Source organism: Carex rostrata, chromosome 9, assembly GCF_964058835.1.
Source record: "Carex rostrata chromosome 9, lpCarRost1.2, whole genome shotgun sequence".
NCBI classification, from domain to species: domain Eukaryota; kingdom Viridiplantae; phylum Streptophyta; class Magnoliopsida; order Poales; family Cyperaceae; genus Carex; species Carex rostrata.
This window is the reverse complement of record NC_135926.1, coordinates 4,023,019-4,095,107: the sequence shown is the minus strand read 5'-3', so window position 1 is coordinate 4,095,107 and position 72,089 is coordinate 4,023,019. Positions and strand designations below refer to the sequence as shown.

Sequence of the window (72,089 nt, the reverse complement as noted above, 5' to 3'; positions counted from 1 at the left end):
GTACGAATATATCTTGTATTTGATGGATTTTAGATACAAATGAATATCTTTTACGAAATAAAAGTGACACAATAAGTTGTGGGAGAGTTTCTGTAGAGAAATAAAGAAAATATTCATTACACAATAAGTTGGGAAATCGTCTCTACCCCGAAGTGTTTTGAAGAAATGGAAGTTCCTAACCTCGAATTGCGGAATATTTCACTTCTAAGCCAATGGTGATGGAAGGCAACAACTCAGTCGGATAGTTTGTGATACTCGATGATTAACTCTCTCAAGAAGCATAGACAAGGGCCTCAAGTTTGGTTGGTCAATGGCTCATTCTTTTGGAAGCAATTGATCAAACTTCATGCGCTATTTCAGTAGAGAACATATTGGATTATTGGGGATGGTAAGCATGTCTCGTACTGGTACGATGATTGGGGCTCGGGACCACTCAGAACCATATGAGATCGTCAGCGGAGGCCGCAATCTCAGTTTATTTCACTGCATGAGGCGATTTTTGAAGGTTCAGAAGTGCGCTGCTTTCTTTTTTTACTAGTATGCTATTGGTACTGTCAGACTATGATGACCAGCTTTTATGGCGATGGTCGGCCAATGGAGAATACACAACCTCCTCACTATACAAGTTGATAATCTCGACAAGAAAAATAGTTTGAAACTATATGAAGATCTGATCGGCTGCACAATCTAAGGTGAAAATTTTCACATATCTTTTACTAAGTGATCATAGAATTCTAAGGCATGACCTGATGCAAAGAAGAGGGATGCATTGTGAGATCACTGAGATGAAGTGTATGATGTGCGAGTCATGCCCCATTGAAACATCTCACCATCTGTTTTTTGAATGCTCAAATGCACTAGAGGTATGAGGAAGATTTAATTCATGACTTCTATATATATATAGAGTGAACTCGGTACAAACCACATGGGAATGTTCTTACAGGTTATACTGTCGAGAAACTGAACAAAAGAAGAAAGCATGGACTTCTCTATTTATGTCAGTGCTATGGTCCTTGTGGAGGCAACGTAACGAGACTATATTTCGTGGTGTAAAAGTAAAACACCAGCATGGCTAGTGGCAAATCGAGCAATGGATGATGCCGTTCTTTGGTATCGGTATTGTGGGAAAAGGGCAAACAAGGGGTACCGGGTTAATGAGGCGTACCAGTTCAGACAGAGGCGGGAAATTGCTGAGGTAATTGGTGTTGTAACATAGAGAAATGATGTAATTTTGTAAGATTTGATGTTGTACGCAAATTTATCAATACAAGTAGTTACTACTCACTACCAAGTTATATAAACAAAAAAAAAAAAAAAAAAATCAACTATAGCACTTAGTCATCTATCTCTTTTCTTGGTAAATTGCTAGTGGAGATGCTCTAAATAATATCTAATATATTATCCAGAAGCAGATTTAGAAAATCATAATAGGGGGCTGAAATTTAACTCCACAATGTGTGATCGGTGGATTTTGAATTCAAGTCTCCACATTCACACAATAGAATTCTAACTACTAGACTATAAGTAAACATTTAATAATTTATAAGAAGAGTTGGAGATATAAAATTAAAAAAAAATTAAGTATTAATATACATAATTAAAATGTTGAAATCATAGAAATGGCTAAATGCTGCTGGCAAACCTTTAGATCCACCTCTAAAATCATAGTGTTTGATTCTCTGGAGATATGTCAAAAAAAAAAAATTAGTTACCACCTCAATAATTCAAAATTAAACAACTATCAGATCCACCATCATTTGGCTTAAAATTAAAATATTACCATGCACGCACTTTTAGGATGCAGACCAATCTTAGCTGGTGCGCTAGCTGGGGATGCACACCAACTTTTTTTTGGGATTATTTTTTGGTGTGCCACCTGAGCTAGCGCACCAAATTTTTTATTTTAGTTTTGTTCTGTTGTGTTTGAAATTTTTGAACTAAGTTTATTTTTGTTCTTTTCTATTTTGTTTTGTAGTGCTTAGAATTATATGTGCACATAAAATTTGACGGAGAAATTATAAAAAATAAAACGAACTTGTTTAACAAATATAAAATTTGTACTAAATTTGAACTAAAAATTACTACAACAAATTATACGCACAATCTAAGCAACATTTTGTAGTAATTTTTAGTTCAAATTTAGTACAAAATTGTATTTGTGAAACAAATGTGTTTTATTTTCTGCAATTTCTCTGTCAAATTTGATGTGTATATATATAATTTTAAACACTACATAACAAATTAAAATAGAAAAAAAAAGAAAAAAACTTAGTCTAAAAGTTTTAAACACAACGTAACGTAACATAACATAACTAAAAAAAATAAAAATTAGTGAGCCAGTTCAGGTGGCCCACCAAAAAATAAAAAATCAAAGAAGAATAATAATAATTTGGTGCATCCACAGGCCACAGCTGACCCACCAGTTAAAATTGGTGCGTATTCTGAAGCTGCGTGCGTGATAAGATCTAAATTTTAAAGATATAAGTGGTGCTTAATTAATTTTCATTTATTGGAGTAGTAACTAAAAATATTTCTGGGATATCATACATTCCTATAAAACATCTCCACATGACCGCGATTGTATTGCTTCCCTATTTGAGCTTTCCAATCTATTTCCTGAGTTGAGTAGACATGCATAATTTAAGACAAACTGTGTAAATAAACTTATTAACAAATGCATCAACATCAATTTTTGTATTTTGTTCAGAACAAGATCGATCAAGCATTCACACAAATATGAATGTTGGATTAAGCTACGTACACATGCATGTTTTGTTAGTTTCTAATTTATTATAAAATTAACTCTAAAAGCTAATGAAACCATATATTCCTTTACGGTGGATTTATGTGCATCTAGGTCCTTAGATCTCGTTCCTAGATCTTCATCCGAGGGAATCTTCATCGTCTAAGATTTAAAGTGTGTTTCAAATTATTCGAGGTGAGAGCCAAAAGTTTAACCATGTATATGATTACGAGAAAGAATCCCTCTCCGGATTTTCATCATTTGACTTTTCAATAGTGAAAAAAAAAAAAAAGCATCACACCAATCTATTAGGAAGATGAATCATTTGAATTTAAAAACTAAAAACTAAAAATAAAAAATGTGACATTTAATGACATCGGAACACTTATATTTTTTATTTATTATTACAGTGATATATTATTATTTTTAAATGTGTCATATTCCTCCAAGATATATATTTTCAGGTTTTTACAAGGTATATTTTTTCTAAATTTTCTCTTGTTATGAAACCATTACTTTGCACAGATAAAAATACTACAGAAAAAGTATACTGTGCTTAGACAATAAAAAAAACATTTGATCAACTTGTCAAAACATCTTAGAAATAAAAACAAGGTGCAGAATTTAATTCAGACCAGTATGAAAAAAAAAACAGATTTCAGCTAGGGGTGTTAATGGCACCCTTTTATCCGTGTATTTGACTCATATCGTATTCGATAAGACGGATAAGGATAAGATTTTTTTTTCATCAATTTATCAAGTGCAGGTACCGGTAAAGACTCGTTTTTGCTATCTAAAAGGATAAGGATACGGATAAAGCATATTCCGTACATGTTACCCGATCGATTAATTATAAAATAAAAAACTATATATTATATATTAATGAGCAATAAATATTTATTTTCCAACTACTCTTGATAATTGTGTTACAATTAATTAACTATTAAAACACGTAAATAAATTTCAGAAAATTCCAATAAAATTTAGACCTTTAAAATACATATATGTGTGTGAAATAAATGTGTTTTAATGTTTTATTTAAGAAATACTAAAAATAATTATTTATTATAGTTATCTGTTATTTACTCGCTACCGTTTTGTTATCCGACAATCATAATAGATAAGGATAAAATATGAGTAAGATAATTCGTAACAAATAAATATAGAATACGAATTAGAAAACTTATAACATGTGCATGTATAAAAAATATTTCCATCCAATTCTTATCGTTGACACCTCTAATTTCAGCACACATAATTCTGAATTCTTATCCCTGACAATTATCTTTTTTCTTATTATTATGTTTTTTGGTGGCTTAACGAATGCACTGGATGGCTCCCTTTTGATTTGGTAAGGTGAGCACTGCAGGCGAACACAGAGGTAGCACAATGGTACGAATTCAACGCAACAGAGAAACAGGACATCAATAACTGGCACCTTACTGGCTTAACACGCGTCATTAGAGCACTGGCGCAAGGGCCTGCGTCGGTGTTGCCACGTGTTATATGCGATGGCGGAGAGGATCTTGCGAGGCATTTTTTCTTGTGAGCGAGCATATTATTCTGTGTGTCAGACCCGCTGGCTTATTTTAATCCCCCGTTAAAAGTTGAGAAGAAAATCCGTTCGATTAGAAGATCGAACTGCTGATATCAGCCCACAGATGTCCATTTCGTGCCACGTGTTGCCACGAGAGTGTCTTTGTGCCCCCTCGCCCCCCAGTCCCCACCCCGGGTCCCGGGATCAAGGAATTCACTTCCTCTCCATTACCTGATAAGGGAATCTTTTACAATTACTAGATCTAGACCGTTCTTTTTAAGTTGGCACGAATTTCAAAGCCCAAAAATACAGCCCCTATGGTGACCCGAATCCCAAACCGGTTGAGATTAAATCTCAAACCGTAAAGTGAGGTGATCCTCTGCAATACTTGAGAGAATATGGATTCGGCATCAAGTTGAGTCCGTTTGCCCTCATGTAACTGAGTTACAATTTAAAAAAAAAATGAACAATATTCTCAGTCAGACTAAATTTAATTCGATGTCTAATGAAATTATAAGTTGACTTCGAGATTTATGCCAAATTAAAAGTACGATTCAAATTTATCACTAACATCTTATGTACTTGAGGGGATGATACATATTTCATCAAGTTTGTGCTCAGGATTTTTAGAATTCATATCACATGAGGTAATACCGTAATAGTAATTTTGAATTTAGTCTAGATCGTCCGATTTGCTTTGACACGAATATTAAAGAGATTATGTGCATTTCATTACTGTCCAAATTAATCCGGATTTTTATCAGACAGTCCAGATCTAGTTATAAATATTATGTTACCTCAGAGGATGCATACTAGAATTTTGGGCTGATTTATCACGTGTCCGTGTAAAATAGAATGCTTCAACTTTTAAACCCACAGGCCACCGTGCTACTCCTATCCGCCACATGGAAAGCTATAGAGTTTTTATTTTTGCTGGATTTTTTTGGAAAATTAAGTAGATTCCACCCGCTAGATTTGAATAAACACAAATCAAGTGAGTTTAAACGGTAGAGTTTGCATTTCCTCATCGAGCTCTTTTCCGTCCCTGAATTACTGCAAGCATTTTACGCATATGGATTATGCTTAGGTGTCCATTTAGTGTTGTAAATAACAATATGCACTCATTTTAGACATGATATTATCAAATGATTAATCAGTACGCGTATGTGGCCGATTAATTGAAATTTTTGATAATTTTGCGTTTTCATTAAAAGCAATGTGCATATACTTGTAATTATTAAAATAATTTATTTAGCTGATCAAAATTATCAAATAAATTTATTTTAACGTAGTTTCATTGTTAATTAATAAAAAATTATGAAATTATCATTTAGAAAAAATAGATAAGAAAAAACAAAGTATAGAATATATAACGGATAAATGCAGAAAATGAATAATAACAATAACTAACTAATTGACAATATAAACGGAAAATGCATGATAATTAGCTTATTACTTGGACTAAACTGCTATTATTTGCAACATTGATTATGAGTACTCTATTCGTAATATTTTATTAATTGTTATACTGGATAGATATACAATTCTACTTTTTTTACAGAAAGCTGAAACACTTGTATTTTACTGCTACCATTAATGTTGCTGTGTTTAGAATTTAACTAATTAAACTAAATATGGATAAAATATTAAAAATTAATAACATAAGGGTTTTTGACAAATTAAACAATATGTTTTTTAAAATTCAGCTTAATAGAGTGATGACTTATGATCAGACAAATAAATTAATATTAAATTAATTTGAACGATTGATCATAAATTGTTCGTTTTAACAACAACAACACCAACAACATAGTATCGACCAACATTTTTATTTTTACTCCATTAAAAAATCATTTTAATAATAATAACCAAAGTTTAGCAACAATTTTAAAAATACCCCACCCGTGGAAATTTTTCACGGGCTGGAATTTTAATTCCTTTTTTTTTATAAAACAGAAATTTGTTTTTATTTTTTATTTTTTGTATTGAAATATTAGAAATGTTGGATATATTTCTTTGAAAATAGATAAAATACAATATAATTTGATTTATTAGAAAGATTGTAACCAATAACCCGGACCAATATTTTTCAGGTCGGATTTTTCGCGGCTGTAAGAAAAATTAATATATTTTTGTATGTGTTATTGGAAAAAAATAAAAATGCTTAGATTCTGAGTTATTAATCCCGGTTCAAAAGTCACTTCTATATAATCTAGAAAATATTGTGATCCTTCTAGGACATTTAATTTATAAAAAGTTGTATCTATTTTGATAATTCTTTTTGAATAATAATTATTAAATAACTTAAAGTTTTTATTTTTTTCAAAAATAGATACAACTTTCCATAAATTAAATGTACTAGAAGGATCACAATATTTTCTAGATTACATAGAAGTGACTTTTGAACCGGGATTAATAACTCAGAATCTAAGCATTTTTATTTTTTTTCCAATAACACATACAGAAATATATTAATTTTTCTTACAGCCGCGAAAAATCCGACCTGAAAAATATTGATCCGGGTTATTTGTTACAGTCTTTCTAATAAATCAAATTATATTGTATTCCATCTATTTTCAAAAAAATATATCCAACATTTCTAATATTTCAATACAAAAAATAAAAAATAAAAACAAATTTCTGTTTTATAAAAAAAAATGAGAATTAAAATTCCAGTTCGTGGAAAATTTCTACGGGTGGGGTATTTTTAAAATTGTTGCTAAAATTTGGTTATTATTATTAAAATGATTTTTTAATGGGATAAAAATAAAAATGTCGGTAGTATCGATAAAGTCAACATAAACATTTTTTTATTTGGTAATACTCTTTTTATCTTTTTCTTTTTGTAGTGTGGAGCTGTACTCAAGAACATAACTAGAAATGTGATATGTAGGATTTTAATGTAAAATACAAAAATATTTAATGTGATATGTAGGATTTTAATCCAAGTTTCTACTGTCACAATATTAAACTTTAACCACTAGCTATAAATACACATTTGATATTTTATAAAAGAAGCTAAATTATATAAAAAATTTGAAGAACTTTTCTAAATTAATTTTCAATATATATAATTAAAAATAATAAAATTCCGGAGTGACTTAATAACCTATAGTTGCATTAAGATCCAAACATGCAGGTATAAAGGTTTTGTGCATTCGGATACTGATGAGAAGACCTTCTGCCCTTGAATATATATTATATCCGATTTAACTACAAAAATAAAAAATGGAGGATCCCATTTTATTGGAAAGGAGAGGAAGAGATTCAGAGAGAAAAATGAATATAAAGTAAAAACACCTACGGGTTTATACTTAAAAAAAAAAACCAAGTAAAAACACCACAAGTACACAAACACAGAAACTGATGCCGTAACGGGAACTCCCTCCAATCCTTTCACGGAACCGCCGACTTTTACACTTTTACCTCAAGGACCTACTTGTTTTACAGATATGCCCTTCCATCGTCCCCTAGTTTATTAGTTTTATCACGGTCAAATTTTCTGGGCAAATCAGAGAATGCAATACGTAACTAAAAAAACTTGCATTTAGTTTCCTTCAAATTCATTTTTGGATGTTATGAAGTTCTTAGGTGATATATTAAAAAAAAATTTGTTAGAATTTTTTTTAGAAATCTACATCAATTTATAATACCAATTTTTGGTTTACAATCAAAAATAATACTCTCTGTGTGGAAGATCATGACTTCGAAATCCTTGTAAATATTAACCCAATTAGATGGCTTGACTTCTTGCTTTACTAAATTTTTTTTTCATAAATCAAAATTCTAAACTTAAAAAATTACCACCTAATAAACTGATATAATTTATTTTGACAAATTGATCTGTAAGCTATATATATATAGAGAGAGAGAGATGGGCTATGGTGCATTGCAATGCATGAATCCTCTTATGCATTGCACTATCAATTATGGATTTAAAGTCTAAACGACCAATCTGAACCGTTCATCTTGTTCTTCATATTAATATGTGCTTGGGGGACCAAATTTTACATTTTTTGGAATTTTTTTACTATTTATTAAGCAATTTTGAAAGTCGCTGATCTGATGGTCCAGAAAATTTTACTGTTTTTTACTGTTCATAGCAAAACAGCAATTTTCAAAAATACTTAATAAATAGTAAAAAAATTCCAAAAAATATAAAATTTGGTCTCCAAGCACATTTCAATATGGATTAAACATCTAACGGTTCGGATCGGTCGTTTGGACTTTAAATCCGTAATTATAGTGCAATGCATAAGGGGTTCATGCATTGCAATGCACCATAGCCCATCTCTCTCTCTCTCTCTCTCTCTCTCTCTATATATATATATATATATATATATATATATATATAAAACTAATTTTTTTTTCCAAGATTACGACAGTACCATTCATCGCTATACTACTTTATTAACAATGTACGGACGAAATTACAAATTATAAATGAATTTTACTTTCTCTCTCTCTCTTTTTTAAACTAATTAAGTATTTTTTTTTAGTTTAAAAAATATTAATGTAAGAGTTTTGATAAGTTGGATCAAAGTAGTACAATTTCGACACTAAGAAATTCTTGGATAGAACTACATTTGGTCAATATAGACCTAAACATGCAAAATAGTCAGACTATGTGTGCTGAAATCGGTCCAAAAAAAATCAATAATTGGTTATAGCTTTTTCAAATATTACAATATTTTATCCTAAGACGTTTGCCTTTTATATAAAAAATAATCCTAGAGCAAATTAAAACATTTGTCTCCTTGCAAATAGGTACAAAAATGAAATAAAATCAAGACTATTTTCCGTCTAATATTATATAGGAGGATTTGCATTTAAGAATTTCCATATAATTACCAAATTTACGGATATTTATTGGTTCATACTTCATAACGTGACCTTTCAATAGTAAATTGGGCAGAGTCACCATAAAACTATAAAATCATAAAATCCTACATCATAAATTCAGAAATTTTATTTATAGAAATTAATTAAAAGTATTATAGTGTCTAAAAAAACTAAATAAATAATTTGCTTTTTTTTTTTTTTATGTACTGTCTTGCCTACATGCTTAGCACAAAAATCCTTCCTAATACCATTTAGAACAGCTCCAGTTCTTTTTTTAAAACCGTCTAAAGAAACAAAACAGATTCAATGGTTCATTTTTTCCGCGAGATAGAAATTTCGTGGGAATTTATCTAAAGACGGATCTTAGCGTAAGTCAAAGGTGCTTAGTTACTTTTATAATTTTAAATTTTAAATTATGTATATTGAAACTTAATTGAATTTTTTTAATTTTTTTTATATAGCTCAGCTCCTTATAAAGTATAACATGTGTTCTTATAGCCTAGTGGTTGAAACTCATCAGTGTGTTTTTGTCATTTTGAAAGACTTGAATTCAAATCTAACTCACCACATTATATGATTTTAAATTTTATGTTTCGGTCCTTTCTATCTAAATTTTATAGTTTCATTCCTCAATTTATTAAATCTCTATATTATTTTTTTAATTTTTTTTTATATTTTTTTATAATAAAAAAAAATTCTGTCATAAATGGTGAATGGCTATATTTTAGACGCAGGCTGCTGGATATCCAACTTACAAAGAGGGACGCTTGGAAGCAGCGTAAAGACCCACGTGGTCCCCCTACTCTTTTACTCTCTTTGGAATGAAAATAAGAAATTCAATAAAGGCTCAAATAATCAAAAAAGGAAAAAGCCTTCGATGGGAAATACGGCGGGTAAATTAGGGGGAATAATAATATTGAAAAAAATGAACGGAGGGGTCGAGGGGGTCGAGATAAAAAGGGAACAAATTTACAAATAGCCCCCAAAGCGTAAACCCATGTTGAGAGAGCGAGAGGAGAGAGAGAGCGAGAGGGAGGTCGAGAGGTAGCAGAAGGAGAGAAATCGAACAACATGCATTGAGGCCTCTTTGAGAGAGAGAGAGAAAGAGTGAGAAGAGAGAATTCCTCACACTTAACAAGAGCGCCAGTAGGTAAGCTTAATATTTTCTCTCTCACATCCCTTCATTGTTTACGAATCTCGATCTCCTTCGAGCCAGTTCTGATTTGGATTGCAAACAGAAGCTATTCCTAACTTAGGAGGAGATCGTTGTGTTAACTCAGCTTAGAGTATTGGTCTAAAGCTGCAAAATGATTTATTTTACTTCTAAATTATTTGAAAGGCGAAGTCTTGGGCTAAATTTGTAGGCTTGTTTCCGTCGAGATAAAAAATTGATGTGCTCAGATTCTTTTTTCTATAGCTCATTCTGTGGTTCTTACTCGTAAATTAACAAGCTATCCTGATTTGGATCTGGCTATAGAAAAGGAACGCGTTTGAAGAAGACTCGATCTAAGATTTAGCAGATCGTATTGATAGGTCTTGCAAAATTCCTCCAGAGATCCGTACTTCATTTTACTTCCTCAGATCTTGGAAACTGCGATATAGATCTCCTTGCTTTGATCGGTAAAGCGAATCAAATCGGGAAATAAATTATACTTTATAATCAACGAGGCGTGTATCCTTCTCAATCTGTACTGATACTTCTTCTTTATCTTAAACAGGCCCTACAATTCACAACAGAAAGAAGATTTTTCAGGAATTGGACCAAACAACCTCGGATTTAAGCTCTAATCTCAATTTTAGAAGCCCAAATTCTCCAATTCGGGGGCACCATGCTAGAAGACCAACCCTATCGCAACCCCCAATCAAATTGGGGTGTCAACTCCTGTCAGATCCAGAACGAGCCTTCAAACAGCAAACGCGGCCCTGACCAATCAAACCTTGAGGAGGACGAGTATGAGGTAAAGCGAAACAAGCAGTCCCCACAACATCCGAACACCCCCGACACTGAAGAAGATCCTCGTCGAGATAAATGCATAGATTCAGACTACGATCGAAATAGCTTAATAAACCCGATTGGCCGGGACCTTTCAATTACCTGCTTGCTTCGAGTGTCCAGATCGGACTACAACTCTGTTGCCTCCCTCAGCCGCAATTTCCGCCACCTAGTACGAACAGGGGAGTTGTACAGGCTTAGGCGCCAGGCCGGCATATCAGAGCACTGGGTCTATTTCTCGTGCAATGTGCTCGAGTGGGATGCATATGACCCGTACCGGTCTCGCTGGCTAACCTTACCTCAAATGCCTCCAAATGAATGTTTCATGTGCTCTGACAAGGAGTCACTAGCAGTAGGTACCGAACTGTTGGTATTTGGTAAAGGTGTGGGGTCGTTGATAGTTTTACGGTACAGCATATTGACAAATTCGTGGACAACTGGTGTGGTCATGAACGAGCCTCGTTGCCTCTTTGGTTCGGCAAGTCTTGGAGAGAAGGCTATTATAGCAGGTGGTACCGATCCAAATGGTAATATTTTGGGATCTGCTGAGATGTATAACTCAGAAACACATGTCTGGACAACCCTTCCCAGCATGAAGCGGCCCCGTAAAAAGTGCTCAGGTGTTTTCATGGATGGTAAATTTTATGTCATAGGTGGGATGGCATCAAGCACAGAGGTGTTGACATGCGGAGAGGAGTATGACCTGGAGAGAGGTACATGGCGGGTCATACCTAACATGTCTCTAGGGTTAAACGGGGCCAGTGGGGCCCCACCATTAGTTGCTGTGGTAAATAACGAACTTTATGCGGCTGACTACGGTGAAAAGGAGGTGAGAAAGTATGATAAGGAGGGAAATAAATGGATTACACTTGGTTCTTTGCCAGAGAGGTCGGTATCGATGAATGGATGGGGACTAGCATTCCGTGCATGTGGTGAACGGCTGATTGTTATAGGGGGGCCCCTATCAGTTGGGGGAGGTGGTGGGGGGGTCATCGAGCTCAGTTCTTGGGTCCCCAAACTGGGTCCTCCTGAGTGGGACACTATTGTCAGGAGGCAGTCAGGGAGCTTCGTCTATAACTGTGCAATTATGGGGTGCTGAAATCAGTGAAGTTTGTAATTGTAGGCAGTCATTGGATGGTAGCTTCTGCTGCTGCTTCGACGTCCTGTGGTCCAACCTTTTCATATCTTTTACTTCTTTTTCTTGAAATTTAAGAAAGAAAAGAGGAAAAGCAATTATGTTGTTTGGGCGGAGGGAGGAGGATTCAGTAAAAAAACACGTTGGTGGTGTAATTGTTGATTTTAGTACATTTGTTTTAGCATTTTTTTTTGGTTAATCCTCTCTCCCCTATTGTTGATCAATAGTTTCATTTAGAGTTCTCAACATGCAAGAGAGAACTAGTATGTGATAGGTCTGGATGCTAATCTTAAACTTTTCTTTTCCCTTCAGACCTTTATTCATAACATACCTCTGATTTTCTTGGTTATGGAGGAAAGATATCCAATAATGAAATTAGTTTTGATCAAATCATTTATGGAAATTCTTTTTACACAAGTATCCTATCTTATTGTTTTCTTGCGTTACCGACTATTTTGCAGTATTTGGTCTCTTTCACTCTTGTCAAGTCATGTAATTGTAGATATGATTTGTGCTTTGTCTTCTTGGGTAAAGATAACCTGGTCTAAGTTTTCTACTGATGTTGGTTGAATTTCTGAAGAATTAGCCAAACAACTGTCAAATATAGCTTTTCACACTGATCTTATGACCAATCTAGATGCTGGATTGTTACCGAGTACACTACTCTTATGACTTTTAAAAAAGTGGAGCATATATGCTGATTGAAAGGTATATTTTATTTCAAACCTGAAAGGCAACTTGCATTTATTTGTGGAATATTACTTGAACAGATAAGAAGTACTACATGTTTTGCTTTGCTGTATAGTTAGCATACCTGTCATGTTATGATAAGAAAGAACTTAAATCCAACATGGGTCTCAAAATCCTGATGTGAATTTTGTTTATATTTTGCTCTTGTTTAGATAATCAATTAGTCACCTAGTCTCTATTATTTAATTGGTTTTTAGGTGTTTTGTACCAGCTTTCATGTGCTGCACCAATTATGGGTACAACAATCACTAGTCTTTATTTAGTTGTTCTTATTTACAAACCTTCTGTGAGAAAGAGTTAGCCTAAATTAAATTGGCAAACCATCCATAACACCAATAGTAGGAAGAAGGCATACTGGGATAAGCAAAAATTAAGAAATTTTGATGATTGTGATTAATTAATCAAGATGTTATGCTACTGAGATTCTCCATTTCTACTAGAGTCGCAGATAGTGTTAACTTGGAATAGTTAGTGTCAATACCAGTGCCATCAAGTTTGGGATAGTATTAACTTGGAATGTGGAGATTCACAAGATGATCTGAGGTCTTCTTCTTTTTATCTGTACCATATAAGAACTGCAATTGTATCCAAAGAACGAAAAAAACATTAGAAAAGGAAGAGACATAAGAGGTCCAAGATTTATTAAATCCTGACAGGCTTAAAAAGACAAGTCGTTGAAGTAATATTTAGACAATATAATTGCAATAGTTTCTAGTTTCTAGTATGTACTATTAGCTGACATTATCTTTCATTTTTTTAGTGATATTTAGCCTCGCATGATCCCCATAGCAGCTTTCAAGCAGGGATCCTTGGTCGATGCCATGGTGGTTCAGGTAAGCACTACAGCATCCTTGTTCTTTTTCGAGTTTATTATATTTTTTTCTTTCTGTTGTCGACTATGCTTGAACTTGTGTACTGAATACACACTTTCTTGACATGAATTATTTTATTTCTGGAACATTGTAGGTCACTCGGGTGTCAAGCATTGATCCTTTAATAATTAACAGTCTAATCAAGTGGCTTAATAGAATACATACTAATATTCCTTGGCAAAAGTTCCATGCAATTTGTTTGGTTAATTGTTACTAATTTGATGTTCTGTTACTTTTGTCAGAATTTAACTGTAACAGATTGCATCTGAGACCTTCAATTGTTACCTTCACACATCGTAAAAAAAAAATTCTTCTACTTCAATGTCAAGTTGGGTGTATTACCACTTACTTAGTTGCTTTAGCTTCTTGAGCACAATTAAATGTCATGTTAATGGAATAATTTAGTGGAGAACAAATTAAAGCTAAAATGACAATTCGTGATTGATGCTACCGAATTTATGCAAAAGTTGCCTTTTCAGACTACAAATTGATCTATTATTTGAATTTAAAGTACTTCACGCTTCTTATGTAACAGGATCAGCTGTCTGAAAAAGAATCAAAGAAGTTTATGAAATGCATCAAACTTGAGGTATTGATATATTTAGTTGTCCCACAACCCAGGAATTTTTCATTTTCTCCCCCCCTTTATCTTTACAAATATTCTGTGTCTTGTAAAGGTGCAAAGTTGCTAGGGGCACAAGTATTTGCTCCAAGCCTCCAACTGCATATATTCCCTATCCATGTAAACCCTGATGCAAAAAAATTCCAAATTACTTCTTATGTCGATGTGGGAGGTAATTTTAAAATCTTGCCCGACCAGGATTTATAAAAAAGGGATTTTGAAGCCAGAAAAAATAACTTTTATGTTGGAATGTGCATAGAGATTGAAAGACCAAAATTAACTGGCACCATATTGTACCGCGTACCAAAAATTATATCATGCTGGAATATTTTTGCAAGGTAATATATATTAATGCTATTCAAACTAAGCAAAAGATAGGGATTAAATGGATTAAATCTTGAAATCCTTGGTTTCTTGGATCTGTTTGCCTAGCTGTCCGGTCTGTTAATGAAATGTCATTTTTTTTATCGATTTTAATTTTTTTAATGAACGGTTCAGATCTTTTTGGGATTCTTCAATAATATCCATACAATTCAATTGGACTATTTTTCACCCATCTAATTCAAATGAACTGTTTTCATGTCATGCGTTTTAAGTTCTGTTTGTTAACATAGTAAATTGTAGTTGGCAGAAATATTGGTTATCTTTTGAACAAAAAAGTAACTTATATTAGAATTTATAACTCTTTTTGAATCTTTTACTCCATTTTATATTTAGTGTCATCTGATATTTCCGAAACATCTTCTTTCTGTTTTATTTTTTAATAAAATAAATTATCAAACACCAGTTTGAAATTACATAATAGCATGGACAGCAATAATGAATGTCAGAGATAAAGATGATCCACACAATATTTCATAATGTCGCATAAAACAAAATACTCTTTTGCTTTTGACGACTAAAAAACAAAAAAAATCATCATCTTGGAAAGTGAAAAAAAAATGAGAATACACAATTCAGCATCAGCATGATATCCTAGTACACAAAACGGTTTTATTGGTGATTGCAAGCGTGTGCTGTTATCCGCCGTATAACTTCCCCTGCACACATGTTCAGACATCGAGATTGTGTGGTACAAGAAAAACACTTTTAGACAAAAACAAAAACAAAAACAAAAAAGGAAAAGGAACACTCATATTATAATTTTGTAGTTGGTTACTTGGTAGTTCGAACTTCGGAGCTTTCTGTATCCAATAAGAAAAATTCTTGTTAGACTATATTTGTCTTTTTGTAGATGTTCAGTGATTCACTTAACTACATGAGCATACAGTGAATTCACATCCTCTCCAATACCTGATAAGCGAATCTTTTACGATTACTAGATCTGGACCATTATTTTTAACCTGGCACAAATCTCAAAGCCCAATAATACTCTCTCCTATGACAGCCCCAATTCGAAACCAGTTGAGATTTAATTTCAAATCTTTATCCTCTGCAATACTTGAGAGGATACGAATCCACATACAGTAGGCCGTAATTGAAGGAGAACCTATATCCAAATTTTATCATATTTTGCGTGATATGATGTGTCCGGTGCCTATTCGTTAGCGCAGTGGCAGTATTATTTGAGCTTTGAGATTCAAGCATAATGTATTTGAACGGTTGGGATTTTTCAAAAAGTCACAAAAAATATTAGTGCATCGCAATAAAAAGAATAATGTTCATATTTTAGCTTTTAAAAATTCGACAATGTTAAGCATACAAACTGAACAGAAGTTAAAAAAATTCCTAAACACGAGATAAATAATTAAGAGTATAAGACCTCCTTGCATGCATTCAGGAATTTCATATAGATTTATAAATATATTAGTGGACACATAAAAAGTGTAATAATCAAATTTCATAAAATTTAAGTATTATTTAATGATATATCAATTATCAGTATTTTTTTTAGACTTGAATTGTCAAGTCACTTGATGCATGTACGACGAAAATATACATCAAATGTCATCATATTTAATAAACCTAATTTGCCCATCTTATTACTAATGTTGGATTTTAAATTTGAGGAGGCTTCCATTGCGTTCATTTTTTGTGCCTCCATCGCGCTTCCACTTTTTAATTTTCTTATAACAAAAATTCTTAAATTTATATTTTAAAATAAAATCATTATATGTGATTTATATTGATTTTTCTACATGCATAAAAAAATTATCAATTTTTGATTTTGACTTTGTATGAACCAATAAGTTGAAAAATCAACATCCATGATTTATCTACATGGACGTATTTGTACAAGTTTTTGATACTAATCAACATAAAATCAAAATGTTATGATATTTTACTTGTGCATAGACAAAATGATATATATCATAGTTAACGGTTTTATATTGACATTTAAGTTTTAAATATTATTGTAGTTATAAAAATGAAGTCATGATGGAGACACCAAAAGTAAAAGCATTCAAACCCTTTTTAAATTTAAACTATATTTTTCTTAAAGTTGTCTAGATTTTCAAAATAAAGAACTCGATCCCCTCTTTATTTTTATAGTTTATAACTTATTATCATTAATCTGTATGAGGTCCACCTTGGGACTTCGGCATAATATATCATAGAATAATATGTAATTCTTAATTAAGTGAACTACAAGCATTATTACAAAATTTATTTTGAAAAGAACATAACAAAAGAATTGCATTTTTTTTTTTTTTGGATCAGAGGTGGCAAATTCCATCCGGCCTAGCCCCGCTCCTTTGATTTCACCATCTAAGCAAGTTAAAATTTTACCTTTCGTACTGGGAAAAAAAGCAGTCAATATTTATATTGTTAGTGAATTATGATGCATCAAATTGGTATTTTAATCTTAATTTGTCTATTATAAACTATTATACTTTCAATTTGTCAATCTTAATCAAATCAGTTTGTCAATCTTTTGTCAAAAAAAATTTGTACCTGACCAGCATGGTATGAATTTGTGAAACTATCTCGTGCCGAAATGACAATTTGGTACTTATATATAAAAAAAAAAAACTTTGGACAATGTCATTTCAATTCTTATGGTTTTTGTAAAAATGAAACCAATATAGTTTGTTTGGTAATTTCTTATTTATTTATGATTTCTAAAAAATTTCCGTGGAAATTTCTTAGTTTTTTTATAGTTTATAACTTTTCTCAGTATACTTTTTCTCATTTTTCATACAGTTTTTGGCGGTAACTATCGAATTATGTTCCGTTGTAAGATGCACAGTTTGGCCATAACTTTTGTTCAATAGGCACAGAATTTGGTAGAAATTAATTAGAAGTCTATAGAGTAATAGGCATATTATTCGGTATTATGGTGAGTCTACTAGCTTACCTAGGGTTTCCAAAACCTTCAAAAAATTTCTAGGCTACTAAGATTTTCTCTAGTTACATTAATCTTTTAGTTTTCTACAAATTAGGTTACGTCTAGATAATTAAACTCACGCAAACTGGTACTTGCGTTTATTAGACTATTATTTTGAATTTTGAAATATAGCTCGATGCCACACACAACGGAACTCCAGCGTAATTCCAGTACCAACTGAGAGAAATACTTAGTGTTTACCTTTTAACTATGATCTGAGAAAGAATGAAATGTGGGTTGAGTTTGCATTCTGAAACGGTTAGTATTTTCCTTTTTTCTGATTGCATAATTGCGCGGAGAAAAAATTATGGGGACTAGTGGAAAGTAATGAAAAAAATGTATTAAATTAGTGCGATTTGCTTTTGATTTTGTTAATCCTTTTCTATTCTAACACCAAAATTTAATTGGAGAAGGTAGGTACAATTGTATTGGAATTGCGGTGTCTTATTCGTCTAATTATAAATGTAGGAAACTTAATGGAGGGATTTGGTTGGTAAAAATAAATAAATAGATGGATGGTTTTGGGCCCATGTGCATTTTATTTTGGGTTGGCCCTTTAGAAATACAATATGCTTCATCAAAACTAGAGGTTTATAAATGGCCCGATAGCAGTGGTTAAATTTTATACAAGAAAAAGCCCAGATGATATATTCATAGTTGAACTGCAAGGAGAGTTTGGCATGTTAGCTTAATTTATGAATAATTCTTTACATTATTTAATTGTATTAAGTGACTATTAACCTGTTTGGAATCAATATTTTGAGTCAAGAACTAATATAAGTTAATTGATTTTTTTGTTTCCTGAATGATACATAACTTACATTTAAGCGTTTCAATGCTCTGACAAGTACACCTCCTTTTAACTAGATAAGCGTTTTCGATTCAACAAATTTTTCTTTACTTTCTGTTGTTTCTTATCATCCAGCGGTGCAATAGGAATTGTAAATAGTGTGTGCTATATTGTGCTAGGGTCTTGTTATTAATACTCTTTTTCATCAATACATTGTTGGAATTAATTTCAATTAATTACAACATACGTGGACTTATATGTAATATAAATATATATTGAATAATAGACTGTCAAAATTAGACCCGTTATGAAGTGATCAAATTAAGTATTATTTATCGAATTCAATGTGTCATGAGAAGTGGGGCCTTTCATGTGTAGAATACGTATTAATAACTTTATGATTTAGTGATGGTCTAAATTATATAAAGTTTGGTAAAAATACAATTATGCTATTGGTCCCTGGAGAACACAATCAAATATGGTAATGTTCCGTAAATAAAGAAATACCCAACAAGGCAAGTTCTGAATTCAGACCCACTAAGGATCCAATAAAATTGTTTAATTAATTAATTAACTAATTAATTAATTAAATAAATAAAAGGCAACAGGCGCCTATTCATTTTGATTCAAATGAAAGTGCCTATACGGCTAATAAAAAAAAAGGGTCTGTATCCTTTTTAATAAGAGTCACACCTGTCTCTCTCTACTAAAAAAAAAAAAAAAATAGAGATTGATATTTTGTGATTGAGAAGGGGATTTTCGGTAAAGAACTTGTGATTCAGGTATCTCTCCTTGTGAAGAACAGAGTGTTGCCGCTGCCGCCTCTCTTGCTCTCTCCATCGGATTTGAGAGAGATTGTTTGGAAAGGAAAGGCTTCCGGTGATCAACAGTGATTGTGCATCCCTGGAAGACCATGGCTACGGATCAAGGTAATCTAGAATTTCATATTAGGGTTCACTAAAGGATCATGACAATTTAAGATTTATATATGCAATACGGTCCTGCATAAAATTAAATCCAACAAGTGGTATCAAAGCCTACTCTAGTTGAACCGGTTAATTTCTGTATAAATATTAAGATTTCATAAATTAATTTTATTTGGAATTTTCGGAAATTATTTATTTCAAAATTTTGGTCTACGTTACTCTATTCTGTTTGTTGCTCTGATTTAATCAAGCCTGTGGCGCCTCTGTTTTGAATTGGCCAAAATTTGATCTTGTTGTCCAATTAAGCAATTGATTTAATAAGTTCAATTTTTATAAGGACAAGGAATTTGGAATCTGTATCTTTGTATATGATATTATTGGATGTTAATTATGTATTCCGCTGCACAATTATTTTTTGGCCAATCCAATTACGGTTATACCATTTTATTTCGGCCAGCCCAATTAATTACAGAAATATAACAGGTGTAATTTTCAGCCAGAACATAGGGTCTGGTGTAATAAATTTTGGTTTCCGTAAGACAATATACTGGCCGAACCATAACAGAGTAATAATTTGGTTAAGTCAAATTTTGATAATTTTTTTATTCGAATAATATTAAATCATTATGAAGGCTTCAGATTAAGATATATTTTAAAAAATGAATAATAAAGGTATCATCTTGTCAAAGTAAGCTCTCATACCGGCGTTAATCATTTGCCAATTTATACACAGTAAATATACATATGATGCTTGGTTATTGGACTGGCCCAAAGGAAAGACAATAATTAAGTGTTGTATGTGTATTCTTGTGGTAATGAATAGGTAATGGTCATTAAGTTTTAGATGTAATTAGTAAATCGGTCCAAAGGAAGGTTGACTAATTGATATCAAATGGACTGTTATATTCGATTACTACACCTATTTATCTTAGAATAATAACTGACTCCAAAGAGCACTTATTGTTCGAAGATACTTAGTTGATGGAATATGCTTTATTTTGATTTTTTATTACTATTCAGTTATTTGATTCGTTCTTTGTGAATTTTTTCAGCAAGAATTACTGATCTTATAGCCGGCATCAATAGCATTCCGATGCTGACGGGTTCTAATTACAAGGATTGAAAAGATAATATTGAGATTATCCTTGGATGCCTTGACCTAGACATAGCGTTGCAGGAGGCCAAACCTACTGTGCATGTTGCGACTAGTTTTGAAAAGGAACAAACTGCACATGCACGGTGGATGAGGTCAAATCGCTTGTGTCTCCGAGTCATACAAAAGACCATTCCTGAAAGTTTTAGGGGACCAGTTTCTGATTCCACTATTGCTAAAGACTATCTTAAGGAAATTGAGCAGAGGTTTGTTTGGAATGAGAAGGCTGAAATAGGCATTCTTTTAAACAAACTTTGCACAATGAAGTACAATGGTAAAAGCAATGTCAGGGAGCACATTCTTGAAATGATGCATACCGCTTCAAAACTGAAGGGACATAAGCTAGATATATCGGATGATATGCTAGTTTATTTGGCCCTTAACTCTCTTCTTGTCTCATTTGGACAGTTCAAGGTGAGTTATAACTATCAGAAGGACTCATGGACAGTTAATGAACTCATCTCGCACTGTGTTCAGGAGGAAGAGAGGTTGAAGTCGGACAAGAGCGAAAACGCCAAACATTGCTTCTACCTCTAAGGAAAAAGGGAAAAAGAAACGTAAGGCAAATTCAGATGCTGCAACTACAAGTTCGCAGAAGAAGCCCAATAAGGATAAGAAGCCGGTTACCGGATCGGAGCCGAATAAGGAAAAGAAAAATGGTTGTTTCTTCTATGGATCTGAAGGGCATGTAAAGAAAGATTGTGCCAATTATCACTCATAGCGTGTTAAGAAGGGTACTAATTTTTCTTTTGTTTGTACAGAAATTAATGCAGTTTCAGTTTCCATAGACACATGGTGGATAGATTTAGGTGCAACTACTCACATTTCTGTGTCTATGTAGGGTTGTCGAAGTTATCGGAAGCCAAATGATGGTGAAAGATACATCTATGTGGGCGATGGAAATAAGGCAGAAGTTGAAGCTATAGGGCATTTTAGATTACTTTTTAAAACTGGATTTTATTTGGATCTGTTTGATACTTTTGTTGTACCGTCTTTTAGGCGGAACTTAATTTCTATTTCTGCATTGGACAAATTAGGTTTTACTTGTTCATTTGGAGATAGAAAGTTTGGTTTGTATCAAAACTCCAATTTGGTTGCTTCTGGTTTTCTATCTGTTTTGGATAATCTTTATGCTTTGGATACTGTTGCTTCATATAATGAAACCCTGAACAATGAAACTCGAAACGTTAGACAGAAATTAACACATCAAGATTCAGCTGCACTTTGGCATAAGCGTTTAGGTCATATTTCTCAACAGATAATTACACGTCTTATTCAAAGTGATATTCTGAGACCCTTAGACATGTTAGATCTGGGTCCATGTATTGAGTGTGCAAAGGGAAAACAAACAAGCATGAATAAATATACAACCAATCATATGAATGACGTCCTTGAACTGATACATACAGACATATGTGGGCTATTCCTTACAGCTACTAGGAATGGGCATGTATATTTTATCAGTTTCATTGACGATTATTCTAGATATGGTTATATATTTTTAATTAAAGAAAAGACTCAAGCTTTGGACACGTTTAAATCCTTCAAGGCTGAAGTTGAGTTACAGCTCAACAAAAGGATTAAAGGCGTCAGATCGGATCGTGGTGGTGAATACTATGGTCGGTATGACGGTTCAGGAGAACAACGTCTAGGGCCTTTTGCTAAATTTCTAGAGGAAAATGGGATTGTGCCACAGTATACAATGCCGGGTTCGCCCGCAATGAACGGAGTGGCTGAAAGGCGCAATAGAACATTAATGGAGATGGTGAGAAGTATGATTTCTCATACTTCACTTCCATTGAACCTCTGGGGAGAAGCACTTAAGGCAGCAGCATATATTCTGAATCGGGTACCGACTAAGGCAGCGAACAAACTCCATATGAAATGTGGACCCGGCGGAAGCCTAGTCTCCAACACTTAAGAATTTGGGGTTGTTCTGCTGAAGCTCGGCCTTATAGGCCACAAAAAAAAAACTGGACGAAAGGACAGTTAGCTGTTATTTTGTCGGATATGCGGAAAGGTCCCTGGGGTATAAGTTTTATGATCTCACTAACATAACAATTTTCGAGACAAATACAGTTAAATTCTTTGAGGATGTTATGGTTCAAGGGGGGAATACAAATGAAATTGTCTTTGAAGAGAAACAAAATTATCCTATACAAGAGGCATCGACAATGGTACCGATTGTAATAAGAATATCTGGAGACTCATTGGTTCAGAATCGTACTGTGAATGAACTTGCTGGTAAATGAACATCCAAAAATGGAAGAGAATCTGGTTCAAGACAATGTTGATGTTGAAGAAGAACCTATACCACCTCAAGAACTTCAAGAAATAGTGCATTTAAGGTGGTCCACCAGAGAAAGAAGAAGTGCAATATCTAAAGATTATGTTGCGTTTCTTCAAGAACATGAATTCGACATTGGCATGATGTAGGATGATCCTCTTAGTCTCCGTTAGGCATTGGAAAGTGTTAATTCTCAGAAATGGATCGAGGCCATGAATGAGGAAATGAAGTCAATGTATGATAACAAAGTCTGGGATATCGTCCTGTTACTTGAAGGTATGAAGCTTGTTGGTTGCAAATGGATATTTAAGACCAAGAGGGATTTAAAAGGTAATGTGGAAAGATATAAAGCACGACTTGTTGCTAAGAGATTTACACAGAAAGAAGGCATTGACTTTAGGGAAACTTTCTCACCTGTGTCTATGAAAGATTGCTTCAAAATTATCATGGCGTTAGTGGCACATTTTGATCTTGAGTTACACCAGATGGATGTTAAGACTGCGTTTCTCAATAGCGACATTGATGAAAACATTTATATGGTGCAACTACCTAACTTTGAGTCTGATGACTCAAAGCAATGGTTTGCAAATTAAAGAAATCCATCTATGGACTCAAGCAAGCGTCTCGACAGTGGTATTTCAAATTTCATAAAGTCATTGTCTCATTTGGATTTGAGCCTAATTTGGTGGATGAATGCATATATCACAAGTTCAGTGGGAGTAAGTTTATGGTTTTGGTTTTATATGTTGATGACATATTGCTTGCTAGTAACGATATAAACATGATGCGTGAAACTAAGATATTTCTTTTCAGGCATTTTGATATGAAAGATCTTGATGAAGCATCATATGTGTTAGGCCTTAAAATACAAAGAGATCGAAATAAGGGTATTTTGGGGCTTTTACAAAAGGCATATATCAAAAAAATTCTCAAGCGATATAGCATGAAGCACTGTAAACCAGAAAATACCCCTGTTGCAAAAGGAGACAAATTAAGCTTCAATCAGTGTCCAAAGACAGAACTAGAAAAATTAGAAATGCATCAGATTCCATATGCTTCGGTAGTAGGAAGTATTATGTATGCTCAGGTGTATATGCGTCCAGATATTGCGTACATCACAGGGATGTTAGGCCGGTATCTCAGTAATCCTAGTATGGATCACTAGAGAGCAGCCAAAAGGGTACTTAAGTACTTGCAAAGAACAAAGGATCATATACTGACATATCGGAGATTAGACAAGCTTGAGGTCATTGGATATACTGATTCCAATTTTGCGGGCTGTGTGGATAGCATGAAGTCAACATTTGGTTATATTTTTATGTTGACTGGAGGAGCTATTTCTTGGAGGAGTGCAAAGCAGACTATGATTGCTTCTTCCACCATGGCAGCCGAATTCATTGCGTGTTTCGAGGCATCGAACCATGGAATATAGCTAAGGAATTTTGTCACCGGGCTGCGTATTGTGGACACTATTAAGTTACCACTCAAGATATATTGTGACAATAATTCAGCAGTATTGTATTCCAACAACAATAGAAGCTCGTCGAAATCCAAACATATCGACATTAAGTTTCTTGTTGTAAAGGAAAGAGTTCAGAGTGGACTTATTAGTATTTAGCATATTGGTACAGCTTCTATGCTGGCAGATCCACTGACTAAGGGATTAGTACCCAAACAGTTTCACGAGCATGTCGCTCATATGGGTATCTATGTTAAAGAGGATTGTCAGATTTAGTGGGAGTTTGTATTTTATGTATCATGTTTTATGTTTTATATGATATACTTTTACATATATAATGCAGTTAACTTTTATATGATATTCTGTTATTTGTATGTATCATGCAGTTATTCAGACTTCAGTTATTCAGTTTATTATGCACTCTAAATTTATTATTGACCTCAAAATCAGATTAAGATAAAGTGACCAAATTGGAGATAGACATGTGGATCACATTGCATGTAATTTCCAAACTACACATCCCCTTCATGATCCATGTCATTCGGTTATGTTTACACTGTGATTTATGTTGATTTAGTTTCGATTCATGAGACGAATACTGCTTAAGTCCTTGTGAATATGATTGATGGACGGAATTGGTTGATGGCACAAAAAGCTATGACAACACATTTCGAGTACTCAATTCGGTTTTATCAATATATATTATTCGGATATACATACAGCCCAAGTGGGAGATTGTTGGAATTAATTTCAATTAATTACAACATATGTGGGCTTATATGTAATATAAATATATATTGAATAATAGACTGTCAAAATTAGACCCATTATGAAGTGATCAAATTAAGTATTATTTATCGGGTTCAATATGTGTCATGAGAAGTGAGGTCTTTAATGTGTAGAATGCGTATTAATAACTTTATGATTTAGTGATGGTCTAAATTATATAAAATTTGGTAATAATACAATTATGCTATTGATCCCCGAGGAACACAATCAAATATGACAATGTTATGTAAATAAAGAAATACCCAATAAGACAAGTTCTGAATTCAGACCCACTAAGGATCCAATAAAATTATTTAATTCATTAAATAAATAAAAGGCAACATGCGCCTATTCATTTTGATTAAAATGAAAGTGCCTATACGGCTAATAAAAAAAGGGTATGTATCCTTTTTAATAACAGTCACGCCTGTCTCTCTCTCTCTAATCTCTCTCTACTAAAAACAATAAAAAAAAATAGAGATTGATATCTTGTGATTGAGAAGGAGATTTTCGGTAAAGAACTTGTGAAGAACAAAGTGTTGCCGCTGCCGCCTCTCTTGCTCTTTCCATCGGATTTGAGAGGGATTGCTTGGAAAGGAAAGGTTTCCGGTGATCAACGGTGATTGTGCATTCCTGGAAGACCATGGCTACGGATCAAGGTACTATAGAATTTCATATTAAGGTTCACTAAAGGATCATGACAATTTAGGATTTATATATACAATGCGGTCCTACATAAAATTAAATCCAACATACATTTGTTGGCGGCACTTCGCTGCTGACCCTAAAAGAAAAAAAAAGAAAAACAAGACATTCTTATGTGTTTGGTAATATTTAGGGGTCATTATCATTATTCGTTAGTTTAATGAATGTTTAGAAACTTAGGAGACAGAATAAATGTTTTCTGTTTTATTAAGTCTGAGATTTTCCCAAATGCTTCGTTTATATAAATCATAAATCTATGTAATATTTCCTTGTTTCATTTTATATGATAGGCCTAATCAGTTAAAACTGGCTTATACATAGGCACATGTAATGTCTCATTGTCATCGAATTTTGGCAGTCCCATGCAGAGTATCCGCACCGATAGCGACCATCAAGTAACTGCTTGTCTTTTATACAGTTCTGAAGTTCAAATGAAAAGAAACAGTTAACTTGAGATTGAGAGGCGCAGTTATAAATGGTAGGGCTGCAGCAATGGTGGGTAAAGATTTTAACAGCGTAGTTTTAGCGTCATACAGCGCACTAACTACAGAATTAAAACAGAGCTGCATATTGGTTTGTGCGCTGCATGAAGCCAAAACTAATCTGTTAAAATCTTTACCCGCAATGGTCCCATATTTCTCAAAATTAAAGATAGCTACAGCCTATATAACTAATTTTGGAAACAAAGTAATGCTATTAATTGAAAACAGCGGATGTGTAATCAGTAAATTTTAAACAGTTGTGCATATTATTCTTTTTAGCGTGAGATAATAATCAAAAGAAATTTTGTAGTTGCTTATATTATTAATTCATCTCTTATTTGGGAAAATTCCAGTGTTCCTTCTGGCTATTCAGAATTTTATAGTTGTCCTCAAATTAAAAACTCAAACGATCATCTGGTCTCTTAGAAACTCAAATTATTTCAAAAAATGATATTGGAGCGTTGTACCATGGCCAAACTCCTACGATAATTACAATGTTTAACAAAAGTAGACCATAAACATTTTGCATGACTTTACAATAAATCATGGCAAACAACAACAACAACAAAACATGTTATTGTTCGATCTGTCCTCCCGTACATTCCATAGAAACTACATATTTGCAAACTTCTTGCAATGTTGTACCCAATATGATACTTTGCCGTATAGCTCAGCTATCAATAGAATGAGTCAGTAAGAATGAGAACTTAAAAATGAATTGAGGGAAGAGGAAGGAGAATGAGAAGGGTGATTCCTTTATTAGTTTCTTTAGTCGAGAGGAGAATTGGGAAAGAGTTAGAATTAAGATGATTCTGAAATTCAGTAATACTTTCTATCTTGTTTGGTCAAGTGAAATAGCAGTGATGGTTTTCTTTTAAATTTTTGTCGTATTTCATTTAGGCTATGAATTATTAAATAGTACCATTTTTCTAGCTTACACATAGAGCTAATAAGCGAAATCTAGAGCTCGTGACAAAAATTAACCTTAATATTTTCACAAGACTACAAAATAAAACAAAAATCAGTTTTTGTTTTAGTAGCTAAAAACATTTAATGCCCACTGTGTGAGAACTGAGAAGTCACATGTTCAAAATTGCAACAAATTTAAATAGCTATGCACAACTACGATGTTCAAAACTTCTTGCAGTGTTGTACCAAATAGGCAAATATCATATACTATCTTAAAAAAAAAAAAAAAAAAAAAAAAAAATTGAATATATAGCTATGCACGAATCATTACCTCAAAGACAAAATTTCAACCTTCGATTTTTCTTAAAAAAACAAAAATAACACAACAAAGCCCAAGAACAAAAGAAAAAATGTAAATATTTTAGAACGGTCCTCAAGTCTTCATGTGCATATTTCTTTGTCTTCCAAACAGGGACATTTCATAGAAGCAATTCTTCATTTTTGCAAAGTTTTTGCGGGGCTACCAAAATTAGATATCTTGTATAAGTCAGCTATCCAACTCAAATTTTAAGCTTTTAATCAATCAAACTTAATCAGGGAAAATCTGGGGAAAATGAGAGCGTCAGTTAAAAGACCATAGAAAGTTCAACAAGTATAAGAGAGAAAAATGAGGGACACTTGAAGAAGAAGTGAAGGAGGAGATCGATGGAGGGACAAATGAGAAGGCGATCTCCTTGAAAGGAAGGATTTAGACCTTAGGAGGCAACAGTAGAATCAATTAATTAATTAAGTTCAGTTGGTTTTTCATTTTTGTTCTCTAATATGAGAAACATTAAGGGGTTTACAAGAAGTAATAGTCCCCTCCCACTACACTAAACAGCTATTAAACCACCTCCCAGTCAATTAAGTCCCACCTCTCTAACCCCACCTTAATTAACTGAATCAGTGCCCCAATCACAAACCCATTTCCACCACTATATTCAAAGCACACATAGTAATCACAGTAGGCCTCCTTGTCCCCACCTAGTCACGCTCCGTTGCGCTCCTTGTCCCCGCCTAGTCATGCTCTGTTGCACTCCTTGTCCCCTCCGGTGTGTCCACATGTTTAACAGGTGTCGTCATACAGGAATGAAGTTGAATTAGATACAGTACAATAACTAAATGTTAGTTAGTTTACAGCAAATAACTAAACATTAGATCTGAGACAACCGATCTTTTTGAGGAGTCCACTGGCTGAAACTGGGGTTTTTTTTATCTATTTTTTTTTTTTTTTTTTTTGAGAAACAATTGTGCAGAGCATTAATCAGTTGTCTATGATCTGGGACATTTGCATGTTTGCTTGTTCCCTTCTTTCAGAATTCCAAGTTATGGAACTAATGCAGTTCTAGCAGACTTGCCAAGAAAGAGAAAATATCTATCGCTTAGATATCTATGCACTTGCAAATGTTCTAGTCTACAGTTACATTTTACCGAGAATTCATGTGACACAAGCATTATGTTAGCCATGGTTATATGACAGAAGGTCTCTCATAATTACTTGTGTTAGGAAAACTAGCCGTTTAGGCTGTACCCAAATAACTTTTACTTTTGACATGCTTATGTTTTACTTGAGCAACTTGTTGCCTTAGCTAGGACCTTAATTAAGGAGGGGTGAGAATGGGCATGTGGGTGTGGACACTGTGTGCCTCCATAAGCCCATGGGCTTGGATAACAAATTGGGCCCACATAAACACAAAGGCCTGAGTGGGGATGACATGTGTACCCGCCATAGTACCTTCTCTTAATATATATGTTGAAAGGAAACTTTACTCTAAACCAACCTCACCTCACACTCTCTTCTTCCTTCCAGCCCCTCTCGAAAAAAAGCAAAAACAATAATCTTTGTAATTGTTTTCCCTCTTTCTCTTTGCCATATTGGGATAGAAGAAAATAGGAACAGATTATCATAATAGTGTTATTCAAGATAAGATGTCAAGCCGGAGAGGAAGGATCACAGATGAAGAGATCAATGAGCTTATTTCCAAACTCCAATCGCTGCTTCCCGAATCCCGCAGGAGAAATGTTGGCCGGGTACATAATTAAAATGAAATTAATAACTTATGTTATATAATCCAGTATTTATTCATCGGATATTTTGTGGATGTCTAGTACACTTAGCTATGCCCCAATTTAATAACTGTGATTATCTCTAGCATGTATGATTATTATATGATCTGTGATGCACTGATCAGGGTTTCCTGTCCCAAAATCATATTATATTACATCATTTACATAAAAATGTATGCTCACTATAAATATAGAATGAGGCTATGGTAATATGTGTATTACGGATCGACCCGTGTTAACTAAGGATCCATATGTATCTCTATTTTCAATGTTCAAACAGTTGATCCGAACCGTTAAATATGATATTCGTATAAAATGTACTTAATTAGAGACCAAATTCTATGTAGGAGTTGGATGCACATGCAAAAGTTCGGTATGAAATTTTTTGTCTCCTCATTCTGATCATATTATATTATTGTGTTTTGTACATTATTTTAGGTTTCTGCAACAAAGCTACTAAAAGAGACATGCAGTTACATCAAGAGCTTACACCGCGAGGTTGATGACCTGAGTGACCGACTTTCACAGTTAATGGAAACAATGGATAATAATAGCCCTCAAGCCGAAATCATTAGGAGTCTCTTTAGATCCTAAAAAGATAAAAAAAATGTATTTCTTAATTGCGTATTCAGCTTAGTAATTTCCTTCTCTTTAGTATTCTAAAACATGAATGAGTGGCTTAGTGTCAAGAACTATCTAAATAGCCTAATTGCACATGATCTCTCTAGCCTGGATTGAGTTGTACTGTTAAATTGTTTACAACCAACCACCATAGAGATATTATATGTATGTCATACCATTTGGAGTTTAATATGGTAGATCCCTTGAATTAATGATATTTCGGATATATTGATATGCTAGCTAGCTACTTTTGGGAAGCTAATAGAACTTTTCTTGAGCAAGCTCTTAAGCATGGCTAAAATATGGGAACATTATAAATACCTGAGTCAATGCACTAATAAAAATTGAAGGAGCTTCTGTGGGTATTCTATGTGTTAATGCAGCTAATTTGTACAGTAATCTTATATAGAATTAGACAACAACATTAATAGTTTGCATGTCCTAGGTATGGATATATCTTTAATTTTCTTTAAGCAACTTCATTTTAAGCCCTTGTCTCTGATGGTCAACTACTTGACAATGAATTATACCCAAAAAAAAATAAGAAATGAAAAGAAAAAGGAATTTCCCAAACCCTGTGCTCAAGAAAGGGATACATAATTAAGGGGAGGGGAGGGAAGGGGAGAGGTGACAGAATCTGACCGACCAGTGTTTACTTGCTCCATAATACTAAATTTGAGGGAGAAATGAGAGATGTGGAGGTGAACTCTATATATATACAAACTATTTAAATTGTGTAACTGTAGAGAAAGTAAAGCTTTTACCATGTCCATTTCCCCTCCCTCCCGTTAATTTCTCTCTCCTTGTCTGGAGCACGTACGGTAAAAAAGGTACATGTTATAAGTGTCATTAATTTAAAATATGCAAATATATAAAAGTGCTGCTATATATATGGAACCTTTAATCATATATTATTTATTTATTTTGTATTGTTCTATGTATTAATCACATATATAGCTACTTTTGTTTCATGATTCTCTACAAGTTGTCTTGTCCAATCTTTTGCATGCATCCAACTCCTATATGAAACCTTATATCTAAGACAAGATAGGTCAATTACAATTAATAAAATAGCTGTCCGACCGAATCTCTTTGCACATAAATTTAAGACCAGATGTAAGTCGATCGCCAAGCAAAACAAAAAAGCCCCCCCCCCCCCCCAAAATAAAAATAAAAATAAAGAAAGAAGAGGGCAATTTTCAACAAAACTGGAGTCAAGTTGAAGTAACTGTAGCAGTTGTAGATAAGGAAAGCAACCCAAACCAAGTTATTTTTTAAAATGAGACTAGTTGAAGCTCATTAAAAGAAGAGATCATACTTAGAAGATCTTTCTACATATGGAAATAGTTTGGGTAAGTTCATAAATTGACAATTGACTTCATATACATACATATATGTGTGTGTAGTAGAACTAGGGCGTTCTTAAGTTGACCAACCTGGTGAACTCAAGTTTAGAACTCATTAGATCTGCTTTAAATGACGAATCTGAACCATTAAAACTCGCCTACCTTACGAGTAATGCGTCTACATGTGAAAATTTTAACATTTGAATTAATTTAGTATAAAGTCAAGCAGTCAAAATTAGAATGTTAATAAATTAATTTTAATGCATTCAGTTTTTGAATGTTTTTTTTTACCACTTGACTCTATGCAAAATTAATTTCAAAATTAAATTTTTTTTAGATGTAGATGTATCACTCGTAAGGTAAACGGATTTCAACGGTTCGGATTCATCATTTGAAGCCGATTCGATGGGTTTTAGACTCAAGGAGCTTGGTGAACTTAAGAACACCCTAGTTCTACTGTGTGTGAGAGAGAGAGAGAGAGAGAGAGAGAGAGAGAGAGATGAGCTCAGGTAAGTTGCGAAGTAAGGATCTTGTTTTACTTCATGCTCATATTTCCGTTTTCAAAGACTAAATAGTTGATTCGAACTGCTCAACATGATATTCATATTGAAATGTGTTTGGAGACTAAATTTTACATTTTTTGGAATTTTTTTACTATTTTTTTAGATAGGTAGAAAACTGTTGTTTTTGGACGGATTCTAGATAATAAAAATAGTAATTTTGAAATATTTTTAAAAATTAGTAAATAATTTTGAAAAAAACAATGTAAAATTTGGTCTCCTAGCACATTTTAATATGGAGATCATGTTGAGCAGTTCGAATCACCTCTGTAAAGCTCCTTTACAAATACAAAATAAATACATATTGTTTTTTTATTACATTTTACTAACGCAGCAACTTTGCAAATACAAAATAAATACAATATCGTGCACATCTCAACAATAAGTTAGGGTTGTGTTGGCAAATGTATGGTCTTAAGAGGAGATAATTTATTTGAAAATTTTATAATTTAAGATCTAATTTTGTAGACAAAATATGCTATAAAATAATATGATCAGCTGATTAAGTATGTGTCTCATCATCTATCAAGTGACTTAAATTTTTGTTGTCTGAAATCAAATTGTCCTTAATACGTTATCAAAAAATATTTAAATTGTATGATTTTTTTTAAGCTATCTATATGTCTAATAGCATACATTATTTTTTTCTCTACTTTTTGTTTTTATTAATTCATTAATTATATTATCAAAATAAGAATTGTGAAATAATCTCTCTTCAAAGATATTAACCGTGTATCTTAGTTTCCTGTGTTATTTTTCTCGCGTACGACAGCTATGCCTAGAACAAACAGTACTGCAACAAAGTAGGCCTACGGATCTTTAATAAAAAAAAAAAAAAAAAAGGTTCTTTCTCGTAATTTGTGTCAATTCTTTATAGTATATATAATTAGGAGTAAATCTAGGGTGTTCTTAAGTTCATCAAACTTTTTGGTGAACTCAAGTCTAAAATTCATCGAATCGGTTTCAAATGACAAATACGAACCATTGAAACCCGTCTACCATACGAGTGATGCATTTACATGTAAAAAAAAACTAATTTTAAAACTAATTTTGCATAGAGTCAAGGGTCAAAAAAGATTCAAAAAATGAATGCATTAAAATTAATTTATTAATCTTCTAATTTTGACCGCTTGACTTTATACTAAATTAATTCGAATGTTTAAAATTTTCACATGTAGACGCATCACTCGTAAGGTAGGCGGATTACAACAGTTCAGATTCATCATTTGAAGCCTATTCGATGGGTTTTAGACTTGAGTTCACCAAGGGACTTGGCGAACTTAAGAACACCCTAGTTTTACTCATATAATTAGTATATATGTCGACTTTAGCAAAAACTATGACCTAATAAGTAAAATATGTTCATATATAGCAAAAAAGCGTTATGTATATTAGTAGAAAAGTTTTTCCCAATGTTAGGCCGACAGTTCTTTCAGATGGATCTATCTAATTTGAACAAATTGGAATATATATGATTCCTTGGTGGGAGAAATCAAAATTCGGTGATCAACTTGTGGCATATATGTTTGTGTTCAAAATGTACATAAAAAGTTACTCCAACGACCTCCAAAGAAACTTACCTCAACAAAAGAAATTCATTTATAATTTTTTTTATTAACCCAAAAAGCATGGCCGTTATTGACTGATGAACAGTTTTTAAACAATTCTTTTTGTGATATGAAAATTGTCTGTCAAGGTACGACAGCTTATGTTGTACATAACCTAGGTATTAATAGCTAGGCAGCATATATAAAACCAACCTAACATGGTCCTTTGTTGCAGATCGGTCTGATCTCAGATTAAATAGACCTATGAAAAACAGCAATGCTAGCTAGAGACAAAAACGCAATTTACTAACTGTTTGTATGACCGTCAGATAGTAAGATCAAACGGCTGGTGATGCTAAAGGACGGTAATAGGCCATGAGAAGTCGGTATCAAGGGAGCAAGTGCATTTAAAACGGGGTCCCAAAAAAACCTATATTTTCTGTGGGACCCAATTTGATAAGATGGTCCTGTGTTGTACCGGCCTGATGGTATGTAGTTGGAGTACTGAATGTCACTGCAAGAGGATCATCTGGAAAACTAACAATTGATTGAAAAAAAAAAGGAACTGTTTCTAAGAAAATGAAGGAGAGTAATTCTTTGAATGTAGTCGTTCCCTGTGCAATCTGTACCATCTCGGAATTTAGAATCCGATGAAGCTGATCTGCATATGAACAGCAACCGAACCATTCAATCATGCAAATGCTAACCATTTAAGTGAGATGTTTTAACAGGTGTGAAGTTGAAGAGAGTTTAGATAATGACAGAGTAGTTTTTACTTCATGCGGAACACGAGTCATATGTAGTGTTGTTTTGACTCTATTGTTGGTGTGTTGCATGAAGAAAAAATTGATATGTCAATATCTTTACCAGTTGAAGAAGCCAGGTGCATAATTTTTTCCCTCCTATGCAAATGGAACATATGGTGTGTAGTAGGAAGTACAAAATCTTCAAATTATCCTCAGTGGTTGTATCAGGTTTGAACATAATGTCTTAGTCATTTAAGTTTGACATGAGAAGAAAATAAATTTCACATAACTTGTTTATTTTACATTTTATTTGTTTATACTTTCTATTTCAAATCTCGTTTGCATTCCTTTTCTTCTATTTTTTTTTAGCTCAAATGTATTGAGCAATTAACTTGTATTTGTTTTGCCCGAAAGGGATGTTACAGGACTCCTGTAACTAAATTTAATCAAGCATATAGGGACAAGATCCCTATTCCGTTTCTCACAAAAAAAAAAAAAAAAATTGACATGAGAAAATTTGTCTTTAGTTGATTAAATTATTTACCATATATAGCGAATTAACAGTATAGTGGCCAGCGAAATATCATCACTCCTCTATTAGCAGAACAAAGTTACAGATCTTAGTTATTCTGAGAGAATTCACATCCTCTCCAATACCTGATAAGGGAATCTTTTACAATTACTAGATTTAAACCGTTCTTTTTAATTTGGCACGAATCTCAAAGACCAAAAATACAGCCCCCTATTGTGATCCGAATCCCAAACCGGTTGAGATTTAATCTTAAACCGTAAAGTGAGGGTGATCCTCTGCAATACCTGAGAGGATACGGATTCATTCTGAGATGGATCATTAAAACCATAAGCCGGTCGATCTGTAAACCTGGCTCTAAGGATAATAATAAAAAAAAAATTAACTATAACTGATCTCCGGTCCAAGCAACCCAAATCAAACCTGTGACCGGCCCGTCTGACCCAATGAGTGAAGTTCTTCAGTTCCTATTATTAGATAATATATTTTTCAAATACAATTTTCCCAGTGGAAAAGCCTACAGGCCAGTCATCAGTTCATCACATATGGGAAAAAAAAAATGTAAATATCTAACGCAAAGAAAACGTAGTGAAAGGCAAAACTAAGCCTATGGGCCTTTTCTAAGAAAAATACAGGAACTCTGGTTGAAAACTTGAAATAGAAGTCGCAAATTTACAAAACAAGAAATAACGCGACAGTGCAAATCGCCAAGTCACCACTGAGGAAGAAGACACGAGCGTGTCTCAACATATTGGCAAGTATGCAGTTCAACTCATAAAAAAAAGTATGCAGTGCCTCTGTTCGTGCGGCGTACGCACATATAACACTGCTTGCTTGCCAATATTGAGCATCAGTATTTTGGGCATTTTAACCTCGTGTCCATGTCTGTAAGATGAAAAATCCCGAGTTCCCTTCACCTTTCAGTGATCACTTTTGCCAGGGAAATCAAGACATTGGAAGATGCGAAAGAGCTGCACATCAGAACAGCACAAAACGTTGATCATTCTTTTCATGGCCAGAAGCCATGAAAAGTATTTGCAACTCGTCATCTTCATCCAAGAGAATATAAAAAGGTAATATTTACAACAAATTATTCAACCTTCTAATTAAGAGGAATGATTTCACTTTTATTCTGTTATTTTAAGAAAAGGAATGCTAAAAAAGGATTTAACAGTCAGAAAAGAATAGATAGCATCAACAAAAACTAACTTGGTAGGCTAAATTATGCTATAGCATGTCAGAAAGGAACCCAACACAAAAAAATCTGATACATAACAAAACATTACTCTCATCTAGCAAATGTTCAGTTCATTAAAAAGAGGAAAAAGCTGATTCAACAAACTCATAACTTTAACTCTTAGCAAAAGAGAAAGAAAACTAACAGCCAAAATACCAGTTAAACCCCTAAAAACCAAGCAACAATAACCCAATACTGATGCTCAACCTTAATCAGGATTTTATACTGATTTACTCTTCATCTTCTTCATCACCGTCACCACCAGCAGCCTTCTTAGCAGCAGCCTTCAGGTTCTTGCGCTTGACTCTGCCAGGACCACCACCACCGAACGGACTTGTGAGAGAGAAGCCAATGTGATTCTCTGATTCCACACGCACCATAAACGATGGTATGTTTACCACCTGCCTCCCAACCCTGCAATTAAGGAAGATCATTGACTATAATCCAAGGCAATAATGGTCCAGATCAGATGCTTCCGACAATGGTCCAGATAAGATGGAGAAAACCAGATAGTTCTTAAGAGTAATCCCGTAATCTACTGAAGTTCCATAGTATAACAGAATTTTTAGTATTGCTCTCTGGATCAATTATGCTCCAGAAATTAGATGTTCCTTCATGAGTTTACTAGAGTTTCAATCTACCTTCCAATAAAACAATAAGTACCTTAGAATAACTGTGATAAATATGTATTTTTACAGATGCTGAGAGCCAAACCGAAAAGTTCATTGTGACAATTAAAAATGTAAGGTACCTGATGTGGCGCTGTCTGATCAGAACTCTAGCATGGTGAATGGACTTTGCCATACCTCTCTTGAAGACAATTGTCTGAAGCCTTCTCGACAGAAAATTCTCAACAGTCAGTGCAAGGACATAATCAAGCTTGTTCTGTCCCTCATCCAACAGACCATACCTGTTTGATTATTTTGAGAAAGAGATTAGGCCTCTAAGAAAACACAAATTGAAGAACATCAGAGAAGAATAGTGCCCCCAAAATCAAAATCCATTTATCTATTTTCATGTCAACTAATACATACTAAGAAGCTAAGAAACAAACAACTAAAAAAGGATGAACAAACAAGTATCTGCTTACATATTAACAATGGAACTATAACTATGGCATGTTATGAGAACTGTCTGATTTCAATAGAATGAACACAATCCACAGTGGATATTGGATTTCCTGCTAGATTATAATATGACAGTTCAAATCATGTACCATAGTAACGATGTGAACAATGTGTTCCCATGTGTACTAGAAAGACTCCTAACTGAGCAGGTAACTTTGCATTCATATCCCAAGTCTAGCCAACAGAAACCAACACAAATACACACTGCAATCTGTCATATTCTTAACAAGGATCATAGGAGGCAAAAGGTTAGGGTTGTCAATACACATGATAGTGATTGTTAAAAACATGAATATACACAATATCTAAATATTACAAAAAAAAAATCAAAACATACCGCTTCATGCGGCGCAACAAAGCCTCTCCCTCGAAAATTCTTCTAGGGTTCTTTTCATCTAGGGTCAACAGTTCCCTGGCTGCATTTCGGATGCGGCTCAATGCATACTGGACCCTCCACAACTCACGCTTGCAACGCAATCCATACTCACCAACAAGCTTCAATTCGGCATCAAGACGCTCCTTCTCATACGGGCGCCTTGGCTTCTTAAATGTCTTCCCATCTGTTAAAATCAAGTAGTAGGTTTAAGCAACTGAGAGAGAAACAAAGATGTGAAACCCCAGTATGTTTAGATTTAGTGTTGAGAAACTAAACTAGCAACACCATTTACAAGGGAAGTCCACGTAAGCAGAAAAAATACAAAATACAAAATCTTTTTTTCATGTCAGCAATGAACTGCAGAAATTTTCAATAACTAGGCATATGCAAAATACCAGTAGCTTTCCTTAGTCGCCCAAGCTAGTAAAAGATCTAATTGGTCGACTTGAAACGATTACATCAGACAGTAAAACGTCCACATTATAGATCCTAGAAAAATATTATGCGATTTTCTCAAAGAGGTATAATTGATATTTTGGACCCTCACGCGAAATAAATAGCAGCCAGTTGATCTGATGTAAATACTTGTTCTTCCTTTTTTTCCTAAGTTACTGAGGTAGGATCGATACTACCCCGGTGCAGAACCTAAGTCGAGATGCCTAGTCTCGTAACATAATAGTGTGGTTTATGCAAATTCGAAACAATTTTGGGACATCCGGTGCATTCAACTGCTCAAGATCTGATCAAAAGCATAACCGCTACGGCCTACTTCCGACGACGATTCACAATAAACATATTTTATTTTCAACAAACAAAACTAAAAAAGGACGACGAATAGAGATCTTTGGTGACGCACAGGAGAGGAGAGATGGATAGAGAGAGAGAGATTACAGTTGCGATAGAAGCTGACGTGAACCATGGCGAGATCGCTCGAGGGGGTTCGGCGGCGGCGGCGCGAGAAGTAACGAGAGAGAAAGCAAGAAAGGAAAAGAGCATTTATAGGGTGTAGAAAAACCCTAGTTGAACCGCGTGGTCATCTGACCAGTGGAGCCCACTATACAGAGGTTATTAAGTTTGTTGTCCTTCAATTTTTCTAAAGTCACAAATTTAGGTCCTTCAATTTTTCTCAAATTGATATAACATCAATACGCTGAGTTTTTAGCAGTGAATGTAATTTACATATTTCATTATAAAACCAAAAAATAGTCAGCTTGTCCTAAAACATTGGCATTTTTTTTAAAGTCATTTTTTTTGCTATATTTCATAAATTATAAAAAATAGTAAAAAAATAATAATAAAAAAATAAAAATTGGTATGCTACGAGTTCATTATATAATCAATTTACTAAGTTTTTTTTTTTTTTTTTTTTGATAAAAGTGGTATAGACCACCGATTTCATTAAGAAACGAAACCTACAGAGTTTATCAAACGTGGTACCAAACCGCTGGTACCTGTTTACACACATCCTATAAACGATACATCAAAGAAAATCACATAGCATACTACAAATTGAAACTATAGAACTAGTTGGCAACACAAAGCCATCAAAAACAGCAACATATACGAAATAACATGCATATCATCTAGCTAAATGTCAGAAACGACCGAATGAACTACCAGGAAGGTATCATCATCAGTCTGATGCTCTAACCCATTTATTCCAGCTACCCTCTCCAACTACACATATCAATTTACTAAGTTACTTAGATCAAAATTTAAAGGTTCACATAATAAATTTTTAAAACCGCAACACAGAAGGCCTTATAGGCCTTATGCTATTCATAGCAACTAAGCCTTACTCAAAATTAAATTATTTTTTGCGGTTGTCAATATCATTACACTAAGTTCTTGTCAATAAATATTTATCCGTTATATACAATTGTCAACTTTGTCAAACTAATATATTATCAATTAATCTTCATCTTTTACGTATATGGACATTAAATAGACCTGAAAGCATTATGGATTTATACATGTGGGCGGTCTCAGGTTGGCTAACAATTTTGTGATTATGATGATTAATCAAGTACTTTTCCATGATAAAATAAATAATCATTCAATGAAAGAACAAATTACTATAACTTGGTGTGATTCCTTTTTCACGGCGCCAGGTAAATAAATAAATACAAATTATATAATTACACAAAATTCCTCTATATTTCGCAATAAACTCTTGACATTGTCAAACATGCAGGATGATTCAGCGAGTACATCAGAGTTGAGTTCCTCTAATACTTCATTACACTAAATTCAAGTGTTTTTCTTAATTTAATTTAATTGCACTATCTATTAGAAAATGTTTAGTTTTAATTTATTTTTAGTGTATGCTGGACTTGACGAGGAAATAACTAATAAAAATATTATATACATAAATGTATACTTATATTATATAAAATAATGATAGGAAACGGGAAAATTTACAAAGTATCATTCTTTTTCAAAACATAGAACAAAATATCCTCATTTCAAAATTCTTAACAAAATACTCTTGTGGACCCCACTTGTTCCCTAAACCCTAAACACATATACGTGTAGAAAATATATTTCATATGAACTTGGGTAGAAACTCATGCATCTGTTCTGCAAATATGCATCTAACAAATGTAATTATGTAAAAGTTAGTAAGGGAAAACATAAAACTCTATTGTCCCCGAAAAAATACAAATCTCGGCCCATGGGCCACCTTGATCTGAAAAAATATATATTGGTTGGTGCTTTACAACTTACAAGGCGTCAATTCTTGATTTTTGTAGTTATTTTCTTACATTTCTTCTGTTAACGTAATCTATTAAAATATGGCAAATGCTTCTGTGCATACAAGGACCTATTTGTAAAATGAACATATTTTTATTTTCAAAGTTCAAACAGTCGATCTGAACCGTTCAACTTGTTCTCCATATTAATATGTGCTTGGAGACCAAATTTTACATTTTTCTGAATTTTTTTACTATTTATTAAGATGGGTACAAAATTCAATAGTCTAAATTTGATATTTTTTGTACTCATCTTAATAAATAGTAAAAAAATTCAGAAAAATGTAAAATTTGGTCTCCAAGCACATATTAATATGGAGAACAAGATGAACGGTTCGGATCGACTGTTTGAACTTTGAAAATAAAAATATGTTCATTTTACAAATAGATCCTTGTATGCACAGAAGCATCACTCTTAAAATATATATGGTAATATAGTATCACTTGCACTTCTTCTTCTTCTTATTATTATTTTTTTGCAAAAGAAATAACTTAAAAGTATCTCGATGCTTATTTTTTTATTTGATAGGAAATAAAATTCATTTCGTTCTTCTTCTTTTTTGAAATATGAGTTGCGGTTCAAGCCACTTAACACGCTTCAAAACCCTATGAATTAATATTGAGGATTTTCTCACTATGTGGATTTTAAACTCACGACCTCCTACATCATAATTATGTATTTTTATCACTGGATCAAAGACATATTCTTCATTTTGTTCTTATTACGCATTTTTATTTTAGTTAGCGTTTGATAGGTGAAGTAAAAGTGGATTCACATTTTTTTTTTGATTGAAAGTCCGTAGGCGATTGCATTGATCCAACGATATACAAGATAGCTATTACATAAGTTTCTTTTGATTAAAATAAAAATATGAAAACCTATACATTGAGCTACCTGTAAAATCACCTAATTTGCTATATCAGAAAATAACAGATATGTGAGGCCAGAGAATGCGAATTGGTCTATTCACGCCCGATTAGCAAGTAGGTCCACCGCCTTCTGATTTTCTTCTCTGAGAATGTAGACATAGCAGTAATTTTTAGAGTTGCATGGCTGGCGAAGTACGCCGTATCAAGCCCTCCTTAAGGATGAAACATCTTCTTCTTTCCAAAATCGACGTCGCCCAGAGGAATTCACAGCCGAGAGGCACTGAATCAAACCGGACCGAGATAGTCACCACTTAGAGAGGAGGAAGAAGAGGGCACTGAATCAAATCGGACCGGGACAGTCACCACTCAGCCGAGAAGGCACTGAATCAAACCGGACCGGAAACTGAATCAACTGGTCCAGGACAGTCACCGCTCAAAAAGGTAGAAGAAGAAGAAGGAAAAGAAGAAGAAGAAGAAGAAGAAGAAGAAAGAGAGGAGGAAGGAGGTAACTCTTTGCAATCTCGTCATCATCAACAACCATAAAAACGCATACCTTATTCACATATATAGTTATAGCAGATACTACGAAGATGAAAATGAATATACAACACCCTCAGTCGAACCTAACAAGTGGAAATAGACAGACGAGGCGATGAGCGGCAAAACCCTTAAATAGAGTCATCTGCTCGAATGAAGCGAGACGATGTGAACCGGGCAGACGAGAAGGGATGGAAGCGAGGCGGAACGGAGCAACCGAACTGGTGTTGTGACTCTCAAAACGGCAAACTTTAAATTACCTAGTTGATATTCCGGACATAATTTCTCTGTTGATCACCTGAGACAGAGTTCCCTATGTGCGTGCGGAGTTTCCTAGAGGAGACCCCCTTTTTTTCCTCAAAGCAAAATAAAACCCCCTTTCACATCAGCTGGGGAGGTACAATTGTGACACAAAAAGTGGATTCACATTTTCCCTCTACTCCAGTCTAACATGAGTCGAGTAAGGTAGATTACTTTCCCATCAAATATTTTTTTATTTAGATATTTTCCTCTCAAATTGTTAAATTAGATATTTTCCTCTCAAATTGTTAAATTAGATATTTACTTGTCTTGTCTTCTTTGATATTTACCTAAAAAAAATTAATTGAGGAGGATCAAGTTACAACAATTTTGAGTTACAACAAGTTTTCACAATTATTTTCTACATTTCTCAAAGTTTAAATCGTCGATTCAAACAGTTAGATGTGATATCTACAATAAAATGTGCTTGGAGACCAAATTTTACGTTTTTTTTTTTACTATTTATTAAGATGGGTACAAAATTCAATAGTCTGAATTTGACTAGTTTTTGTATCCATCTTAATAAATAATAAAAAAATTTCAAAAAATGTAAAATTTGGTCTCCAAGCACATTTTATTGTAGAGATCACATCTAACAGTTTGGATCAACGATTTGGACTTTGAAAATGTAGAAAATGGTTGTGATAACTTGTTGTAACTTAAAAATTGTTGTAACTTGATCCCTCAAATTAATTAGGACTGCAGTCTGCTGGATAGCTTAATCAAACTAAATTAATTTATATAAAACTAATTTGGCTTTCACTCTTAAACAGGAAAAGAGTTCTCCCCTTCCACACCACTGGATTTGAAAGCTCACCGTCAAAGTATAGCTGTGACAATCTCTACCGTCAGTATTGTGATCACGCTAATAGCCTGATATATATGATTATTGTTAATGCAAAGCTGTAATTTTTTTGTGTTAACCATCAAAGCCTTATGATCAACTAATCGCCGACTTGCGATTGTTTAGGGATCATCGATGCATTAAGAGTTTTGTTATTGATCTGAATGTCTTTATAGAAACTAAGCTTTATACTAATTTATTTGCTTTGTTGCAGGGGTTAAGGTGAGATAGACTGATAGTCCTGATCAAGATTCTAAATAGCGATTATAGTGGCATAGTAGGGAGACAAAAAAAAAACTATTGCGAATAGCGTAACTATAACGGAAACTATCATACATAGCGATTTTTCTATTTCAAATTTTCTATTTTATATTTATACTAATTATCAACATAATCAATATTAAATAATTGAGATAACAACTAGATGACAACTAATTTAAGTCTATACTTTTTATTAATTACGAAAATAAGAAGGAAAAAAAAATCTAAAAAGTTACATTATTTAATAGTTCATACTTTATAATATTACATATTATAATAGACGAAGAGTAATTAATTTTATAGGTAAATGAAATCAATATACATATTTAAACATTTTATATATAATAATAATAATAATAATAATCATCAAAATCAACTTTCAATTGAAATGAACGATAATAATTTTACAAATGAATACTATACGAAGAGCAATCACAATAAATAATTAATATTTGAATATTTCTTGATATGGAATGAGAGAATAAATTACAAATAAAAATAGAAGCACATAGTTTGGTTTAACATACTTATTGTAGAAGACCATATAGTATTAGAAATAAGAATAGAAGTACAAAAGCTCATATAAATTGCAAAAAAAACAAAAAAAACCCATGTAACATAGTGGTAGCTATAGCGTGTCCCGCATAGAGGTAATAGCGTCAGCTATTATATCTATAGCGGTCGTAGCTAAGTTAGCGCACTTTTATCTTATAACTTAGCATTTATGGTTCGGAAAAATTATAGCGTAGCTAGCTATTTAAAATACTGGTCCTGATGCATGGATTTTTCTTTTGGCTGATTTGCTTGTAGCTGATTTCTTTAACCAATAAATAAGGACACTACTATGCTACAGAGTTAGGATTGGAGAGGGGATGCTGACTAAAACCAAACCGATCGGCTTATTCAGACGAGGACTCGGTTTGGATTCAGTGCGATTTAGTTGTTCTTTAATCCTTTTTTTAAATGGCTAGCTAGCCGATTTTTTATTTATATCTAAAAAATAAATAAACTTTAAAAAAATATCCAAACCCCGACAGTTATTTTCAAAACTACTCAAACCGGAATTTTTTTTTCCGGTTTCAACATCAATAACCGGAATTTTTTTTTCAGAAACTCAATTCCAAACCGGGAAAAAAAATTTTGGTCTCCAATTCTAGAAAAAAATTTTCCGGTTTTTGTTCCAAAACCGAAATTTTTTTTTTTTCCAAAAATGGGATTTTCCATTTTTTTTTATTATAAACTCATTTACATATATACATATACATATATTATATATACATAGAGGTGGGCTACGGTGAGTTGCGAAGTAAAACGCGTTTCTATTTCACGCCGTATTTTTATTTTGAAAATCCAAACGACCGATCCGAACTGTTAGATGTTTAATCCATATTGAAATGTGCTTGGAGACCAAATTCTATATATTTTGGAATTTTTTTACTATTTATTAAGCATTTTTGAAAATTGCTGTTTTGCTGTGAACAGTAAAAAACAGTAAAATTTTCTGGACCATCAGATCAGCGACTTTCAAAATTGCTTAATAAATAGTAAAAAAATTCAAAAAAATGTAAAATTTGGTCTCCAAGCACATTTCAATATGGAGAACAAGATGAACGGTTCGGATCGACGTTTTAAACTTAAAAATCATAAAATATGAGCGTGAAGTAAAATAGTCGCTTTACTTCGCAACTCACCGTAGCTCATCTCATTATCACTTTATTATTATTATTATTATTATTATTATTATTATTATTATTATAATACAATCTACTTTCCACCATTCAACGTATCTTTTTACTAAATAACATTTCTCTATCAAATAAAATTAAATATATATTTTCTATTTTATACAAATAACACAATCCATATTATTGAAAATAGTACCGTACTGTGCACTATTCCCCAAAATTCTTATTCATACTCTAAGAAAAATTCAAAATTAAATACGTAACATTATTTTTGAAATATTCCAAAAATACCTGACCCGTTGGATAATCCAGCGGGCTTGCTTGACCCGTTAGATTATCCAGCCTGCGGTTTGCGTAGATTTTGTCCGCTGGATTATGTACGGTTGAACTTAATATTTTCTAGGGTAAATTTTCCTAGAGATCACTAAACTTTGTATTTTGTCACGAATTGGTCATTCAACTTTGATTTGTTCCAATCAAGTCACTTAACTTTCCATTTATTCCAAATTGGTTACTATATAACTTTTCCATCTAAAATGTTAACGGAATATTACCATTTTGTTAGTATTTTGAAAAGAATGAGCATATTCCATTAGTTTTTTGGACGGAATGGGCATATTCCATTAGCATTATGAATAAAAAAGTTATAGAGCGACTAATTTGGGACAAATAAAAAGTTGAGTGACTTAATTGAGACAAATCAAAGTTGAGTAATTAATTTGTTACAAAGTACAAAGTTTAGTGATCTTCGGTGAAATTTACCCTATTTTCTATATACCAATACAATTTAATGAGTAGAACTAGGGTGCTCTTAAGTTTACCAAGGGACTTGGTGAACTCAAGTCTAAAACCAGTCAAATCAGCTTCAGATGACGAATCCGAACCGTTGAAACTCATCTACCTTACGGGTGATGCGTCTACATGTGAAAATTTTAAACATTTGAATTAATTTAGTATAAAATCAAGCGGTCAATAAACGTGCAAAAAGTGAATGAATTAAAATTAATTTATTAACTTTCTAATTTTGACTGATTGACTTTATACTAAATTAATTCAAATGTTTAAAATGTTTACATGTAGACGCATCACTCGTAAGGTAGATGGGTTTCAACAGTTCAAATTCGTCATTTGAAGCTGGTTTAATGGATTTTAGACTTGAGTGACTTAGTGAACTTAATAACACCCTAGTTTTACTCCAATTTAATTGTCAAATTTATCTTACTTTAGTGAAAAACACCAACTATACTACTACAAGTCTACAAGTCTACTACTTCATAGAGATTCTCAATTTTTATAAATTACATACAATAAAACTTAATTTTTAAAAAAAAAATTGAAGTACCATTAATAGTATTAAAAAATATGACAGTAAATATTATTGACATAATAATTAATTTTATATCTTTAAATATTATTTATAAAGAATTTGAAATAAAATACAGTGTTTACTCAGTTTGCAAAAAGAGGAAATCAAATCCTCTGCCCCCCGGGGGGCAGGAATTTCCTGCCCCCAGAGTCTCTGCGCAGTGGGACCGGGGTGGGACCGTTACTGTTTAAGGGTTTAATTTTTGTTACTGTTTTTAAATGAGGTCCCACCCGCAGAGACTCTGGGGGCAGGAAATTCCTGCCCCCCGGGGGGCAGACGATTCGGTCTCCAAAAAGAGTCCTTACATTTTGACAAAATCCATATCCTTTCTTGGGTGGTCTGTTTTAAGATTCGTACCTGACTGAAACGAACGACTCTGATCTAATTCTACACGGTCAGGCATTGCACATTTGCACTGGATCTGATGTCATTTAATTTTTCGCCAAATGGTCTGAATTCATTTGTTTCCTCTCAGAAAGCAGAAAAACCCAAACCCCTCTCACGTCCCCTCTAATGGCGACTGAGTTGGAAGAGCTCGTAGAATTCCTCTCCTCTCCTTCTCCTCAGGTATTCCGTCTCTCTCTTTCTCGCTTCCGCCGATTCCCACTCTCTTTATCCACCTTTTATTTCTCACTCTGACATCTCTCTCTCTCTTTTTCCAGTTAAGAAAAGCCGCCATAGATATCGTGAGGGGTTTAACAGGTTCAAATGAAGGCATACAAACCTTGGCCTCCCACTCGTCCCTTGCCTTGCCTCCTTTATCTCGCCTCCTTCAGGATTCGTCACCGGACATCTCCAGTGCTTCCGCTGATGCACTAATCAACCTTTCTCAGGTCTCTGACCTCGCCTCCAAGCTTGTCTCTCTTGGAATAGTCGGTGCTTCCATGGAGGTCATGCACAAAAGAACAGAGCTTTCACGGAAACTAGTTATGTTGCTTGTCAATCTCACACAAGTCGAAGTCGGTGTTAGTGCTCTTCTCCAGGTGGGTTTTAATTGTATATTTATCTAATTAATTGAGGGTACATCTGATTTTTCTAAGGATTTTCCTTGAATCTGATATTGGTATAGATGGGTACCAATACCCTACACCCTGTATTGGCCTCTGCTAGATATTAAAATCAAATCAAGTGAATTTAAGCATAGTCAGACCCTATTTTAGCATAGTCATTGAATGTAATGAGATTCAACAGTCTAGATAAATTAAGGTTTTAGAGAAATAGAGGACAGTACCTGGAAACATATTTCAATTGCTAAGCGTTCTATTTAATTCAAGGTGCATGCAATTATTCTCAGGATTACATGCTGTTATCAGCACAAAATTTGTACCATTGCTAGTGCTGTTTTTGGACAGGTGGAAAGCTGTGGATAGTTTCCCCCCTTTACTCTCTCTCTCTCTGAAAAATTTGGCAGAGGCTGCCAAGAGCTCTCTCCCTCTCTCCCTCCCTCCAACTTGTAACTTTTTTTATTGCTTAATGAAATCTTCAGTAGGCATTTTGCATACTAATTTAAAAGGTAGAATGGCACCAATGATCCAGTATGTTTCACCTTTTGTGGATTTATAAATTTGATGAAGCAAATTTAAGATATTAGAACTTTAGAATAACTGATAGATATGGCATAAACAACAAATAAGCATTTTAGATGATTTTCCTTTTTGTGGTGTTGTTAACAAGAGGGTACAATAAATAACAGTGCATGTTTTCCCTTGTATACAGGTAGGTGATGAAAAGATGGAAGGTCTTTATGTAGCCAAACTAGTTAGATCATTCACTTGGTCATCCTCAGCTGAATCAAGTGGTATGTAAGTGGAAAGGAATGAAATTGACATGCTATGAGAGTAAATTTAAACTACTGACCATTTTAATCTTTTGAATTTTTTCAACAACAGAAGATGCATTTGAACATGTTGCTTCGATACTTGTAAACATATCAAAATCCGAAGCAGGAAGAAGAGTATTGTTGGATCCAAAAAGAGCTCTGTTGAAACAGGTTGTTCGCCAGTCAGACTCTACAAATCCAATTAGAAAGAAAGGGGTATGGAACACTATTATTAAAATATTATAATGCTAACTTGATTCTGGAGAGTCTTATTTACATTCTTGTATCTGTTTTATTCAAATGTTCCAGGTGTGTGGTACAATAAGGAACTGTTGTTTTGAGGCCGATAATCAGTTGCAAAATCTCTTGATTATTTCTGAGTATCTTTGGCCAGCTCTACTCCTTCCTGTTTCTGGAAAGAAGGTCACTTTTTAAATCTCCTTTGAAAAGCATTTATTGAACTGTTGTGAAAATAAAATGGATTTGTCCTTTCATCTATGCTAAATGTAACATGTGTGGTATAAAACTGTTTTGGTTACCGTTAGGAACAATATTTTAGAATACAATTTTGAATATGAATGTGGAAGGGCACTGCACATTTTTATATGCGGTATGCAGCCACATATGCAATTTATATGCGGTTTAATTTACTCTCGCATATGAAAAAATAATACAAAAGGAAATCTTCTTCTAGAGACTAAACAATATTATTAGAGTTTTGAATAATGATTTAATTAATTAGAACTGAACCACATGCAACTTCTTATTATTAAGTACCTGATTTTCTGCATAACACTGCATATATTACTGCATGATCGCATACCGCATACCGCATGTGTGTATGTGGCTGCATATCCAAATCCACACATTGTTGATCGCATATCATTTTGAGCACATGTTATTGACTGCATACAAATATGCGTTCAAGCGGCTGCAATTTAATACACTGGTACTTAGGATTGTTGAGGCCTTGTATAAGCAGTCAAGTTGTACCTAAATTGAAGGTCATAGGAGGGGAGGGGTGGTGGTGGGGGGGAAGGGGCAGGATAAAGGAAAAATACCTTTTATCTTCTGCTTGGTCTTTCGTTCTTTGGTGGGGGTGTGGGTGGGTTTTGGCGTCAAAGTGCTCTGGCAGTACCAGTCATACTTCTTTTGGTCAGTTTCTCCTTTACTTACATGGGACAGAGATTCCTCATAACAATTCATTAAATTTATATGTATATATTTGTTAAATATCAGATATACAGCGATGAAGATAGGTCAAAAATGCCACCTGAGCTCAGCAATGCACTCTCTCATGAGAGAGAGGTGGAAGAAGATCCCGAGATTAGGAAACAATCCTTGGAGGCCATTTACATGATCTCCATGCTGGTCCACTTCCATTTTTGTTGCCACCTTCCGTTTTGCATTCTTTATCAACTAGCTCTTTTCATTATGTAGTTAACAAATTTCAACTAAAAACTCTTTAAGTGTGTAGATTCTTTGCACCACAAGTGTAAAATATATTATAGAATTGAACTAGTATTCTGAATTCATGAGAACTCAGAAGGTGCAAATAATATTTCTCTTCGCAAGTTTGTACTTGGTACCACTAGTACCAGTGAACTTTGTAATGGTTTCTTGAAATGGAAATCGGTGGCGTAGCCCACTTCTTTCAAAAAAATATATTTCTCTTTGCAAGATTCTCTGTGTAGTTGTTGAAAAGAATCTATTTTTTTTTACAAAAATACTGTAGGAAGCTGGAAGGAAGGCACTTTGGGCCGTAAATGGACCAAGGATACTTCAAGTAGGATATGAAGATGAAGAAGATCCCAAGGTTATGGAAGCTTATGAACAGATTGGCTCTCTGGTATCTCTTCCTTCTCTCACTTCCACTTAAAAAGAACTGTTATTATATATATTCCTGTTTTGCTAAACTTGTGAATTCAGAGACAGTTTCCTTTGTGTTCCCCTAACAACCTTACAAGATAAACCTTTTCTTCTGAGAAGCGCTAAATGCAACATGTCACAACAGAAAAACACAGGAAAACAAAATCGTGTATTCTGAGCTATCTTCTTCTTTATGAAATAACAGCTAACTTTTTAATCTTGTTCCATGTAAAACAGCTTGTCGACAATGATGGAGCTGAATAAGGACAAGCATGGTCCGAAATGTTGTGCCATATTGAAAGAGGGCCCAAAATTTTGAAAAGGTTAAGGTATTTACCTAAACCTTTGAGATATGTTGTAATTTAGTTTTTAGGAGTATGTCTTCATGTGTTTTTGCTACCTAAACCAATGTCATATTACTTCTACTTCTGGTGATGCTTCATATTAATGGATAAGACTGAATTCAGATAGTGTTGTTGCATGCTTTGGTTAATGGTATTATTGTTTTGTCGTCCTAATTTGATGTAGTTAGAAAATTTTCTGTGCATAATATGCAGATGATTTTGGCATTCATTTTTTTTTCCAAATTGCTGTACAAATAGTGCAATCTCTGAGTTGATGTGCTTGTGCATTTATATGTGAATTCGTATCCTCTGCATTAACGGAACATGCGTTAATAGATCTGGACCGTCCGATTGAGATCCGCACTAATATTAAAGGGCCCCGTGCGTGATAGGCGTGTGCCAGATTGGCTCTGATCATGATCAGACGGCTGAGATGCATTAAGCTCAAAAGATGCTCGTTTGAGTTAATGCAGAAGATGCGGACTCTTTAAATGCTATGCCCTTTGCCTCCAAGGGGTGGTGAAGCAAATAAGAAATAATCAGGAATGACACAATTACACACTTAATTTATAACTGCTAAAAAGGAATGGGAGAAGCTGTCTTTTATTTATTTTTTAATTCGGTAAGTCAAACATTCTAAATTAGGATTTGAATAAGGCTATTATCTTCTTTTTTATACAGCTGGCAGTAAGAACTGTGCAATATTTGTGATGTATACAGCAGATCAATGAGAAAAGAAGGAACAGTATTGTAAAAAAAATTATGAAGATATTACTTATGCCTAACATGGGTTATTTAACTTACCAAAATGTGAAAGGACCTGAAAATTACCTAATCTGCTATATGTCCTGGTTTGGTGGATGAACTATGTCATCTTTTGATCAAATCGGTTGGATTAACATAGTTGGATTCTTATATATTTGTTTATATTTGGTTACACATGGCGTGTTTTGGTTCGTGCTCTTCTATGTAACGGGTTGTTGGTGATTGCGTCCTGTGATTTTGGATATATGATATGTTCTCTGACAACCGGCCTATTTGTTTCATGTCATCGAATTCTTTCAACAAAATATTTGAACATATGGTATCAACATTGCGTCTGAATCTGCTGCTATTTTGTCCAGGAAAGTACGACTTTTTTTTTTTTTTTTTGGTTTGGGCCATCTAATTTGAAGGGAATGGACCGCCACCGACATTATTCATGAGGGATTTTTAATTTGATCTATCTGTTTTATATCAAATGGCTTCAATATTAATATGTAAGCCTACGGCCTATCTTTAGGCTGAATAACAGCGGTCAATGCTGTCAGAAAGAGAAATGATAAGTAGATGCTAGTGTTAGGATATTTGTTCGCATGTAATCACTCTACACTTGCAAGATGATTAATAAGCTAATTCCTCTATATCTATTCTTTTGAAGAAATGATAACATTTTAATTCTCCAGCTTATCTTTTACTTTGTTATTCAAGTAGAGACAACAGAAGTTGGTCCCAGAACATACAGATTTAAGTTTTAAAGAGTAAAAAATTGAAGTAGTTAGCTATCCAATTCTGATTAGAGATGTTGGAAGAATTATAAATACGAATACAACAACCATGCAAGGAACCTCCAAGATAGGAACCTTTCTAGCTATAGTTAATCATAAATTTTTGTTTGTTTCTAATAAAGATAGGAATATGATACAAGTCTAGAAAAGGCATTATTTTAAAATGAGGACGGTTCAAATGTCTCCATTTTTTTGTGTTTCCACCATGCCTCTATTTTTTAAAACTTTAATAACTCAAAATTTAAAACTTGAAAGTTAAAATAAAACCATTAGATGTGATCTATGTTATTTTCTCTCTGTGTTCATAAAAAATTATCACATTTCAATTTTGTTTTTATGTGAATCAATAAGTTCAAAAATCAACGTCTAGAAATTTTCTACATTAGTACGTTTTTTACAAGCTCTTGATGATAATCCAAATAAAATTAAAATGTCATAATTTTTTACACGTGCATAGATAAAATAATGTAAATCATATCTAACAATTTAATTTTGACTTTTAAGTTTTAAATTTTGAGTTATTAAGATTTTAAAAATAAAGACATGGTGGAGACACAAAAAAATAAAGGCATTTGAACCATCCTCTTTTAAAATAGTCTCGGTACAGTGACGGCCGAAATTAAACGACAGGTGTTGCTTACGTCGTGGGGTTAGCCTTAGATGATATAAATCATCCAACTTGATCGTTAAGGTTTTTAATGGGCCTACAAATAGCCTAGAGACCCGTGATTGAGTTAATATTAATTTATGATATATGTTGCTTTCATAGCTGCGTAAGCTAATTATTTGAATCCTTTAAAATATCAAAATTCGTCCATGCTCATGCGTGATAGTAATAAGATTCTTTGCGAATTTGAATTGTTTATAAAGATGAATGTAGGAAAAAGAAAAGGGAAAACACAAAGCTAGTGCGAATGTCCTTCGTCAGTTCATATTTCATAGCATAAGTATCCCTTAAACGCTGGAGCATTGATTAATTATGTGAATGTACAAATATCTCCTTGGAGTATTTTTGACCGTTAGTTTGGGTCTTTAGTTTGTTGTAAGACGATGTGGGTCTTCACACTTGCACCAAAATTAATACATTACTGGGGCATGATCCCCATTTTCTTTCATAAAAATCAGGGTTTTAAATAGCGCGTTATAGCGGCGCTATAGCGTTTTCGGACCATAAAAGCTATGGCGCTATCGGCGCTATAGCGCGCTATTTCGCGCTATAGCGGCACTATTTCGCGCTATAGCGGCACTATTTCGCGCTATAGCGGCGCTATTTGAGAATAGTGCTGTTTTTTCAGCCGACACGCTATGACGCGATAAACGCTATTTAAACCTTTGATAAAAATAAAGAATCTTATCACTCAAATTTTGGTATGGACCAATTGATTTGGGGGCAAGATGATGGATTGAGCAGTGAATGGCGTGATGAGTTATTTTCCTATTATAGAAGTGTAGGTCCGATGCGCTTTAAGATTTGTGCTCCTCCGCTATGAACAAGGGCGGAAGTAGAAAATTTACTTAGAGCAGGCAGAAAGTCTAAAACTTAAAATACATAATTATTAATTTATGACTAGTGGGATTTAAATTCAAGACTTTTTAAGCACAAAATAAAGTCTTAATCACTAGACTACAAGCACGTCTAATATTTTATGAAGGAGCTAAATTATATAAAAACTTAAAAAAATAAATATTCAATTAAATTTTAACTTACATAATTAAAAATTTTAAAATCATAAAATAACTTAGCACTCCATAAACTAAGTATAGATCCATCTCTAGCTCTGAGATCCGTGCATCGAACGGCTCCGATGCCCATCGAACATACTCTACAGTCTACACTCGTTTACTAATACGAGGAGTTGAAAAAAGCAAATGCATTCCGTCCGAATTCGGTCGATCAGAAAATCCAATGGCATTCGAGTATTCGGCCGATCCGGACTGTCCGATCAGAAAATCCAAATGAATTCCGTCCGAATTGAAATTCACGGGTGCAGTTATGTTCAGACGGTCCAGATTCAATCTAAATTTTTGGATTACTTTGCATCCGAATTAGAGCTACGGGTACCACGAATTCGTATCCTCTGAGATATCTCAAACTTTGCGTGACTTTATGGAAAATCCCAACCGTTTAAATGCGCTCTGCACGAATCTCAAAGCACACATAATACTGACCCCTACAACATTCCCGAATAGGCACCGGACACGTCGGTCACGCAAAAGTTGAGATATCTCAGAGGATACGCACTCCGGGTACCACCCCGCAAATGGCGGGGTCCGCCACATCGCGTGGTTGCTTGTTCGCTGCGATGACTATCACTCGCTTCGGTTGACTACGTACAACTCTACAAAGACTGATTGGAGGATCAATCAAGACGAATATTAGTTCTCTCACTAGATCATGTTTCCTTTCCTGTTCTAGTGTTTGTGTAGCGGGTTACCCAAACAAACAAAAGACTCGTATCCGTTGGAACATTAAATTTTTTTTTTTTTTTTTTTTTGTCAACCTGCGCATCAAGGCCTCCTGACAGTTGAAGTAATTTTTCTAGATAACAAACCAATTATCCGATCGTAATTCGTAATTGGATGATTGCGGAAATTTTATTTAGAAAAAAGATATCAGAACTAAATTACGCACATTTAAAGTTGCACTTACGTACTGTTCTTGTCAAAATCTATACTTGTTTTTTTGAGAGAATTGCCAAAATCTATACTTAATAGATATGATTGAGGTTGAAGGTTTTAACTATATCACATCGTTAATATTTTCATATATCTAATGACATCGTTAAGTCTATATAACAAAAACAATGTCATGTGGATTTTCATATATCTATATAACAAAAACAATGTCTATTCAATAGATAGGATCAACCAAGTCATGATTGACATGAGGTCCCCGAATCTTAATTAAAAAATTCCCATCCACTATTTTATTTACAGTTATTTTTTTATAGTTTTTATTTCTCTGATTATGTCCACAAATTAATTAAAGTTTGGCATCCATAGATCCACCTCAACGGCATCTGGAATAAACACCTGGCTCAAGATCACCCACGCATCCATGAGCACGTACCCTCTGCATTAACTCACAAAGAGAATCTTTTGAGTTAACGAAACTCTACTGTCTGATTTTAAACGAAACCAATTTAAATTCTGTTTATAAATATCGAGAGCTTTTTAATATTAATATAGATTTAGTCTGCATGTATCTTAAAACAGATCGGACAGTTGAGATTCATTAAATTAAAAGATTCCCTTTTGAGTTAATGCAGAGGATACGAATTCTGCATCCATAGCACACACTCTTGTTCGCAAATCTCACCCTTCATTCTTCCCTCGAGACTTATCTTTTGACTATTGGCTATACTCAGTCACAAAATTTTTCCTCATCTCCATTACTACGAAATGGAGATGTCCTTATATGTTTGTTCTTATGTTGTTCCTGGCTATAAACAACAAAGTAAGAAATGGAGAATGTCCTGATTGAGACTATGTTCACCTTTTTCTTTCTTTTTCTCTGCCTATTTAAACCTAAGAGGAAGCATACATACATAGCAATTCTACTCTTTAAACCAAAATTTAAGACATAACAACTACTCTCTCATGGCTTCTCTGACAATAGCCTCGCCTTGTGTTAACACTAGCTCAATAAGAGATGATTCTTTCTCTTCATACCTAACCTTAGTTCGAGAAAGTTTCGCTACGGAGGTCAGCCACACTGGCCGGACCCGTTCTTCATTTCAAAACAAGTCAAGCAGACAGCGCAGCGATGATGGCGAGATTGATATATTTGATGCTGAGAAATATTTTAATGGCGCAATGGAATATAACACCAATATACTTCCTGAAAAGGAACTAAACCTGCCATATAAGAAGGATAAGAAAGCAAGTGCAAAATCAAGGTCGTCGAGAAAAACAGCCAGCACATGCTCTGAAGCCAGTGGTAATAGTCGCATCGGCCTACTCAGGCAGCACAGCAAGGCGGCAAAAGCCGATGGAAAGAAGCTTCTTAGAGTTTTCTTATGCACTTGTTCAGGAAAAAAAACAATAGATACTGAGGTAGAAGGTGAATCGGCCAGAGATAGTTTGGGCGAACGCAACCTGATGGATGAGATACGGTTAGCTAGTGAAATGAGAATGAAGAGGCTTGAGCTAGGATTCAATGAGGGCTTGTTTAACGGCCCTGAAAATTTGAAGGGTATAGAAGGAAAAGATGCTTTTGGAAGGGAACTCAGAGAGGGGGAGAAAAAGGCTAGTTTAGGTACAAGGGAAAGCCTTAACCCTTCGTCGGAGATTCTGTCTACTTCACTCAACAATAGATGCAATGGCGATAATTATGACGATGATATTAGTAGTGAGTCTAGCTCTGATTTGTTTGAAATTAATAGTACATCGATAAATTCACAATCCTTTTTTGAGCCTTATATGGCTGATTCAGCGGTGTATGAGCCAAGCGAGGCGAGTATTGATTGGAGCGTTGTGACAGCGAGTGCTGCAAACTTTTCGGTGGCATCACAGTCTGATGAATCGAGAAAGTCAAGCACAAAGGGAGGCCGGAACCGGAAGGGACTGCTCATGGGCTGTGTCAGCCATAAAGCAGTAAATGTAACAACTGATTCGCACCGGTACAAGTTGACTAAGAGAGACAACACAGTGGAGACGCCAGATATGCCAGTGCAAATCGGTCACGAGGGGTTTGTGGCCCCGGCAATGAGGTACCAGTTAGAAAGCCTTAAGAAGACAGAGTCGAGGTCAATACCTCACCAGCATGCCATGCCTCCGACCCGACCAATTTCACGTATACAAGCACGACAACCAATCTACATTCGGTCTTAATGTGAAAATTGTAGTTCTATACATCTGTGTGCTCCAATTTATGTTTAGTAATCAAGGCATTTTCTTGGTTCTTTTTGTTGAGATATTGTAATCTAGTTGGTAAATCAATCAGCTATCTCATGCTGTGATGCATATATGTGCAGGATGTCGTTTGTTGTATATAGCGTTAGGAAATAAGGTTAAATTGTCATCGTCCTAAGTTTATTCAGTTATCATGTTCTTTCTTTAGCCAGAAAGAAATAGTAGAAGATAAGATTATCTAAGTTTTCTTTTTGTGTGTGGGAAGGAACGGTTCAAGGGTCCTTTTTTTATAAACTCTTACTGGTTTTGTGCATTCTAACACAAAAAAAAATAATTTTACCCAATTTATCGCCTGTACGTAATTTCAATGTTTTTGAAGAGTATGCATGAAATTCTCTCTTTTCCAATAATGATTGAAGAATGTATTTTTACTGAAATTTTATTTTTGGCAAAAGAAAAAAAAAAGACATACAAATAAGATAATCAAAGTTTTTCCTTTTTCTAGAAAACAATTTTACAAAGTTTAGGAATTTCTCACATCAATAAGAGCCAAAATCTTAGTCACTCTCAGTAGTTAATGCGACAGCAATATAGCTTATACCCTCGAGACAATGTATCCACATAGGCATGCAGCACTTTTTGTCAGGTTCTGGAAGCAGCTAGGACAATTGGAAATGGACCCGGATATTTTAATTGCGATTTGTCTGACATCCAAGCTGCTTACTTGGATCTTATGCGGCACAGAATACTGCCATACGATTTGGCAAGTCCCCAAGATCTTGGTTGTTTGATAAAGCACGAAATAGTGCTAAGAAAATATAGTTAAAAGAATAAGGTGTAAAAGTGATTAAATTTAATATACACAGCATGCGACATAAGAGCTAAATTTTTTTTTTTTTCTCGGCGTAGAATTGAACCTTCGTTTTTCTTGTCTATATATGGTTGTATGGTAATTAACAGCTAAAGAAAAATGTCTAAATCTTAAATGGAATAAAATAAGTATACTGTATATATATTTGGAAATTCTTTTTTTTTTTTTTTGAGGGTCAGTGAGCAATTGCTCACCAACAATTTGTATTAATATAAGAAAAGATAATTACAACCTTACATCCTGCAAGGACAGAGTCTCAAACAAATATTCTAAAAGCAAAACCAAAAAACAAAATTTAAACGCTGAAGCTTTGTAACTAACTATCAACTACCCCTTGTAATAAATTCTTACTTATCCAACGATACCGATCTATTAAATAATGTTTTGCGGTTTGCCGTTGGAAAGTTTACTACAAAAGATTTGCCAAATAATATAATTAACGCATAAATAAAGGTGAATGGTCTAAAGACCAGACGATTATCCCTTCTGCTCAGAACAAAAACAAAAACAACTACTGCCCTAGCCCAATATCAATCTACTCCCAAAAAGGCTGGTATTAGTACCAGTACATCTACATACACTGGTACCAAGGGTTCAAGACCGAAACAAAACATCAACAACTAGGTTAAGTTTAACTATCATTAATTTTTTAAGAGTAACTAGTCATCATTAGATGGAGTCTCCTCTGATCCAAAGCCAACAGTACTAACCATGCTATATTAGCATAGCAGGGCCCCATTCTTGCAATGGTATGTTATCCATGCCCTTGTTGCTTGTTTCACTTCCTCTTTCGAAGTCCCTATCCAATAGTGTACAATAGAGATAGTAATTTGACATTCCTATTATATTTAATTGATTTACCATAAAAGTATGCTTCATTTTATGCTCCATAAAGTCCAACAAAAAACACTAACAACTATATATAACAGGAATACCGTTCTCTGGGCACCAGTAAGAGACACTGCCACAATAATTATATGATTATATCATCAAATATTCAAATGAGATTCAAGTGGTAAAAACGTCTTCACACACTTTCATTCAAACCATTTTTTTTTTTTTTTCACATATGAACATGTCACAAATAGGTAATTAACATCTTCATTTAAATAGACCACAAAATATTCCATGTTCATTTGGTTTAAAAAAATTTCAATGTAATTTTGAAAAGAACATGAGGGATTTACATCAAGTTAGAATTAAAAAATAAAAATGAGTTTTGTTTAAACTGGATTTTGAAAAGACATTTGATTGTATTAAATGGGACTTTTTATTGAATGTACGTACTGCATACTAGAGGTTTTGGATCCATATTTATAACTTGGATTCATCAAACTTTGTTACGAAATGAAACCTGTGTTAATTTTAATGGTTCTTTAGGAGATTATTTTATTTGTAAACGGGGATTATGGCAAAGTGATCCTATATCACCTTTTTATTTATTTTGGCAACTAATGTACTTAATAAGATCTTACAGAGAGCTAATCAGGGAGGTTACCTCTCTGGTTTGGGTAATTTTAAGAATGTAGGTAGTATTTTTAGCTTACATTTTGCGAATGATATATTGCTATTTCTAAATGCTGATGAATATCTCCATTTCAGCTATACTTATGTATTGGCTTTCTATCTTTAGAATGTCAACTAAAATCAGACATAGAATTGATAAAATTAGAAGAAAATACTTATGACACGGGGATAATTATACTAGGAGAAAATATTCCCTCATTGCTTGGGATGAGGTTTGTAGGAGTAAAGATCAAGGGGGTTTGGGTGTACTAGATTTACGTTTAATGAATAAAACTTTTTTGATCAAATGGTAGATTAGATTTATAGATAGAACTTTTTTTTTTTTTTTTTGATTAAAAACCCGTAGGCATGCATTGAATATAAAAGTTCATTACAGAAGTACCTAATACCGAAATTAAACTACAATTGAGATAGTAAGCCTAAGATTAATCTACCTAACACTACGAATGTAAAGGAAAGCAAAGCAAAGTATTACAAATAATCCTAATTGCATGTATATAAAACTACTTGGAAACTTGGGAGATCTTTACAGAGGTCGTGATTGAACTCTATATGTCTCTGATTACTGTGATGCTGCACCATTGATTCGTTGTGCATTGATAGTATCCTGTATTCTCAACTGTTGCATGAAACCATTGGTCGGATATCCTGTAAAATTACTCTTTGTCCTCCTTGCCCAGTTTGCTAACCGGTGCGCCTGTTGTATCGCACTTCTTTGGATGTGCTGCATCTGTACCCGGCTTTGAACCATTTCCAAACCGATTACGCATTGTTTTACTGCTTCCGCTGCCTTCCAATGTGGTAACTGTTCCAAGCTGTTGTGTTGTACCGCATTGACTAAAATCCGACAATCCCCAAAACATGCATACTGACTTTCACCTTGCTGAGATGTATCTTGCAGTATATGTGTAAGTGCCCAGAGCATTGCCAGCGCTTCTGCCTCAATTGAGTGGCATGGCTGAAATGCCCCTGCATGTACCATTACCAGATTTCCCCTTGTGTCAAAAATTGCCACACCCATACCCGCATTCCCATTGGTATCCCATGATCCATCATACAAAATTGTTGCTGTGTTCGGTGGTACCTGAATTGGTGGAATCTCCATGTTTCGGTTAAGGTTAGTGATCGGTATGGTTGTAGGTTCCATTGCCTTTGCTTGTTGAATGACCTGTTGAGGAGTGCTCTTTTTCCCCTGGAACACTTCTTTGTTCCGCGCCTTCCATAAACACCACATCAAGTTAGCAAAAGCAATCTTTTGGTCACCCTCCAATGAGTCTGTGATATCCATCAGTGTGTTGGGGAAATGTAACGGGAGGTCTCCCACTCGGAGACTGAAAGGTGAAGCAAACCAAACAGCACGAGATAAGGGGCAGAAAAAAAGAAGATGAGTGACATATTCATTTTCAGAATGGCACCTAGGGCAAGTCGGGTTAATTGCAGAAATTCTGCGATGAAGCGCCTGTAGGGTTGGCAGACCGTCATGCAGGGCCCGCCAGATGAATGTTTTGACCCTAGGTATGACACCCCTCCAGTCCCAAATGCTTTGCCACATGTGTGTCTGTGCACTGTCGTATGCCGGTGTAGCTAGCTTTTGCTGACAGAGGATTTCATAGCCTTCCTTTGTTGAGTAAGTACCCTTCTTGCTTGGAGTCCAAATCAGTCTATCTGGTAGAATAGAATCCTGTTTTGGCTTTTGTGCCCGAAGTGTAATGAATTGTGCCGCCTGAGAACCCATGATTTGAACTATTTCTTCTTCTTTCCATGTCAAGGTTTGCTGATCAAACAATGACTGAACCGTCACATCCCTTTGCCGATTCGTGCGCACTCTTAGCTGTTCCCATTCATCAAACCATGGTTGATTGATTGCTTTTATTCTTTCCCCCGTACCCACTTGCCATCTTAGGTCATTCATCATAAACCCCTTTAGTTTCTGCACCGCTCTCCATAGAGCGCTAACACGTGCCGTCCTTTTGGTACCCCACAGGTCTCCTCTTACACAGTACTTTGCCTTGACCACCGCCACCCACAGCCTATCACTGTTGGAGGCTATTTGGTACACGGTTTTCAGCATGAGTGCTTCATTGAAAAGTCGGACATCTCTCACCCCTAATCCCCCTTTGTCCCCTGGCATACATATCTTGGTCCATGCGATCATTGACATGAATCTATGCTTATCCAATTTTCCCCAAAAAAATTTTCTTGTGAGGGCTGTGATTTCGTTCACTGTCTTGTTTGATAGCAACATGACTGCCATATAGTATACCGGAATAGAAAGGAGCACAGATTTGAGAAGTGCCAGTCTTCCCGCATGAGAAAGTAGCGATATCTTCCAACCCGCTAGCCTAGAGGATATTTTGTTAAACAGCAGTTCATGGGTAAGGTTGTTTTGAGTATCCGCATTTGAAATAATGATCCCAAGGTACTTCTCATTATTTTCTGCCTCCCTGGCTCCAAATTGTTCAAGTATCCATTGTCGACAAACTTGATTACAAGTGGCACTAAACCAAACCTTTGATTTTGTCGGGTTGATTGCCAAACCCGAAGCCTTGGAAAAATCATCCATGATCAATTGGAATGCTTCAATTTCCTTTGTGTTTGCCTTCCCCATAAGCATGAGATTGTCGGCATACATAATACTGGTAAGAACAGGGGCTGTTCTGGCAAGTTTGATTCCAGTCAGGTTTCGATTTTGAACGGCTAGCTGTATGTGCTTGGTTAGGAATTCCATTGATAAAATGAACAAGTACGGAGAGAGAGGACAACCTTGGCGAAGCCCTCTCGTAGGTGTTATAAAGCCGTCCCCTTGTCCATTTATCTGAATGGTAACTTTGCTTGATGCCATTGCCGTCATGACAATTGTGATTAATTTTTCCGGTATCTGAACTGCTCGCATTGCTGCCTCCACAAACTCCCACCGAACTGTGTCGAAAGCCTTGTTGATATCAGCCTTTAACAAGAAATCTTGCTCACTGTATGAAGCCGAATTGAATGAATGCACCACTTCCTTCATAAGAATTGTGTTGTCAGCAATCGACCTCCCCTTTAGGAAAGCCGTCTGGTTCTTGGAGATAATGTTTTCCATTTGTGGTTGCAATCTGTTGGCTATCAATTTCATGAGCAACTGATAAGCAATGTTACCGACTGTTATTGGCCTGTAGTCGCGCGGTGTTCTTGGCTCAGTTCCTTTGGGAATTAAAATAAGTTTGCTTGAAAGCCATTCTTTTGGTGTGACTCCAGTTGTGAAGACCTTCTGAATTGCTTTTGTGAGATCCTTTTTGATTAATTCCCAATTGGATTGCAAAAACCTAGCTGTCATGCCATCGGGCCCGGGTGCCTTGTCGGGACCCATAGCAAAGAGGGTTTCCTTAACCAGTGCTTCATTAGGGATACCCACTAGCATGGCTTGTGCATGAGCCGAGATCTTTGTGTATTGCAGCTGTACGCAATGATCTATGTAACCTTGCGGATCACTGTTGTTTTCTGACCGGGTCGGACAGTAGATGGATTTGAAGTACTGAACGAAAGTGCGCCTGATTTGAGTTTCATCGGAGACCATATTTCCGTTTTCTATTTCAATCTGAGTGATTAGAGTCATTCTTCTTCTCTGGGTTGCCGTCGCATGAAAGAACGCTGTATTACGGTCTCCTTCAACTTGCCATTGCACTCTAGCTCTCTGTCTCCAATATTCCTGGATTTCATCTTCCACTTTGTTGTATTCGGCTAAGAGCTGCATTTCGTAGTCACTGTTTTGGAGAGTGGGGTGTAGCTGTTGGTGGTTGTAGATGAGATTTTGAAGCTGATGTAGGCGGTTTTGTGGTGAGGTTCTGAGGGTTGCCCACTGCCTAAGTGAGTTACCCATGTGTGACAGTCTCTCTGTTAGTTCTTTTTGCCCCGTTTGGTCCCAGCTTTTCTGACAGGTCATGTAGAAAGCCGGATCCGCTAGCCATCCATTCTCAAACTTGAAGGTTGGTTTTCGATAAGGCCTCTCCTTGGTTCTTAATAGAATGGGCGCATGATCACTGTAAATTCTTGGTAGGTGGTTTACGTATGCTTGCACAAAAATCTGACTCCATTGAACTGTGACTAGAGCTCTGTCCAATCTTTCAAACATCGCGGTTGAGGTATGTTGTTTGTTAGTCCAAGTATAGGCGGGTCCTTTGAATCCTAAGTCGATTAGGCCCGCTTCAAAAATGAACCTTCCAAACTCTCTACTGTTAGCATCAAGGTTCGGGTTGCCCCCTACCTTGTCCACCGAAGCTACAATAGCGTTAAAATCTCCAATGATACATGCCGGCTTGCCATTAGTTAATGATTGTATGTCTGCCCAAATCGATTTGTTGTATCTATGGGAAGGGTCCCCATAGACGCAGGTCAAGGTCCATGTTGGGGTGTTTGGTTGTGAAACAGTTGCATGGATGAAAAATCTGTTTTTCTTGACTACCTGTAGGGTTAGAGAGTTGTCCCACAGTAGCCATAAGCCACCCGAGAGCCCCATCGACGGGACATAGGTGTAATTGGGCATTTCAAGATCTGGAAGGAAGAGATTGGATTTATGGGAGTTACACTTTGTTTCCACAACGAAGGCCAGTGTCGCCCGCGTTGCCCGGAGGGTTCTTGTAAGGAATTGGCGCTTCCACAGGCCCCCGGCCCCGCGGCAATTCCATGCTAGAATATTCATATATGGTGCGGAGACGAGGCATCCATGCCCGTCTCTGTAATCCTTCTTTTAACCACCCTTTGCACATCGCTGGTCTCGGAGATGAGCATAGGGTTGGCATTGTCAGAGGAGTTGACAAAGTGGTGACTGTCACTGGTTCCAGCTTGGTCGGGGTTGTGCTGCTGTGATGTATGGTTAAGGTTGAACTGTGGAAACGGATTGGGGTTATTAAAACCGCCCTGGCTAGGTGGTTGGTTTGGTGTGAAGGCTAGGTTTCGTGCTTGGTAATGGAAGGTTGGTTGTTGCCCTCTGGAAGATTGACTTGGGGATGGGTTTTGTGGATGCAGATTATGTGGCCCCTGTTGTGCAGGACAGTTATCATCCAGTGGTAATAGGGCCGGATCATTGATCCATGGGCCTATTTTGGGTTTGCCGATTGTTTCTAATTCTGGCCTAGAGGCAAATCTGGGGTCAAACTGGAGCCTCTGGAGCCGAATCTGTTCTGCACAGTGCTCATCATCATGGCCCAATTTTGCACAGTATAAACATGCTACAGTAATTCGCTCGTAAACCAGGAAAAGCTTGATCGTCCCAAGAGTAGGGTGATCAACTTCCATTTTATCCTTGAGGGCCTTGTCTACTGGCAACAAAACTTTGACTCTATAGATAATATGCCCAAATGATAAAGCATCAATTACCTTTGACATTGGTCTACCAACATTACTCACGAGTTGGAGGATGCCATCTCTTGTGAATACACCAGGTGGTGCACGGTGCACTTGGACCCAAATTTCCATCTCGTCGACTGCCGGCTGTGCTAAGTCATTTGGCCCATAGATTCGTTTCAGGATTACCATGTCGTTTTTGTATGTCCAGACTCCCCGGTTTATAACCCTTAGGAGATAAGCTTCCGTATTGAAATGAACTAAGTATAGGTTCTTAGCCATTATTGTGAGGGTGGTCTATGGTTGTACTTCCCATGCTCTAACCATGATTTTGGAGAACTGACTTAGCATGGGCGAGCGGTCGGCCACTATGCGGAGTAGTGCACAATTAGCCCAGTTTTTGGTTTCAAAGGCCGACTGACCTAGTTGCAATGGTGCATCTGGAACCTGGTTGGGGTTGAGGGAGGCAAATTGTTGAAGAAATTCTTCGTCCGTGAGTTCCATTGCCAGCTCTTTTTTGAATCGGTTGGGATAGAAAGGGAGGGGGTGTGAGGTGCTTCTGGTTTGTTGAACTCCTGTGAAAGGTGCAAGAGCTGTGTGAGAAAGATGAGGTGTGGTTCGGCCTTGTTGCTCAAGAATCACCTTAGCTGTCTGGAAAGGATCAAAGGCTTTGTTGTTAGTTGTTGGACCTGTAAAAGCGATGGGGGTGGTTTTGATAGGCCTTTTGAACTCCAGGATTCGATACACTTCCTTTTCTAGTAGTGGGGGGTCTGCCAAGGATGGAGCCCGCATTTACTGATTTTTCGGCCTTAGTATGAGAGTCTGCTAGTTGGGCTTTTATTGCTTGTGGGTGGATGTTGTTTGGAGAAGGCCTGCCTCCAGACCAGATTTTCAGAATTGGCAGGTCGCCGACTGTAATGCGTTTGATTTCTTTCACGCTTACATCTTTGGGACCATTATTTTCAAGAGCCTGAGAGACATAAGTTCTTTCCATAATTATCATTTGCCCCACTCTGAGAACTATTTTACCTGCGTGGCTAGTATGGTAAAAACCTCCCTCTTGGTGATTTTTGTATTGGGGCTCTTTCCATTTGTGCTTCTCTGAATCCTCCTTTCTAGTGTGGGTCCCATTGAAACTTCCATTTTGTTGCAATTCTTGGTTTCCTTGTTTTGACCCCATTACCACCCAGTACTGACTGATTTTGATCATTTTTGTCTCCTTTTGCAGTGGTAATGGTCCACATGCCTTTTTGTTTCCCAGTTCTGCCCCTTGCTTTTTCTGTGTTTGGAGATCAAAAGTAGAACAGATTTTCTGTGTGGTCTCCTCCTGTGGCTTTGGTGTGGCACTGTTGTGTGAGACGCCATTGGACGCCACTGAAGAGTCAGAGGATGATGATTGCGGTGGCGGAGGCTGTGCAAGTCTGATCGCCTCACGGAAGATAACCATGGATTTCCAAACGAAGTATTCACTATCCTCCAGTCTCGAGCCATAACGCTCGGCATTGTCCTGGGGGGGTGGTAAATCGTCATCTGGTGGAATGTTGCCTACATACTCCCAGGCAACCACAGTAATGGTGCACTCCTTCCATAGACCCCCATATGGTAAGGTGGTGTAATAGGGAATTCGTTTGGGATCAGCACATCGTATCCATAGGCATAAGTTCATATGATTTCTTCCTCGGATGTTAACCGCATCCGTGCTCTCTATATCCCCGAATTGAGCAGCCACCTGTTGGATGAAGAATGGGTGCCAAAACTCCTCCGGGAAGCCGGTAATTCTTACTCTGACCTGAAAATTCTTCAGTTGTATCCGGGCATCCCATGTTGTATCCCACGCCAGGAAGGCCCATCCTGCTTGTAACCCCCATGTGTTGCCTTCTTCTATCACCAGTTGTTGGCTGAGAGCATGGGGTAGTTCAATTCTGAAGGTCGACGGGCTGCAGCTCCAGTATTTATAGTCCCTTGGTTGGTACCCGAAAGTGGCAGTCAGGAAGTTGAGTACCTCTTTTATCGAACCTCCTTCAACCTGAGTTCTTCCTTGGGCTATAATTCTTATAGAGCCTTCTATCGATTCCATCATCGTATGGTAGATGTCATTTTCTTGGAAGTGTACACACCCCCTAACCACTTGGTCTGCACAGAAGGGGAAGTCAACTGCCATTGCTTTGGAAAAGAGTAAGTGTGTCTTCGGTTAGGTAAAGGAGTAGTTATTGGCAACAGTGATGGGGAGAGAAATATTAGTCGTGTTGTTTTGAGAAGAGTTGGGAAAGAGGAGTTTAAGAATTAGAAGTAAAGTTGGTAGGTAGGGAATTGTCTTGGTTCAATTCAAAAGTTCAATGTTGTATCAGGTCTCATTAATGGAGCAGGTGGGAAAAACATAGGGAGAGAAAGCTATTGGGGTGTTCATTAAATGCTGGGTTTATGTTTAGTCCGGTATCTCCAGCGTATCAACGGTGGTACTGAACTGGTGACCTATCATATCTCCGGCCGGCTCTTCCTTTTCCTCAATTTCTGGATTTCCATCTCAGGATTCTGGTCGAGTGGTCTCATAGATAGAACTTTTACTTGTACATGGAATGATATATTACTTAGCAAATATGGTAATAAAATATCTCCTGCTGTTTGTTCCCCTTTTGGGAGATCAATCTTTAAAGACTATAATCTTATTAACTTAGAGTTAAATAAAGAAATTAGTAATGGGATTGGTACTGCCTTTTAGCTTGATAGGTGGTGTGATGAATACCCTTTGCAACACTCCATTCCACAATTGTTTTTCAATGGTGGATAATATGTTTGTTTCAGTTGGGGTGAAGACGATGATTTTGTTGACTGGGATTTATTAGACTATTGATTGGGCTTTGTTATGCTTATATGTTTAGTACTGTTGTTCTTTGCTTTTTGTGTTGATTTCATAACTGTTCTTTGCCTTTTGTAACTAAACAGGTGCATGCTTGACTAAAGAATTGATACCTGTTTTAGGTGCCAGTACTTGCACTACTACAGAATAAGTGATTGTACACAGACATAAACATGGAAGCTACACGGATTTTCTGCCGTGTGAAATACGAGGGTGTAGATATCTCTGAATATTTACACACAGATATTTACCCGTGTGCTATTATCGAGAGCTACACGGATTATTACATAAATAACCGTATACAAACACTTGCCAGTGTCGCTCTCAAAATAACCGAACTACACGGATTATTACATAAACAGCCGTGTACGATTACGCTTTCTACACAGACATTTAGCTAAATGTTCGTGTACAATTACTTTTTCTACACGGATATTTAGCTAAATGTCCGTGTAGCTCTTTTATTATTAATTTTTTATGTTTAAATACATTTTTACACGGACTTTAGTTAAATGTCTGTGTAGAATTGTTTTTTTTTATAACTTTTTTTTTAATGTTTAAATACCTTTCTACACATACTTTAGTTAAATGTCCGTGTAGAATTGTATTTTTTTTTGTGTGACTAGCCTCCAATTTTGCTAGCCATTTAAAATTAGAATTCCAAAACAGAGAAATATTAAACATAGGCCTTTTAAACTCAGAATTCCAAAACTATACAACACTATAAATAATTCATGTACACTAAATTATACAAAATTATACAAATTCATATTGAGCATTACAAAATTTAAATTGAAACCACCTTACCCACATACATCACATACATCTGACATCGTCGATCTGCTCCTTGGTGTAACACTTTTGCTTTGTTTCATACTACAATTATAATTTGGTATTAGTTAGTAACATAAAAAGGTAGAAGATTACAATTCATGCAACATATATATATACAAAGTCTTTTGTGCATACAATCCCATGTGATAAAACATAACATATACTCCTCAGGATCCAATACAATGTTTGTATAAAAATTATATCCTTACCACTTAGTAACCACATGATTGTCAAAATGCTTGGTTATGATCTAGTTTGGACCGAAATTTCATACAAACTAAGACATATTAGATCCAACATATCAAAAAAGAGTATGCATGTGATCCATGACATGATATCTCTTGGTTAAAGATCTCCAACATATTGCATATCCAAATGACATTCATCAACATATATGTGCATACATCATAGAGAATAAAAATTCTCAGTTAAAATTTTCGTCCAAAATTATAAGAAAATACTAGTAATTGTGCCCGTGCACAGCAACGGGAGCAAATTATGTAGTAGAAAACCTAATTTACTAAAGTATTTTTTTCATAAAAAATAGAGAAAATAAATATCGCTGAATGTAAACCAAAGATATTATTTCTGAATTGAATATAGAAATAAAAAAAAACATAGCATTCTCTAATAAAAACCATAAACATACAAAGCTAAAACAAAACAAACAACCTAATTAACCATATTACACCTAAGTAGACTTGGATAACTCAAAAAGAAGCAAGCTAAAGAGAGATATGCACATAAGATGCTTACTGACAGCAGCAAAATAAAAGGAACGGATATGCAAGAAAAAGAGTGATGATCCAGCCTCCTAGCACTTGATTTGGTAACGAAAACATGACACTACAACCTGGTTTTAATTAGGTTCATTGTACTTGTTGAAGCCTAAATGATTTTGATCCAGAGAAGAGAAGAATTGGACCAGACTTGACACAGCAAGCCTGAACTGACCTTATCTTATACCAGAAAAAGCAAAAGGGGAAGACCAGGGCTTCTGACATAACAGAAAGAAAAAGAAAACGAGCAGTAATTGAACATATACTACATACCCATATTAGATTTCTATTGTGGCAATTTCTTTTAATAGGTGACAGGAAACAATACAGAAAGAAACCAAGCTTTTCCAAAATGAGATTCTAAGAGCTCATATATAAGACTCAAAGAAGCAGCATAAAAGTTGATGGTATTTTTGATAAAGCAAAACCCAATTCAAAAAACTGAATCATACACACAAAGGAACTCTCCTCATTTTTTTTTAATATACTTAAAGTGGCAAAAGAAACCTTTGTCAGTGAGGATTATTCAACTTAGTTGCAATGACTATGTGTGACTAAATATAGAAGCAATTTATGAACAAAATGAAAAAAATATATTAAAATATCAGACTACCTTGAATGGTGACCTCTGAGAATTGTTTTGGAAATGAAAATCTACACCCCCCCTCTTTTCATGCAAGGACATCCGGGTCGTAAGGCACCACAAGGTCCATGCAGCATGTGCTTGACGACCAACTTGTACAACTCAGGATACTTGTGAGGCTCGGGAATTTCAGCAGACACAAACTTGTCGTACATGTCCGGATTCGTGAGCTTATACCTGGGGTTCAATATAATAAGGAAGTGTGCATGAGGCAGTCTGAGAAATAATTAAATAACTAATTATTAAAACTACAGTATATAAATACAATGATTCGAACGAAAAAAAAATTAAAGACAAATAAATATTAATTTATACTATAAAATTATTATATCAGTCTCAGCAGCCGATGCATAGGTACGATGGTCCTCATGGATGAGTTTAAAAGATGATGTGTACCCACATCACTTTGTTAGACATATTTCTTCAGCTTTTGTAGGTTAGTTACACTAATCTGACAGTGTTAACACAAATTGGTTATACTAAACAAAAAAATATTATTATATGAGTTTCGCTTACCTCTAGAGCCTTCTTTGCCTCTCTTTCAATCGTATGATCTGATATGCTCCAATCTCCCTTCCACTGGGATTGCAGTCCTTCAGGAGTGAATCTTCCACATCTACCCAAGTCAATCCATTAAATGGTCATTTTATTCAAAATTTAAAACAAAGATATAAAAAAAGAGCAAACACAGTGTACTTATGTAACACAAAGATTTCAACCTTTGGTCCTTGAACATACAGGGAACCATAATATGCTCACTGAGGATAACCGGTAGCCTTCACCGAGGATTCTTAAAAGCTCCAAGAGCTCCTTTATACCAGCTAAAGGTCTGGAGTCATGGGAGGAAATTACTGAAATGCCCCCAACTCTGTCCTGCTTAGTGGAACTGGCGTCTGCCATAGATTATGTAGAGCATGGATATTTTGGTTTCAGATACTTTGCGTCAGTTCTATTATTTAGAAATAACAACAGAGGCAACCAATTCATACTGGTAAGGTACTGGTATGAAATAATGACCTAATCAGTAATTTAAGATCAAAGCTATTAAAAAATGCGAGAAAAGAAAGGTAAATAAGCCTCGGCAAACGTCTCTCTTGCCTAAATAAATCAAGTCATGTAATAGGTACCTTCATCGAAATGACTGGAATTGCAGATTTTGCCGCCTCCTGTGCTGCTTCAGAAAGCTTCTCTTCTTATGTATTCTAAGTGGCCACTTAAGGACCTAACTCTGGCGCTGCGCCGGTCGTTACTGCTACTTCCTTTACCTCTGTTGGTTTCTCTACCTCAGTGATTTATCTGCATTTATATGATAGTGACAACAAGAATATACGACAAAATAATATAGTTCATATAAGTGAGTTTGCATACCAAACAAAAGTTACTGATTCAATTGTCAGCTTATCAAAATCTCCGTCTTCAAGGGTTTCATGACTACAGTTTCAACTTGTAAAACACCGAATTAATTATGTTTCAATTCATAAACATGCAATTTTGTCCATACTATACAAGGATCTGGTTAAGGAAATAATAGAAAATAGAAAAAGGAAAATTACCTTGTTTCTACATTCTCTATTACAATTACTAGTTGATATACAATTAGAGGGGGGATATCTGTAACTGAGGGGAGAAATGGAGGAGAAAAGGAGGACAAATAAGCAAAGGGTATTTTCTGAAAAATAGGAGGTGGTATCTGTAACTGATTCGAGTTATGAACAACCAAAGGGTTTTTTCCTAAAAAAAGGAGGAGCAAATGGATATGGTATCATCCGGTACCTACCCTGTAATAAAGTGTCTCATTTATAACATATCTCATACTCGTTGTATATGAAATAAGAGCAAGACAAACCTGCGCTTCATAATCTCAGTCCTTGTGACTCAAAATTCAATAACCTTTACACATGATTACAATTCCAATAAAAAGCACGAAGTAATTAATGAAAAGTTGAGGGCTTTGGGGCAATGCATAAAATGATCCTGGCTTTGTATACCCCAAAAATGAAGTTATATGGAAATCAACAACTGACAAATATGAATAAGGAATTGTCTGAGCCCAATTTAAAAAAAATAATAATATGAAGTACCTGAACTTGTGATGGTACGAGATAGTCCTGTGCACTTTCCCATGCTCCAGTTCCTGCAAGTAGATTACATTGTTTTTTTTTGTTCCTATTTTGCCAGTAGTTTGCAAATGAAAAAATATTAAAGATATTTTTATCACATTAAACCTGAAGAAAAAGGAACAAAAAAGGATCATTTATCAGTACAGGTTTGATGCCAATTATGCTAACCCAGTACAAGTATTCGAATGGAAAGGGATTATGAAAAGATGTTATGAAAGAGATTATGAAAAGATGTTATGAAAAGGGAAAATATATGTTTTATTCGCAATACCAGTACCAATTAGGCTATACCAGTATACCAGGTTTTTTTTTTTTCTATAATCAAGGCAGAAATAAAAAAATGTAATTTACCAGTAATAGGGATTATGAAAGGTGTGCCAGTGGTGGTTTTGAAGATCTCCTTAACATCCCCAAGTAAGGTTTTGGTGAGAGCCGGTACAGTAGGAGAACGATAATCCTCATTGTTGCAGTTCATGGCACGCATCACTGGCTCCGGAATGTTAACATGATCCGGTACGAATTGGTGGTTCCTCCCCAGTTTATACCTGTAATCCATCTCTCCTTGTCGCACCCGTTAGTGTTTTAGATTGC

At 35.0% G+C, this 72,089-nt stretch overlaps 5 protein-coding genes, 1 long non-coding RNA gene and 1 pseudogene across 16 annotated transcripts in view; 4 read left to right on the top strand and 3 right to left on the bottom strand.

Moving 5' to 3' along the window:
* Positions 1 to 10,061: 10,061 nt before the first annotated feature.
* Positions 10,062 to 12,643, top strand: LOC144559473 (F-box/kelch-repeat protein SKIP11 pseudogene; annotated as a pseudogene). 4 transcript variants are annotated; one of them, XR_013513151.1, is made up of 3 exons: positions 10,062 to 10,272; positions 10,605 to 10,742; positions 10,841 to 12,643. The product of XR_013513151.1 is annotated as an F-box/kelch-repeat protein SKIP11 pseudogene, transcript variant X4 (transcript). The 4 variants fall into 4 exon arrangements; XR_013513149.1 differs by having other exon boundaries at positions 10,600 to 10,742; XR_013513148.1 differs by having other exon boundaries at positions 10,540 to 10,742.
* A 77-nt stretch (positions 12,644 to 12,720) lies between these two features.
* LOC144559475 (uncharacterized) lies at positions 12,721 to 15,430 on the bottom strand. The gene is made up of 2 exons (XR_013513152.1): positions 15,234 to 15,430; positions 12,721 to 15,188 (listed from the first exon to the last, which is right to left on the bottom strand). It is a non-coding gene; the product is annotated as an uncharacterized LOC144559475 (long non-coding RNA).
* A 10,775-nt stretch (positions 15,431 to 26,205) lies between these two features.
* Positions 26,206 to 30,243, top strand: LOC144559474 (transcription factor ILI3-like). Its single transcript, XM_078308498.1, has 3 exons — positions 26,206 to 26,305; positions 29,228 to 29,371; positions 29,846 to 30,243. Exons 1-3 carry the CDS (start codon positions 26,273 to 26,275, stop codon positions 29,999 to 30,001), a joined length of 333 nt encoding a protein of 110 aa, XP_078164624.1. The 5' UTR covers positions 26,206 to 26,272; the 3' UTR covers positions 30,002 to 30,243.
* A 5,722-nt stretch (positions 30,244 to 35,965) lies between these two features.
* LOC144559472 (small ribosomal subunit protein uS4y) lies at positions 35,966 to 38,539 on the bottom strand. Its single transcript, XM_078308497.1, has 4 exons — positions 38,388 to 38,539; positions 37,458 to 37,680; positions 36,745 to 36,903; positions 35,966 to 36,407 (listed from the first exon to the last, which is right to left on the bottom strand). Exons 1-4 carry the CDS (start codon positions 38,413 to 38,415, stop codon positions 36,224 to 36,226), a joined length of 594 nt encoding a protein of 197 aa, XP_078164623.1. The 5' UTR covers positions 38,416 to 38,539; the 3' UTR covers positions 35,966 to 36,223.
* Positions 38,540 to 46,547: 8,008 nt separating this feature from the next.
* On the top strand, positions 46,548 to 50,318 carry LOC144559765 (ARM repeat superfamily protein). Its single transcript, XM_078308882.1, has 8 exons — positions 46,548 to 46,679; positions 46,775 to 47,095; positions 47,829 to 47,910; positions 48,002 to 48,147; positions 48,241 to 48,354; positions 49,171 to 49,302; positions 49,667 to 49,780; positions 50,038 to 50,318. Exons 1-8 carry the CDS (start codon positions 46,626 to 46,628, stop codon positions 50,062 to 50,064), a joined length of 990 nt encoding a protein of 329 aa, XP_078165008.1. The 5' UTR covers positions 46,548 to 46,625; the 3' UTR covers positions 50,065 to 50,318.
* Positions 50,319 to 55,181: 4,863 nt separating this feature from the next.
* Positions 55,182 to 56,891, top strand: LOC144559692 (protein PHYTOCHROME KINASE SUBSTRATE 1-like). Its single transcript, XM_078308795.1, has one exon. It carries the CDS (start codon positions 55,292 to 55,294, stop codon positions 56,522 to 56,524), a length of 1,233 nt encoding a protein of 410 aa, XP_078164921.1. The 5' UTR covers positions 55,182 to 55,291; the 3' UTR covers positions 56,525 to 56,891.
* A 10,905-nt stretch (positions 56,892 to 67,796) lies between these two features.
* The window catches only part of LOC144558942 (serine--glyoxylate aminotransferase-like), a 4,687-nt gene continuing 394 nt past the window's right edge, over positions 67,797 to 72,089 (bottom strand). The window contains exons 1-5 of one of the 7 annotated variants that reach the window (XM_078307817.1): positions 71,850 to 72,089; positions 71,460 to 71,544; positions 69,895 to 70,674; positions 69,349 to 69,555; positions 67,797 to 67,998 (exon numbers count right to left, since the gene is read on the bottom strand). The exon at positions 71,850 to 72,089 is cut by the window's right edge and continues 394 nt beyond it. In XM_078307817.1, coding sequence (XP_078163943.1) covers positions 70,671 to 70,674; positions 71,460 to 71,544; positions 71,850 to 72,054 — 294 coding nt within the window. In that variant the 5' untranslated portion in view covers positions 72,055 to 72,089 and the 3' untranslated portion in view covers positions 67,797 to 67,998; positions 69,349 to 69,555; positions 69,895 to 70,670. Of the gene's footprint in view, positions 67,999 to 69,348; positions 69,556 to 69,894 lie in introns of all 7 variants that reach the window. The other 6 variants (XM_078307818.1, XR_013513064.1, XR_013513063.1 and 3 more) reach the window with 6 other exon arrangements.

Bases quoted from the DNA above. Each gene is read 5' to 3' on its own strand.
- LOC144559692 (XM_078308795.1), top strand. From the start codon at position 55,292: ATGGCTTCTCTGACAATAGCCTCGCCTTGTGTTAACACTAGCTCAATA.
- LOC144559765 (XM_078308882.1), top strand. From the start codon at position 46,626: ATGGCGACTGAGTTGGAAGAGCTCGTAGAATTCCTCTCCTCTCCTTCT. The intron at 48,355-49,170 runs GTCACTTTTTAA...GTTAAATATCAG, and splicing joins TTCCTGTTTCTGGAAAGAAG to ATATACAGCGATGAAGATAG. The intron at 49,781-50,037 runs GTATCTCTTCCT...CATGTAAAACAG, and splicing joins ATGAACAGATTGGCTCTCTG to CTTGTCGACAATGATGGAGC.
- LOC144559474 (XM_078308498.1), top strand. From the start codon at position 26,273: ATGCAGAGTATCCGCACCGATAGCGACCATCAA. The intron at 26,306-29,227 runs GTAACTGCTTGT...TTGGGATAGAAG, and splicing joins GCACCGATAGCGACCATCAA to AAAATAGGAACAGATTATCA. The intron at 29,372-29,845 runs GTACATAATTAA...ACATTATTTTAG, and splicing joins GCAGGAGAAATGTTGGCCGG to GTTTCTGCAACAAAGCTACT.
- LOC144559472 (XM_078308497.1), bottom strand. From the start codon at position 38,415: ATGGTTCACGTCAGCTTCTATCGCAACT. The intron at 37,681-38,387 runs GTAATCTCTCTC...TGATTTTAACAG, and splicing joins CGTCAGCTTCTATCGCAACT to ATGGGAAGACATTTAAGAAG. The intron at 36,904-37,457 runs GTATGTTTTGAT...ATAATCAAACAG, and splicing joins TTGTTGCGCCGCATGAAGCG to GTATGGTCTGTTGGATGAGG.